The sequence below is a fragment of the Hyla sarda genome, chromosome 4 (assembly GCF_029499605.1).
Source record: "Hyla sarda isolate aHylSar1 chromosome 4, aHylSar1.hap1, whole genome shotgun sequence".
NCBI classification, from domain to species: domain Eukaryota; kingdom Metazoa; phylum Chordata; class Amphibia; order Anura; family Hylidae; genus Hyla; species Hyla sarda.
The window spans coordinates 103,560,184-103,632,272 of NC_079192.1; the positions used below are offsets into that span (position 1 = coordinate 103,560,184).

The window sequence follows — 72,089 nt, forward strand, 5'->3', positions numbered from 1 at the left end:
CTCCCAGCATGCCTGGACAGTCTGGGCATGCTAGGAGTTGTAGTTATGCAACAACTGGGGAAGAACAGTTTGGAGACTTCTAAGTAGTGGTCTACAAACTGTAGCCCTCCAGATGTTGCAAAACTTCAGCTCCAAGCATGCCAAGACTGTTCAGGCATGCTGGGAGTTGTAGTTCTGCAACATATGAAGGGCCAGATATTGCAGAACTACATGCCCAGCATCCCTGACTGTCTGGGCATGCTGGGAATTGTAGTTTTGCAACATCTGTATAGTGGTCTCCAAACTGTTCCACTTCAGATGTTGCAAAAACTACAACTACCAGCATGCCTAGACAGTCAGTGCATGCTGGGAGTTGTAGTTTTGCAACTTTTAGAAGGCCACAGCTGCTCAGATTACGCTGCCGCTGCTCAGATTACGTTGCCGCCGCTGGTCCAGTAGCCCCCTCGGCGCACGTGTTCCCCCCGCTCTGCCCGGACTTCGATCGGTGGGCAGAGTGGGGGAAATGAACTTTAACCCCCCCCACCCCCAACTGCCATTGGTAGGTCATACTGACCGACCAATGGCAGGGGATAGGAGGAGGATAGGAGGAGGTGGCAACACTGCCACCTTGCTCCTATCCTTTAGCATGGTCGCAGCTCCGATCATTCTTATTTTCCGGGCGATTGGGTCACCAGTGACTTGATTGGCCCGGATTCACCGCAAATTGCCGGTCTGAATTGACCAGCGATTTGCAGCGATCGCTGACATGGGGGGGGTCTCAGCAGTAATCCCGGTCTGGTCCCCACCCGGCACGTGGCGGGGACCGAATTTCCCACGGGCGTACAGGTACGCCCTCCGTCCTTAAGTACCAGGACGCAAGGGCGTACCTGTACGCCCTCCGTCCCCAACAGGTTAAGGACCCGAGCATTTTTTGCACATCTGACCACTGTCACTTTAACCATTAATAACTCTGGGATGCTTGTACTTATGAACGTGATTCCGAGTTTGTTTTTTCGTGACATATTCTACTTTATGTTAGTGGTAAATTTTCGTCTATACTTGCATAATTTCTTGATGAAAAATTCAAACATTTCTTGAAAAATTTTGTAAATTTAGCACTTTTCTAACTTCGAAGCTCTCTGCTTGTAAGGAAAAACAGGCATACCAAATAAATTATATATTGATTCACATATACAATATGTCTACATTATGTTTGCATCATAAAGTTGACATGTTTTTACTTTTGGAAGACATCAGAGGGCTTCAAAGTCCAGCAGCAATTTTCCAATTCTTTACAAAATTTTCAAAATCTGAATTTTTCAGGGACCAGTTTTGAAGTGGATTTGAGGGACCTTCATATTAAAAATACCCTATAAATGACCCCATTATAAAAACTGACCCCAGTATTCAAATGACCCCAGTATTCAAAATGACATTCAGAAAGTTTGTTTACCCTTTAGGTGTTTCACAGGAATAGCAGCAAAGTGAAGGAGAAAATTTAAAGTCTTCATTTTTTACACTATGTTCTTGTAGTTTTTGAATTTTTACAAGGGGTAAAAGGAGAAAAATCCCCCCAAAATTTGTAACCCCATTTCTCTCTAGTAAGGAAATACCTCATATGTGAACGTAAAGGGTTCTGTGGGTGCACTAGAGGGCTCAGAACGGAAGGAGCGACAATTAGACATGTGCAATTCATTTCGGCACGAATGTCTAATTTACCGAATTTTACCGTTTTTGGATATTCGGACCGATCCGAATGCACGAAAACATATTTTGAACATTCCCTAATAGCCACGATAATACGAATAGCAAAATAACGAATGCATTCGTTAGTTACCGAATGCATGCGGTAAATAACGAATGCATTCGTTATCCGTAAACGAACGTAAAGAATTCATTCTAATAAAAAATTATAATAAAAAAGATACTATAGTGATGGAAAAAATTGTATCTAACGAAATGTATCTTTTTTTATTATGAAATGTTTATTCATTTTTAAACAGGGATCAATTTACATGAGCGGGTAAAGCACTAAAAATGTAGCCGACAATAATAAAAATGTATTGTGTGCGTGTTTTTCACTTTTTTTTTTTTTTTAAACATTTTTAAGGTAGTAGTACTACTACTCCCAGCATGGAACACACTGTTCTATGATGGGAGTAGTAGTTACCTGTACTAATTGACAGATCGCCGGGGTCCCTTGCGATCCTCTTGTATAATGTATAGATGCAACAGCTGCTCTTCTATGGTCCCCTGCACTCACGTATATATACACATATTCATATTTCCGCAGAGCTGTGATTGGCCAGATGGTTCCAGCCAATCACAGCTCTCTGTGAGAAATAGGAATATGTGAATATATACGGCCGTGCAGGGGACCATAGGAGAGCGGCCGCTGCATCCATACATTATACAGGAGGATCACAGCGGGTGTCAGGAGTGATACCCTCAGTGATCTTTCCTTAACTACAAGTACTACTACTCCCAACATGGAGTACACTCTGCTCCATGCTGGGAGCTGTAGTACCTGCATTAATAGACAGATCACAGCGGGTGGCAAAAGTTACACTCGCTGCGATATGTCTATTAATGCAGGTACTACAGCTCCCAGCATGGAGCAGAGTGTGCTCCATGTTGGGAGTAGTAGTACCTGCAGTAAGGGACAGATCACATCGGATGTCACTCCTCCTGACACCTGCTGCGATCCTCCTGATGTGGATGTCGGGATCAGCTGTTCTCAAGGCTACAGAGCCGGGAGAACCGCTGACGCTGAGCCGTAGGTATACATCGTATATCTACTGCCCAGCAAGAACTTACAGTGAGCCTTCAATGTGTATACAGTATACACATTGCTGGCTCACTTAACCCCTTGCTGTGCTGTGTGCTATGCGCATGCCCAGCAAGGAAAGAGTTAACTTACACTGCTGGACAGTGTAGATTAACCCTTTGGGCGGTATACACTATATACAGCTATCTATAGATAGCTGTATATAGTGTATACAGAAGACAAAGTCCGCTTACTTCCCTCGAGCAGGTCAGTGTAGCTCCGCCCCCTAGTGATGAAGTCATTAGGGGGCAGAGCTACAGATGTGATTCAGGCTTGTCTGAAGCTCTGTTCACATTGTCCGTTTTGGATGGAGGACCAGACCCTTTTGCCAGTCTCTACCTAGACAGGGAGACTCCAGCTGTTTTTTTTTCTTCTCATTTCAGATCCGTGTATGCAGAGGATTACAGCGGATTCGATGGATTACGGCGGATTAATTTTTTTTTCTTTTAATAAAATGGTTAACGAGGGCTGTGTATAAATAATTTTTCCAATGTGTTGTGTTTTTTTTAAATAAAATTTTCAGGCTTAGTAGTGGAAGACGGTCTTATTGACGGAATCCATTACTAAGCCAGGGCTTAGCGCTAGCCCCAAAAACAGAAGAGCCAATACCAACAGGCCCGGAGAGTCAAAAATGGTGCTCCTGGGCCTAGGCGGTAACAGGCTGGCGTTATTAACAATGGTTAGTAACAATGGTCTTCGCCCACCCTGGTAACGTCAGGCTGTTGCTGTTTGGTTGGTATTGTGCTGAGAATGAAAATACGGGTAACCCTATGTGTTTTTTGTAAATGTATTTAAATAAAAAATGTTTTTGGGGATAGCGCTAAGCCCTGGCTTAGTAATGGATTCCGTCAATAAGACCGGCTTCCACTACTAAGCCTGAAAATTCAATTTAAAAAAAACACAACACATTGGAAAAATTATTTTATTTTAAAAACACTCCCCCACAGCCCTTGTTAACCATTTTATTAAAATAAAAAAAATTAATCCGCTGTAATCCATCGAATCCACCGTAATCCTCTGCATACACCGATCTGAAATGAGAAGAAAAAAAACACAAAAAATTGGTTATGACTTTTTGGCGCTGTCCGCTGGGGAGAGCACCCATGATGCAATGTCTACCCAAACAGGGAGCCACCAATTGGTGCAAAACTACAACTCCCAGCATGCCCAGACAGCCTTTGGGAGTTGTAGTTTAGCAACAGCTGGAGTCTCCCTGTCTGGGTAGACACTGGCAGAAGGGTCTGTTCCCATTATCCAAAACGGACAATGTGAACAGAGCTTCAGACTAGCCTGAATCTCGTCTGTAGCTCCGCTCCCTAATGACGTCATCACCAGGGGGTGTGGCTACACGGACCTGCTCAAGGGAAATAAACGGACTTCGTCTTCTGTATACACTATATACAGCTATCTATAGATAGCTGTATATAGTGTATACCGCCCAAAGGATTAACCTACACTGTCCAGCAGTGTAAGTCAACTCTGTCCTTGCTGGGCTTGCGCATGACGCACAGCTCAGCAAGGGGTTAAGTGAGCCAGCAATGTGTATACTGTATACACATTGCAGGCTCACTGTAAGTTCTTGCTGGGCAGTAGATATACGATGTATACCTATGGCTCAGCGTCAGCGGTTCTCCCGGCTCTGTAGCCTTGAGAACAGCTGATCCCGACATTCACATCAGGCGGATCGCAGCAGGTGTCAGGAGGAGTGACATCCACTGTGATCTGTCCCTTACTGCAGGTACTTCTACTCCCAACATGGAGTACAATCTGCTACATGCTGGGAGTTGTAGTACCTGCATTAATAGACATATCGCAGCGAGCGTAACTTTTGACACCCACTGCGACCTGTCTATTAATGCAGGTACTACAGCTCCCAGCAAGGAGCAGAGTGTACTCCATGTTGGGAGTAGTATTACTTGTAGTTAAGGAAAGATGACTGCAGGTATCACTCCTGACACCCGCTGTGATCCTCCTGTATAATGTATGAATGCGGCGGCCGCTCTCCTATGGTCCCCTGCACGGCCGTATATATACACATATTTCTATTTCTCACAGAGAGCTGTGATTGGATGGAACCATCTGGCCAATCACAGCTCTGCGGGAAATATGAATATCTGTATGTATACGTGAGTGCAGGGGACCATAGAAGAGCTGCCGCCGCATCTATACATTATACAGGAGGATCACAAGGGACCCCGGCGATCTGTCAATTAGTACAGATAACTACTACTCCCATCATGGAACAGTGTGTTCCATGCTGGGAGTAGTAGTACTACCTAAAAAATGTTTAAAAAAAAAAAAGTGAAAAACACGCACACACTACATTTTTATTATTGTCGGCTACATTTTTAGTGCTTTACCCGCTCACATAAATTGATCCCAGTTTAAAAATTAATAAACATTTCATAATAAGAAAAGATACATTTCGTTAGATACAATTTTTTCCATCACTACTGTATCTTTTTTATTATTTTTTTTATGGTACCCTACAAAATTTTTATAAAAAAGGAATCTCCATAATTTTTTAGGATCGCTAAAGTCCAAAAAAGAATAAAAAGATTTACCCGAATGTACCCGAATCCCGAATGTATCCAAAAAATCAAACCGAACACCCGAATACCGAATGTATCCGAAAAAGAAAAACCGAAAATTTAACGGAACCGAAAATTTTATCCAAAACGAAAAACCGAAACGAAAAAAAATTCTTGTGCACAAGTCTAGCGACAATGGTATTTTGGAGAGTGAGTTTTTCTGAATTGGTTTTTGTGGGGCATGTCACATTTAGGAAACCCCTATGGTGCCATGACAGCAAAAAAAAAAAAACAAAACAGGGGACAGTGTACGTGTGTGTATATGTAGTGCTTTATCCTTTATTATGTGCTAGTGTAGTGTAGTGTTTTTAGGGTACAATCGCACTGGCAGGGTTTTCGGTGAGCTTCCCCCTAGGAGTTTGCACTGTGGCGGAAAATTTTTGTCGCAGCTCAAACTTGAAGCAGGTAACTCACTGTAAACCCCCACCAGTGTGAATGCACCCTGTACATTCAGATGGGTGGGGGGGGGGGTGGGGGTGGCAAACCTCCAGTTGTTGCAAAGCTATAACTCTCAGAATGCACTGAAAGACTGTGCATGCTGGGAGTTGTACTTTTGCAACAGCGGGAGGCACACTGGTTGGAAAACCTTGACTTCTGTTACCTAACTCAGTATTTTCCAACCAGTGTGCCTCCAGCTGTTGGAAAACTACAACTTCCTGCATGTACTGATCACCGAAGGGCATGCTGGGAGATGTAGTTATGTAACAGCTGGAGGCACGCAACAACAACTCCCAGAATGCCGAGGCAGCCGTTTGCTGTTCCTGCATGCTGGGAGTTGTAGTTTTGCAAGATTTAGAGGCCCACGGTATAGAAACCACCGCACAGTGATGTCCTAACTGTGGCCCTCTAGATGTTGCAAAACTACAAATCTTAGCATGCAAACTGCTGTGTTGGCATGCTGGAAGTTGTAGTTTTGCAAGATCTAGAGGACCACAGTTTAGAGACCACTGCACAGTGATCTCCAAACTGTACCTCTCTAAATCTTGCAAAACTACAAATCCCAGCATGCCCAAACAACTGTCTGGAAATGCTGGGAGTTTGAGTTTTGCAACATCTGGAGGGCTACAGTTTAGAGACCACTATATAGTGGTCTCTAAACTGTAGCCCTCCAGATGTTGCTAGGCAACAACTCACCGGCTTCCGTAGGATTGCCGCATCTGGGAGCCGCTGTAAGTGACCTCCGGCATCGGTCACCGCCGGTTCCCCTGTTCTGCCCAGACTACAGTGGGTGGGCAGAGCGGGGAACAGAACTTTAACCCCCCGCCCCCGATCTGCTATTGATCAGTCGCTTCTGACTGACCAATAGGAGGGGTGACACTCCTGCCACCTCAGTCTTATGCCTCCAGGGGGATCGGGGGTGTCTTGAACACCCCTGATCCCCCTTATCTTCCATGTCACCGGAGACTCGTATGACCCAGAATCGCTGCAGATCGCCAGCATGAATTGACCAGCCATTTGCGGCGATCGCCAATATGGGGGGGGGGGGGGGGGGGGAGAATGGGGCGGAAGTATTCTTCCATGTTTATATCCTTAGATGGATTTGCCCATTCTTGGAGTCATGTGATTTGTAGTTGGTTAGAAGGGGGCGGGAGTGTATTTAGCATTCCATATTAAGATGTCTATGATTAGATATTGCCCATCTTGATATCATAAGGTTTCCTCTGAACACAGTGATATGTAACCTTTTTCTTATATGATATTCCTAACCTAGTAGCTTTTGTTTTATTGTAACAAGTTACTCACTACTCACATGTATTGTTCTACTATATGTAGTCAATTAACAAGCTTGTAATGTTTACTAATATATCTAATTGATATTAATTAGCAAATATCATTGTGTGTATTACTTATTTATGTTCATAACCTTATAACCAATAAATCTGCATACTTTTATAATATCTGTGTGTTATTTGCGTTAATGTCATCCCGTTATAAAAAGAACTTGTTGATATCTGAGGAAATAGTCGGACTCAGATGTGAATTGTATTGATTAGCTTTGTCTACAATTCACCAGGTCATAATTTTGCTATTTTTGAGAATTTTCATAATTTTTAATTTTTCATAATTAATATGTTTTTTATGACCATAATTCATAATCGAGTTATTACCGCACGACAAGAGATGAGGGGAGAGTGTTGGCCACTGCTTCTTGCTGTTGTTGACATAGAAGAGCCAGGGTGCCGGGCAGGAGATCGCGGGGGATAGGGGATAAGAACACATGTACCGGAGTTTCCCTTTAATAATGAACTAAATCTGAGCATTTTTTTATAAATACTTTGGTATAGTACCACATTTGAGTAACAGCATGAATTGTTTTTACATATGTTTTAACCTGCACTCACTTGTCTTGTAATGCCCACCTGTGCACGTCACTACCGAGGTGATATTTGGAGAAGTAGGATGAAGCGGATCCAACTTGTAAAATGGCTGTCACTTGCTAAACTCATTATGCCAGCATCCATTCACACAGGTCTGCCAAGGAAGCACTTTTCATGAGATTTCTGAATAAAGTATCCTTTAACCAGCGAGTGCCAAACTTTCCTCTACCATATGTGACGTGTACACTTGACTGCACTGCTCTCTGAGGCTATGTTCTCACACAATATTTTCAAACAACTTTTGAGCCTCAAAAATTACCCAGTCAATGTCTGAAAAAAGGACCATATGCCAGTTTTTATCTGTTTTTTTTTGTGTGTGTTATTATAGCAATTTTGTGGCAAATTTTATGAGTTCTAAAATGGACAATTCAAAAACACTGTGTGTGAGCATAGAGTGGTTAGGGGCTGCCTCTGTTTATTATTTTGCCTTCTTTTACTTGGTCTCTACTGATATCACTCTAAGGATCTGCTGCATGAGAGGCAGAAATACAAACCATGACCATAGGTGGCTTTGTTGCCCATAAAGGCTGGTATTATAGGAGTGTATTATGGATGCAAGTACCAGCCTGGTCATTGGTCTGATGACCGGAACTGACAAGGCCCGCTGCAGATGCAATTTCCACAAAGATGCATGCTTATGACCTGTAGTTCGGTTCGATTTCTGGTCACAAATGCTCAGTTGCATCATTAGGAGCCAGGGCCACCATAGGTGGGTTCAACCAGTACCCCCCAGGGGGGTCTGACCGGGCCCTACTCTCGTGTCGCGCCCTGGGCTGGTGGCCGTGTATTTACTGCATCATCCCAGCCGCTACTGGGCCTTAACAATAAGATTATTCTCATCATGAAACAGTACCTGACTCCAGACTTGAGACCTCCGTTGGGGCCAGCAGCTGCTGCCACTTTAAGGGATCAGGCCTTGAGCTGTGTTGTGCCGCCACAATATAATGTGCACAAAAGTGTGGAGACTTTAGGGGGAGACTTATTATTAAATATAGGACACTTTTTAACAAGTGAGCGAGACTTTGTGGCAAAGTAGATGAGGCCATTGCAGCCCACCATATTTACAATACTTTATGCCTTAAATTATAGTGGAAATCTTTGTAAGGCCAAAGCTGGTATATATTTTAAAGGCTGCTACATGTGCAGCAACAGAAATGCATAATTTGCCGATTTTTTTTATTAAAGGGATACTCTGCCCCTAGACATCTTATCTCCTATCTTAAAGGGGTACTCCAGTGAAAAAGGTTTTTTTTAAAAATTTTTTAATTAACTGGTGCCAGAATGTAAAACAGAGTTGTAAATTACTTCTATTAAAAAATCTTAATCCTTCCAGTACTTATCAGCTGCTGTATGCTCCACAGGAAGTTCTTTTCTTTTTAAATTTATTTTCTGTCTGACCACAGTGCTCTCTGCTGACAGCTCTGTTAATGTCAGGAACTGTCCAGAGTAGAAACAAATTTCCATAGCAAACCTATCCTGCTCTGGACAGTTCCTGAGACATTTGAATAAAGCCACTGTAATTTATACTGTATGGTGAACTTGGTGTGAACAATAGTATTTTCTTTTAATGTTACCCCACAAATAATTATTTTTGGTTCGCCTAAACATTATATGGTAAAATGAAGGGTGCCCAAAAACAATTGCAGCTTGTTCTACAAAAAATAATCCCTTTTAGGGTATGTTCACACCCATTGTAGCAAAATCAGCTGCACAAAATATGCAGCAGACCCTGTTAGTGTGAATGTACCCTAAAAGGGATAATTTTTTGTAGAACAAGCTGCACTTTTTATGGGCACCCTTCATATGTGTCACAGACAAGAGAAGAGTAGGGAGCCTGATCAGGAGACCAAACACTGATCCCACATACAGCCCCTAACTCACTGTACGCTGTCTTCTTCCTCCATGCTGACTGCTGGTACTAGTGACATACAGAGGTGAGTGCAGCACATGTTCTTCCCCTTTCCCCCTGCCTTAGGTCGTGAGTTGATCAGTGCAGAAGCCTGAAGGGGGAGACGTGTCATGTGGTTTGTACAGCGATGTCTCTTCCAAAAAGGACGCAGTGTCGCCCCTGTGCAGTCTCCTTTCCCTGTACGGCTATGTTCACACGGTAGAATGTCTGCATCAATTTCACGTTCACATTCATTTTTGCAGAATTACGCATTCCTTTGGTATTTGCTGAATTTGTGCGGAATCCATGCAAATTTTCTGCGGAGTTTCGTTCAGAATTCTACAGGATTCCTCAGTACTCTTATAAAGGTGGGCACATAATGTTACTAACATTCTGTTGTGTGAATGGGACAGCAGAATCTCATTGAAGTGAATGGGCAATTCATGGGAAATTCTGCCGTGTGAACATCACCTTTGTGAGCTGACCATCCAGGCCATGGTGCTGAAAACAGCAGGCGAGAGAAACTGTGCAGCATGGGCTGGGATTTCTCAGTAACAAGAGGGACATGAAGGGCCGTCACAGGACAACACCCCAAAAATGAGAATGGCCTGCCAGATACAGGACGGTTGGGAGGTATCACTAGTCGTACAGCGCCACTTGTTTTATTCCAGCACAGCTACATCTAGTAGTTTCATTACTCTAACTTGATCATGTGATCACCAGTCTGACTCTCACAAAGTTACCATGCTTATCCCCTTAAGGATCCGGGGTTTTTCCGTTTTTGCATTTTCGTTTTTTTCCTCCTTACCTTTAAAAAATCATAACAGAATTTTGCAGCTAAAAATCCATATGATTGCTTATTTTTTGCACCACCAATTCTACTTTGTAATGACATCAGTCATTTTACCCAAAAATCTATGGCGAAACGGAAAAAAAACCCATTGTGAGACAAAATTGAAAAAGAAACGCCATTTTGTAACTTTTGGAGGCTTCTGTTTCTACGCAGTACATTTTTCAGTACAAATGACACCTTATCTTTATTCTGTAGGTCCATACGATTAAAATGATACCCTACTTATATAGGTTTGATTTTGTCGTACTTCTGTAAAAAATCATAACTACATGCAGGAAAACTTATACTTTTAAAATTGTCATATTCTGACCCCTATAACTTTTTTATTTTTCTGCGTATGGGGCGGTATGAGGGCTCATTTTTTGCGCCGTGATAGGACTTTGGAATTTTTTTGCGCGTACGCCATTGACCGCGCGGTTTAACGATATATATTTTTATAATTTGAACATTTCTGCACGCAGCAATACCACATATGTTTGTTTTTATTTACACAGTTTTTTTTTTAATGGGAAAAGGGGGGTGATTCAAACTTTTATTAGGGGAGGTGTTAAATGATCTTTATGTACTTTTTTTTTTTGCCACTTTTTTTTTTTTTTGCAGTGTTATAGCTCCCATAGGGACCTATAACACTGCACACACTGATCTTTTACATTGATCAGTGGTTTCTCATAAGAAACCACTGATCGATGATTCTGCTGCTTGACTGCTCATGCCTGGATCTCAGGCACCTAGCAGTCATTCGGCGATCGGACAGCGAGGAGAAAGGTAGGGATCCTCCAGCTGTCTTGTAAGCTGTTCGGGATGCCGTGATTTCGCTGCGGCGAGTCCCGAACAGCTCCCTGAGCTAACCGGCATGGTTTCACTTTCCCTTTAGACGCGTCGTTCAACTTTGAACGCCGCGTCCAAAGGGTTAATAGCACGCGGCAGCGCGATCCACGCCACGCGCTATTATAGATATATTATATTATAGATCGGGAGCGGACTCATGACGTACGCGTACGTCATGGGTCCTTAACCACTTAAGGACTCAGCCCATTTTGGCCTTAAATGGGCACTGTCACCAACTTTTTTTTTTTGATATGTTGTAGCACTTATGTACTACAACATATCTCTAATATACTTTTATTATTATTTTTTTCATTAAAAAGGTTTAATTTATATTTAAAAACCGGCTACTGAAAAAGGACTGATTTTGGAGTGGCAATCAGTCCTTTTTCAGTTAGGCTGCACTCGCTCCCTGCCTGTCAATCAGACAGGCGAGAGCGAGCGCATTGGCTGCCCGGCCACTGGCTGGGAGGCCACTCCTTCATCACATCGCCGCCGCCTCGTTGCCGCCGCTGTCCCTGCACACCCGCTGCCGGACTCTGCAGTAACTGCAAGTGTAATGAGGGAACGGGGTATGTGGGGCGGGGGGGGGGGGGGGGAGGAGGGAACGGGCTAGTGCGGGGGGGGGGGGAGCGGGCTAGCAAAAAAAAAAAAATAGGATGGTGGGAGCTACCCTTTAAGGACTTTAATTTTTACGTTTTCATTTTTTCCTCCTCGCCTTCTAAAAATCATAACTCTTTTATATTTTCATCCACAGACTAGTATGAGGGCTTGTTTTTTGCGCGACCAGTTGTCCTTTGTAATTACATAACTCATTATATCATAAAATGTATGGCGCAACCAAAAAACACTATTTTTGTGGGGAAATTTAAAAGAAAAACGCAATTTTGCTAATTTTGGAAGGTTTCGTTTTCACGCTGTACAATTTACGGTAAAAATGACGTGTGTTCTTTATTCTGAGGGTCAATACGATTAAAATGATACCCATTATTACATACTTTTATATTATTGTTGTGCTTAAAAAAATCACAAACTTTTTAACCAAATTAGTACGTTTATACTCCCTTTATTTTGATGACCTCTAACTTTTTTATTTTTCTGTATAAGCAGCGGTATGAGGGCTCATTTTTTGCGCCATGATCTGTACTTTTTTTGATACCACATTTGCATATAAAAAACTTTTAATACATTTTTTATAATTTTTTTTTTATAAAATGTATTAAAAAAGTAGCAATTTTGGACTTTTATTTTTTTTTTACATTCACGACGTTCACCGTACGGGATCATTAACATTTTATTTTAATAGTTCGGAAATGTACGCACGCGGCGATACAAAAAATGTCTATAACATTTTTTACGCTTTTTGGGGGTAAAATAGGAAAAAACGGACGTTTTACTTTTTTATTGGGGGAGGGGATTTTTCACTTTTTTTTTACTTTTACATTTTTTAACATTTTTTTTTACACTTGAATAGTCCCCATAGGGGACTATTCATAGCAATACCATGATTGCTAATACTGATCTGTTCTATGTATAGGACATAGAACAGATCAGTGTTATCGGCTATCTTCTGTTCTGGTCTGCTCGATCTCAGACCAGAGCAGAAGACGCCGGGAGCCGGAAGGAGGAAGGTGAGGGGACCTCCGTGCGGCGTTCTGAATGATCGGATCCCCGCAGCAGCGCTGCGGGCGATCCGATCGTTCATTTAAATCGCGCACTGCCGCAGATGCCGGGATCTGTATTGCCGGGATCTGTATTGCCGGCGGGTCCCTGGCTGCGATCAGCAGCTGGGATCAGCCGCGCATGACACGGACATCGCTCCGATGCCCGCGGTTATGCACAGGGCCAAAATGTACGTCCTGGTGCGTTAAGTACCACCGCACCAGGACGTACATTTACGTCCTGCGTCCTTAAGAGGTTAAGAGGTTAAAGGGGTACTCCAGCAGAAAACCTTTTTTTCTTTTTTAAAACAACTGGTGCCAGAAAGTTAAACAGATTTGTAAATTACTTCTATTAAAAAATCTTAATCCTTCCAGTACTTATCAGTTGCTGTATTCTACAGAGAAAGTTGTGTAGTTTTTTCCAGTCTGACCACAGTGCTCTCTGCTGATACTTTTGTTCGTGTCTGGTACTGTCCAGAGCAGGAGGGGTTTGCTATGGGGATTTGCTCCTACTTTGGACAGTTCCTGACATGGACAGAGGTGTCAGCAGAGAGCACTGTGGTCAGACAGAAAATAACTATACAACTTCCTGTGGAGCATACAGCAGGTGATAAATACTGGAAGGGTTAAGATTTTTTAATAGAAGTAATTTACAAATCTGTTTAACTTTCTGGCACCAGTTGATAAAAAAAAAAAAAAATGTGTTTTCCACCAGAGTACCCCTTTAATATTTGTCAGAGGATGTCAGTCCTTGCTGAGCTGACTTCCTGTGAACTACAGGATGACATCATTACCAGACCAATCCTGCTAGCTTCCAGACCCCTTCCCACCCAGATGTGTATACTGCTGCTCAGTGGTGTATTTTGGTTTTGTGCAGCCCTAGGCCAGACTAAAGTCAGGCACCCCAGTCTCCTGTGATGTGTGACCCCCTTTTGCATAATGGGAAGGTGATGTCCGTTACTGCTGTCTGTGAAGCTCTGGTCCGGTTCTGCACTCGAAAAGGCGAGCATCTTCCCTCCATTCCTCCCACCGCCCCAACCTCCCTCCACAGCCGCTTTTGCAGTGTGTGTCGCCACTGCCCCCCTTAAATTGCCACCCTAGACCTAGTGGTAAATATGTTGCTGCAATGGAATCAGGATATATAGTAGTTATACTCCTCCCCTGAGACTGTGTTCACACCTTGTGGTTTTTAAATTTTTTTTCTATTTTTGTAGCGATTTTCCCTTAATTGTGGCAAAAATGGTTATATTTTACCATAATTATGCAAATCACCGTAAAACATCATTTTTACCATGATTTGGAAAAAAAAAACTTGCACCAAAGTTCAACATATACAAACAGTCTGAAGACTTTGCCCTATGAATAAGTAAACATAAAAACTGCGCATAATGTGAACTGACCTTAAAGGGGTTATCCACCATAATGTGATTTTTGTATGTACCTGGCAGGCAGTAATGGACATGCTTAGGAAGGATCTGCACTTGTCTTGGGGCTAAATGGCTATGTTGTGAGATTACCATAATGTTGTGGCTAGCTTTTTGTGAACTGGTATTTCCTGTTTGAGATTTCTTTTTTTGCCTACAAATCCCAGAATTCCATTTTCCTCCCTTCCACACATCAGCCACCCCACCCACTGAAACATAAATGAGCTGCATCCATTCAAAAGACCTGTGGTTTTCAATCAGGGTGCCTACAGCTTGGAGCTGAGCGATATGACCAAACATGTGTATCACTGTATTTTTGTAAGTGATGGCGGTTCCACGGTATTTCAACCCCCCAATCATGTGACCCGTGGGCGCTGTTTCTCCCCCCTCCCAATCTATCAGCCCAGCGCTGCAGTGTCCCCAACTAATCATATGTGACCCATGAGCGCTGCTTCTCCCCCCCCCCCCCCAAACAATTATCAGCCGCTGCGCTGTACTGTACTATCCTTGTGCCTGGACTGCAAAAATAAACAAAATAAACTTTCACTCACCTTCCTACGTTCCATCGTTTCTCTGGTACCGGCCTCACAGTCCTCTTGCTGCTTGCTGGGGATGGGAACGTCACAGACCCTTCAGCCTATCACCGGCCGCAGCTATGTCCCACCTCGGCAAGTGATAGGCTGAGCCCACTGTCATGTAAGGCGCCGGCCGGCTTCTTACATGACAATGCGCTCAGCCTATCACCGGCCTAGGCGGGACATCCTGAAATACCCCTTTAACCCACTTATGAGTCTAATCAGTTTACTTGGGTAATCTTTAGCATTGGCAGCCTAATTTGATTACCAGTTGCAGTGGCCAAACGCCACACCCAAAACCAGAGGATATATGGGAAATGTAGGCTGCATTGTAGAATCACTTAAGTGTGGAATTGCAAACCAAAATGGAGCCTAACTTATGTCTGCCACATCAGCTAAAACAGGTAATCTCATGGTATACACAAGAAACTCTACATTTTCAGCAATAATAGCCTATGCTGCACTAAATAACCAACAAAAATAAATCCTAAGAGCTTCTTTTAAACGGCTGCTTTTTTATGTAGCGTCCTTGCAGCTTTCTTACTAGTTTTTTGTCCAAACTAAGTTTAATTATTACTTGTGTGTTAAAGTTTTGAGTAAAACTTTCTTCTTATGTCTTCATTGACTTGTATAATTTCAATGCAAACTCCTTTTCACTACATGAAGTATCCCTTTATTATATCTTCGAAAAAGTTGTGTCAGTAAATTGAACACAAGATGGCAGTGTTGCTCTTTACTGTAGATTTACAGAAACTGTCTTTAAATTGGCTTAGCACATTCTTTCTCAAGATCTTACTTTATGGGGTTTTGAGCTTCTCAGTATTAAAAAATTCCAGAGGTGACATCATAATTTGAGGTTAGTTCACTTATTTCACCCTCCAGGAAGCTGCAATAGAGAGCACTCTGTTCACCCAAAGGTGCAGATCTGGATGCCACGGTTACAGCATCTCCACAATTCTCAATTTGGCATTTTAAAATGGGCCAAGTAATTGACATGTACCGGAGTGGCAATCAAAGCAAAGCACTCATCCATGGCACACCTCCTCCACCTTTTATGATCGTAGCTCCAGCGTTCTGAATGCCTTGCTTCACAGCTTTGGGATCTTTCCAGATAAGAACATGATGTATAAATAGTTGCCATTATTATCTTATAATACCAGTTTATAGTACATGGATCAGTGGTGATGTGATTAACTACATAAAGCCCATGGAATTCGGGTGCTCTTCTCTGCCCCTAGACTCAGATAAGATTCTGATCGCGGGGGTCCTGCCGCTGGGGACCACTGCAATCTCGGCTGCGGGACCCCAGACATCCGGTGCATGGAGCAAACTTTACTCCATGCCGGATGACTGGCAAAGCGGGGCAGAGGCTAATGACGTCACGGTCATGCCCCACTCACGACATCACGGCCATGCCCTCTCAATGCAAGTTTATGGGAAGGGGCGTGACGGCCATCACGCCCCCTTCCATAGACTTGCATTGAGGGGATGTGGCCATGACGTCACGAGCGGGGCGTGGCTGTGACGTCATGAGCCTCCCGATCAGACATCTTATCCTTTGAATAGGGGATAAGATGTCTAGGGGCGGAGTACCCCTTTAAGCCTTTGGGTGGAATCACATGCTGTGGATGTTGTTGCAGAATGCTCCGTTACTGTCCCATTCATCTAATGGGGACTTGCATTTGCGAAATGCATTTGCTCACTGCCAGAACAACCCCATTGAAGTGAATAAAACTGATTTCCAGTAGCAGAAATTTCTGCAATAAACTGCCTGGTGTGAATTAACCCTTTGGCTACCAAACGTTCTGTCACAACACGCGAGTTGGCATTTCTCTGAGCCTTGATGCCTCCACCTCATATCCATTTTTGCCAGCAGGAACAGTTTCTACCAATAAAACTGTATTCTGTGCTAAATTAGGAGGCGATAATTCTCAGACAGCTTGATCTAAGCTCTCAGAGAAATATCCAGCAATTTCATCCCCAGTTCTTCTGGGTCAGATGACTGTCCTGAGGGCTGGTTATTTAATTTGTAATATCTCAGGCCATTCTGAACAGCGATCTGCAGCCACACTGTTAAATAGAAGAATGTTGGGAAAGGCTCCTTTTTGTGCTTCTTTGTTGCAGGGATTCAGAGGCAAAAAGACAGATCTTTCATTACAAATATTCTAGTAGAATAAATACCTAAAATAGAGGAAGTTTAGCAACTAATTGTAAATAAAAGGAAAGATTTCCAGAAATGTACACTGATGGCCTATATAATCACTGGGATCAACCGAACATTCTCCCTATCTACTATTGTATATGTATAACTACAGTAGTCACACATCCTGCCCCTATAATTTGTCCATAAAGAAGGGTGGTTAAGTAATATCATGACAGAGTAATTTTGCCTTTAAAGGGGTACTCAGGTGGAAAACTTTTTTTAATCAACTGATGCCAGAAAGTTAAACAGATTTGTAAATTACTTCCATTTAAAAATCTTAATACTTTCAGTACTTCTCAGCTGCTGTATGCTATAGAAGAAGTTCTTTTTTTTCTTCTGTCTGACCATGGTGCTCTCTGCTGACACCTCTGTCCATGTCAGGAACTGTCCAGAGCAGGAGGAAATCCCCATAGCAATCCTCTCCTGCTCTGGATAGTTCCTGATACAGACAGAGGTGTCAACAGAGAGCACTGTGGTCAGACAGAAAAGAAATTCTAAAAGAAAAGAAATACCTCTGGAGCATACAGTGGCTGATAAGTACTGGAAGGAATACAATTTTTAATTAGAAGTAATTTACAAATGTGGTCTTTTTGGTACCGGTTGATTTAAAAAAAAAAATTCCACCGCAGCACCCCTTTAAAGGAGTCCTCCACTTTGGAAATCTGTACATGTCAGAAGGGTCCATTTAAAGGGAATCTGTCAACTGCCATTCCAAACTGCAGACATTGTTAGATAGTCGCTGAGGTGCTGAGGGCTGTAACACCTCATCGCTCCCCTTCCTGCTTGATTGACAGACAGCTGGAAGCCGAGTCCTGACAGTTAGTCAAGCAGGGGCAGGAATGGGAGAAGGAACGAGGAGACGTTCCAGCCCTCAGCACTTCAGCGGCTTGGGAACGCCTCTTTGATACTTGACACCAGAGAATGGAGTCACAGACAGATGTAATTAAATGAATGTATAACGATGTTCGAAAGGTAAACACCATAATGGGGGAAGATTTATCAAAACCTGTGCAGAGGAAAAGTTGACCAGTTGCCCATAGCAACCAATCAGATCGCTTCTTTCAGTTTTTAGAGGCCTTTTTGAAAATATAAGAAGCGATCTGATTGGTTGCTATGGGCAACTGGTCAACTTTTCCTTTGCACAAGTTATAATAAATTTACCACCATGTGTCTTCCTACCCCCAAAAGCTTCTAACAATATCAGCAGTTTGGAATGTGAATTGCATCTGACAGATTCAGTAAGGGCCTGTTCACATCACAGAATAACCATGAGGAAATTCCATGCAGATTCTGCTTGCAACATACTAACATTGATCTCAATGGGAGAAAACTGCTAAATATACCCTACTAAAGTTCTGTATCGAAATTTCCAACACAGAATTGGATTCTTGAAAGATTGAACATATTCAATCTTCTGGCAAATCCACAGGAGAAGTCCTGGCACTGCTCCGTACTGAACAGGACTGTGCTTATTTTCCACAGCAGAGTGGCTCGGATGTTAAGCGAAGGAGGCTGCTGTCACAGAATAAGCCCGAAATTCCAGGCCCAAACTTCTGTAGTGTCAACGGGCCTGAGAAGATCACATATGGACCATCTGTACTGATCCCTAGTAATTAGCTGTAATCTGTAATGAAAGCTGGCAGTAAGTGTTAATTTTCTCTCCAGCGCCACCATAGTTTAAATTAAGCATTGCAGAGTGCCCATTCAAAACAATGTCCATGATTTACAATTTCACCACTGGGGAAAGGGGGTGTGATCACCAAAAGGGGGCATGACCGAGACATTCCAACATATTAAAGGGGTATTCCAGAAATAAATCTTATCCCCTTTCCAAAGGATAGGAGATAAGATGTCTGATCCCGGGGGGCCCGCCACTGCCCCCCCCCCCCCGTGATCTTTGTGCAGCACCCGCCACTGCTCCAGTCTCGGAAACCTCTTTCATGCCACACCCCCTCCATTCATGTCTGTAGGAGGGGGCGTGACGGCTTAACCTTAAAGTGATATTTGAAAGTAAAATCTAGGCTCTGATACATAACTTTTGTCCTAGGCCAATAGACTTCACTGGAATTGCAGATATTTGCAATGCTGATTTATAAAATAGCTGTGCGTCTAAACCCTAAGGGTAACTCAGCAGGAAAAACATACTCACAGTTGTTGGTTGTCTAGGCATCAGGGCTCAAGTCCAGCAGGAATGCATGAGAACGGAGTTCCTGCACTTTTTCCATAGCAGAAACACTGTTCCCATTAGCAGGAGTCATGCAGGACCAGCCTTTGAGAGGGAATCTTGGGTGAGTTCCCATACTTTGTTTTCCCCTGGACTTGACCCCTGCTAGGCATGCTTGGAGTTGTAGTTTTGCAACATCTGGTGGTCCATAGTTTGGAGATCACTGCCCTACTTTATCATGTAGCTATACAGAATATACTGAGAACCACATTACAGCTAGTAATCATATTTAGGGAATATTCATGTTTGCAACAAGAAATCTAATCCACAAGATCCTAAGGAGTAAGTCATCATTCTTCCCATCAAATCTCCAGACACAGATGTGAACAAAACCTTAAAGGGGTACTCCGCCCCTAAACATCTTATCCCCTATCAAAAGGATAGGGATAAGATGTCTGATCGTGGGGTTCCTGCCACTGGGGACCCCCGCAATCTCGGCTGTGGCACTCCAGACATCCAGTGCACGGAGCGATCTTCGCTCCATGCCGGATGACTGGTGTTGTGGGGTGGAGGCTCGTGACATCATGGCCACACCCTGCTCATGACTTGACAGCCACACCCTCTCCCAAAGACTTGCATTGAGGGGGCGTGGCTGTGACGTCCCAAGCCTCCGGTGCAGCAGGGAGATCGTGGGGGTCCCCAGCGGCATTACCCCCACGATCAGACATCTTATCCCCTATCCTTTGGAGTACCCCTTTAAATTAACACTCTAGAAATAGGCATATGACCTGACCACAAAGCTCCATTTCTGTTATTTGAGAGTCTATAATGCAATTCTTTGTATCAGTTTAGGTCACAGGCTATAAAAAGAACAAAGCTTTGGATGTGAATAGAGAAGAAACATCATGTAACTCAAATCTGTGCAGGATACAAATAAAGTGTCTGCAAAGTTTCTCAACATTTCTCTCTCGCTATTATATAAAAGTATATGCAGCAATGGAATTTTCTTTTAGGTTTTTCAGGTGCTTGTTTCAAGGATGGATTAAAAGGAACATTAAAGTTAATTGCGAGCACTTTGTAAGTAATGAAATTTCACTACTCAGTCCATGAATCTGTATTGTACCTAGCAAACAATATTGCCAACCTCCTTTCCTATAGAAGCTGTAAAGCAATCAGTGCTTTGTAGTGCTCCACAGATTACAGCATTGATCTGTGTCCTCTTTGTTATTCTCAGTGCTGTCAGATGAAGGCGTTCTGAGGCATGCAGCTTTTTCTTCCCGGTAAAGAATTGTCGTGAGGAAAGGTGAGACAGGAATTGTTGCGTTCACCGCTTGTTTCTCAGCCCCCTGCAGGCCTGGACACAGGGAGAGGTCAGAGGGGGCATTGATTATATGTCTGACCCTCAGGTGTGTGGAATCAATAGTACTAACTTGCAGGGAAAAAAGGCCGGAAAAAAAGCATCCAGACGTTCTCACAAGTGCAAAAGTTTAAAGTCAGCATTTTCATATTGGAAAATACTGGCTGGAATGGAGGAGTCCGCTTGGATAATCTATTACAAAGAACAGTCTTTCTAATCGCAGCGCAGTATCCAGCAGTGTGTGGCTTTCTCTATAGTATTTCTACTGACTGCTTTATTAGATGTAACTATAATATTAACATGGCATTAAAGCACACCTGCAGTCAGCACCTTACATTGTGAGTGAATGCAGGTCATGGCAACTACTTCCTGTGAACTGTACTTAATAGGGTTCCAGAAAGTAGAGATAGGGACTGCTCTGTGTAGTGTATTTAAAGGCGTACTCTGCTGTAAACATCTTATCCCCTATCCAAAGGATAAGGGATAAGATGTTAGTTTGTGGCGGATGTAAGTTAGCAGTGGCGGCGTCTGGAACACGGAAGCTTGCAGCTTCCGCGTTCGTGACGTCACACCACGCCCCCTCCATTTCTGTCTATGGGAAGGGGCGTGAAGGCTAGTACATAGCTGCCACGCCTACTCCCATAGACGTGAATGTAGGGGGCGTGGCGGCCAGCATAGCCAGTCATTGGGCACAGAGTGGAGTTTGCTCCGTGAACTGAATGACGGATGCCGCATGGAGATCACGGGGGTCACCAGTGGCAGGACCCCTGCGATCTAACATATTATACCCTATACTTTCTATAGGGGATAAGATGTTTACAGCGGATTACCCCTTTAAGCAACTCTTCAGTGTAAAGTGTATTTGTCATTTTAAAAAATTTTTAAAAACCTGTACAATTTTTTTTAAATCACCTCGGCACTACTTTGAAGTACACTCTGAATTACACTGAGTCTCCTGCTAGGAGTTTCGAGCTGCGGCGGAAAAAATTTCCCGCAGCTCAAATTTGTAGCGGGGAACTCGCTGTAATCTGCCGCCAGTGTGAATGTAGCCTGTATATTCAAACGGGAGGGGGGTCAAAACTACAACTCCCAGCATGCACTGACAGACCATGCATGCTGGGAGTTGTAGTTTTGCAACAGCTGGAGGCACACTGTCTGGAAAACCTTGAGTGAGGTTCTATGACCTAACTCAGTATTTTCCAATCAGTGTGCCTCCAGCTGTTGCAAAACTACAACTCCCAGCATGTACTGATTGCGGAAGGGCATGCTGGGAGATGTAGTTATGCAATGGCTGGAGGCACGCAAGTACAACTCCCAGCATGCCAAGACAGCCTTATGCTGTTCCTGAATGCTGGGAGTTGTAGTTTTGCTAGATTTAGAGGGGTTCAAGTTGTAAATCACTGTCCAGTGGTCTCAAAACTGTGGCCCTCCAGATGTTGCAAACCTACAACTCTGGGCATGCTGAGAGTTGTAGTTTTGCAACATCTGGAGGGCTACAATTTGAGACCACTTAGTGATCTACAACCTGAACCCCTCTAAATATTGCAAAACTACAAGTCCCAGCATGCCCACACAGCAAACAGCTGTCTGGGCATGCTGGGAGTTGTAGTTTTTCAACATCTGGAGGGCCACGGTTTAGAGACCACTGTAAACTGTGGCCCTCCGGATGTTGCTAGGCAACAACTCACCTAGCAGGACCCGGAAGTATTGCTGCCGCCGCCGCACGTGGGGGAGGATAGCTAACGGGGATCCGGGATCCAGGTAGGGACCTTCGACGCCGACCTTCCCTGGACGGTTCCCCCGTTTTGCCCGGACATCGACAGGTGAGCAAAGCGGGGGAACCGAACTTCAACCCCCCCTCCCCCGGTCTGCTATCGGTCGGTCGCTCGGCCGACCAATAGCAGGGATAGGAGGGGTGGCACCCCTGCCACCAAACTCCTATCCCTTTAGGGGGATCGAGGGTGTCTCGGACACCCCCGATCCCTCTTATTTTCCGGGTCACCGGGTCACCAGTGACCCGTATGACCCGGAATCGCGCAGATCGCAGGTCTGAATTGACCTGCGATTTGTGCGCATCGCGGTCATGGGGGGGTCTCAGGACCCCCCTCGGCGATGTGCCGGGATGCCTGCTGTTAGATAACAGCAGTCATCCCGGTCCGATCACCGCTACCGGTGACGCGCCGCTCCCGGAACCCCGTGACGTACATGTACATCGCCGTGCGCCAAGTGACACTTCGTGGCGCCGTACATGTACGTCGCTCGTCGTGAAGGGGTTAAAAGGCGCTTTAAGGACCCCTATAGTGCTTTAGGGACCCCAAAAAATGTGTTGCTGAGCGTTCAATAGAAATCAGGGCCATTAGAAATAGCTATGTGCTCACGTGTGTTTCATTTTTAATGCTACAGCTATAGTGATGTCCCCTATGGTGTTGCAGAAAAGTACAGTGCATGTTACTCATTGCCAAGGTGACATGAAATAGGTTATGTTGTATCATTTGGAGTTTAGTTATATGTAAAATGACCTAGTCTACTGTCATATTTTTCCTCCTATTTTCAGGATTATAATAAATGGTCTAGGCAGCTTTATCGGATAAGAAAGAAGAGCTCCGAAACCCTGACTTCTACATCAGTTGTTGTGTGAACCAACCCAACCTGGCTCCACTGAACTGGAAACATTGTGAAGATTTGTTATTTTAACTTTATTCCTCTAGGGTTAAACAGCAGACAGTGCAGAGAGCAGGGAGTCCAGTCGCTTGTCTCTATTCTGTCATACTATTGTGACTAGTTCACTTTCTAGCCGCAATGGCCTGGAAGATTCAGACATGTCTCTCCTGTATGTAATGCTTAGGGAGAAGTTACAAGCTAATTGTACCATTCTCTCTACTGAGGGTAGTACTATTTCTAAGCACCGATCCAGCCTTTGCAAGCAGCAGAGGATTTAAGGTCATTTAGCTGTAACGCAAACATATATATTTTAACCTTACTGTCTAGATTCCCCTTTATTTAACTTTTTTCCATTATTTACCTACAATCTACATTTCAGATTGGAATGTTTTTTCATTAATTTTTTCATTTATAGTTTTATAAAAGGCTATAGTCTGTCTTGGACATAGTTCAGAATACTGAGCATAGTGTTCATGTATAAGTAACTGATTCGTGTTATACACTTAAAAGAGTAAAGAGACAAAAGTCAAACAAGTTCATGTTAGCTCATATTCCATCAGTGTTCATTAACAAGGAATAAAAAATAGGGGAAAATTGAACAGGCAGATGGTTTTCGTGAAATACATACATTTTTTCATTGTAATGTAGTGCATGTTAAAGTGCACCTTTAACTTCTCTTGCATTGTAGATGTACAGGCTTCTCTTGCATTATATAAATTGTAATGTTCTTTAATCCCTTAAGGACGCAGCCCTTTTTCACCTTAAGGACTGAGCCCTTTACGCATTAATAACTCTAAGATGCTTTTACCGAATATTCTGATTCTGAGATTGTTTTTTCGTGACATATTCTACTTTATTTTGGTGGTAAATTTTCGTCGTTACTTGCATCCTTTTTTTGGTGAAAAATCCCCAAATTTCATGAAAATTGCAAAATCTGAAGGGACAGATGTTACAGAACTACAACTCCCAGCATGCCTGGGCAGTCTAGGCATGCTGCGAGTTGTAGTTTGGTAACATCTGGAGGGCTACCGTTTGGGCACCACTGTAACAGTGGTCTCCAAACTGTGACCCGCCAGATGTTGCAATACTACAACTCCCAGCATGCCCAGACAGCCTTTGGCTGTCTGGGCATGCTGGGAGTTGCAGTTTGGCACCCACTAGGAAGGGCAGCAGTAAATATCGCATATCTTTTTATTTATTTTTGAATCTCCATTGTCCTTTTTAGTGCTGAGATATAAGATTTTTTTTTAATATGCAGATATGGCCAAAGTGTCTAGAGGGTGTTCCCCAGCATGACAAGAGCCCAGGATTAGAACGCCCATGCCCATTTTAGCTAATGGCTATCAAACATTGTGGGCTAATGCAAGTGAATCATGGGGCAGTATTAAAGAGGACAAGGCCTGGACTTACTTGGACTGCTGGGAAATGCCCCCTGGGCTCTTGAGCCTTATTTACATAATAACAAAAAGGCTTATATCTAGAAGCTGGAAAGAATGTTGAACATGAAAAGATAAAAAGGTGTGCATGGAATCCTGATTAGAAGCCCTGGTGAGCCATATGCTTATTTCTACCTCTGTTTAGCTGCAGACGAGTCTAATTTAAAGAACATTATGGGAGATTTATCAAAACCTATGCAGAGAAGAAGTTGACCAGTCGCACATAGCAACCAATCAGATAGCTTCTTTAATTTTTCAAAGGCCTTTAGAAAAAATAAATAAGTAAATAATGAAAGAAGCGATCTGGTTGCAATTGGCAACTGATCAACTTTTCCTCTACACAGTTCTTGATAAATCTCCCCCCATTTACTTAACATTACCTGGCCAGCAGTGGGACAGAGCTGAGCTGTTTGCCAGCAGTACTCACACCTGGACTTTCTTTTCCGTAGTTGTCTGGCCAGTCATAGGCCAGCACTTTCTTTTCTCTGCTATGTCATGACATAGTGTGGGAGAAAATACACAGGCACTGGACAGGCTGGCTTTGTTCATGGGGATGATTTACACTGTACACTACTATAGATTGCATGTAGGGGGCACAAGAGGGATATTAATGCACTGGCTTTGCATGTTGCTATGTGTACAGAAAAGAAAAAAGTTCAATAAGTGACTTCAAAACAAGATAGGGTGAGTTATACACCACCATCAGGCCCAAGGGAAGCAGACAGGCTCAACTTGCATTCACACAGATCAGGATCACTTGTACATAACTAGAGATGAACGAACTTTTGAAAAATCCGACTAGCCAAATTTTTTGAAAAAAATTGGTTCGAAATTTATTTGCGGCAAATCTATATTAAAAATGGCTATTTCTGGCCTACAGAGAGCCTCAATAGGGGCGTAGAACACTTTGTTGTATTCTAACACGCATATGGAGTGTGCTGGGGTAGTGAAATAATACTGTTATTCAGTATGACATGCAGATTACAGGCATCTCTTTTAGAATCACAATCACAATGACAGAGCCTGGAGGTAGCATCAGTATGAGGAGACCATATAGTGGCTGAGTGACACAGCGTGGAGGTGTTGGCAGCATGAGGAGACCATTTAGTGGCTAAATGACACAGCGTGGAGGTGTTGGCAGCATGAGGAGACCATATAGTGGCTGAATGACACAGCTTGGATGTGGCTGAAGCATGAGGAGACCATATAGTGGCTGAATGACACAGCGTGGAGGTGTTGGCAGCATGAGGAGACCATATAGTGGCTGAATGACGCAGTGTGCAGGTGTTGGCAGCATGAGGAGACCATATAGTGGCTGATTGACACCCCCTGGAGCTGGCAGCAGCATGAGTAGACAGTAAAGCTTCACAATCCCTAAGATTAAAAGATGAATTTTGAAATTTGTATTGAAACATTATGGTAGCTAGTGCTACCATAAAAAAATTTGGACCAAGGCCCAGCAGCATCAGTAAACCATACATTGCCTGAATGACACAGCCTGGAGTGTGCTGAAGCATGAGGAGACCATATAGTGTCTGAATGGCAAAGCCAGGAGTTGGCAGCAGTATGAGTAGACACTAGGGCTTCACAATCTCTAAGATTAAAAGATGAATTTGAAAAAATTAAATTGAAGATTTTGGGTAGCTAGTGCTACCATAACACAATTTTCATTCCCAGACCCAGGCCCAGCAGCATCAGTAAACCATATATTGCCTGAATGACACAGCCTGGAGTTGGTTGAAGCATGAGGAGACCATATAGTGTCTGAATGGCACAGCCTGGAGTTGGCAGAAGCATGAGGAGACCATTGCAATTTATGATTTTAAAATTTAAATTGAGGTTTTTAAAATTGAACTTTTAACTCCCAAGTTTTAGTGTCCTGGGCCCTGGCGTGTGGGTACAAAGGACCAAATCTAACAAGGAGTCCCATGTGACATGGCAGCTCAATGACAGAGCCTGGAGGTGGCATCAGTAGGAGGAGACCATATAGTGGCTGAATGACTGCCTGGAGTTTGTGGCAGCATAGAGAAACCATATAGTGTCTGAATGGCACAGCCTGGAGTTGGCGGCAGATGAGGAGACAATAGGGCCTCACAATCTCTAAGAATAAAAGATGAATTTTGAAATTTCCATTAAAGATGTATGGTACCTAGTCCTACCATAAACCTATAAAGGTAATGTCCTAGGCCCAGCAGCACCACTAAACCATGTATTTGCTGAATGACACAGACTGGAGCTGGCTGAAGCATCAGTAAACCATATATTGGATCAATGGCACAGCCTGGAGGTGGCTGAAGCATGAGGAAACCATATAGTGGCTGAATGACACAGTCTGGAGTTGGCTGAAGCATGAGAAGAGACCATATAGGGACTGAATGAAACAGCCTGGAGGTGGGAGCAGAAGCATCAGGAGTCCTGAAAGTGATTGGTGACAGAGTGGCGCGGTGGGTGGCAATACCAGTACCTTGTGACGAAGTTGGGTGAAAAAAGGTCTGATGCGGATTAATGTTTGTAACTGGGGAGCAGCGCCTTAAATCTGTTTGGCACTATCCATATTTGTGAAGTGTTGGTGTGGCACCATGGTCAATCTACTCTAATGCATCAGGCATTGGTGGTTGGAAATCCTGGCTGATCCATGCCTAATTCATCTTCACAAAAGTCAGTCTCTTCACATTTTTCGTGGACAGACGAGTTCTCCTTGGGGTGACTATGGCCCCCGCCGCACAAAATGCGCGCTCTAATGGCCCACTACTGGCCGGGCAGGACAGCTTTTCCAGGGCAAGCTCTACTAGTTGTGGCCGCAAATCAAGTTTGGCATCCCAGAAGTCAAGCGGATCTTCAAGGTGTGTTGGCATGGGCATGTCAAGGTATGCCACCACCTGCCGGTTCAGGTCCTGCTCCAAGTGTACCTGCTGCTGATGAGTTGCTTCACTATGCGGGTGAAGAAAGCTATTCATCAGCGACTGTAGACTCAGGCTCCTGCTGATGGAACTGGTACTGCTCCTGCCACCCCTCCTCTCCCCAGCAGCCATGGCAGTGGAAGTTGAGCGTAGGGGGCCCCGATTCAGACCTGCAAGAGGATGGACGATGGCGCCGATAGGCATCGGCCAACTGACTACATAGGATGCCTCTGTAGTAGGTCATTTTGTCCTCCCTCTCAATGGGTGTAATAAAAGGCTCCTATTTTGTGGCTGTAATGAGGATCCAATAAGGTGGAGATCCAGAAGTAATCCCACTGCCGAATGGTGACAATTCAGCTGCCACTACGCAAGCAAGCATGCATCGTGCCATTTGTGCAAGTGACTCGGAGGGACTCCCTGCCTACATCTCTACTGCATACTTCCATTGTGTGTCTGGGATTGTGGCTGTGCAGGAACCACATTCACCCAGTGAGCCTTAAAGGACATGTATTGTCCCTGACCGTAGTTACAGCTCCAGACGTTGGCGCTGCCATGCACTTTGGTACACACCGACAAGCTCAAGGACTGGACCACCTTCTCTTTCACAAAATTGAGCAGGGCTGGTACTGCAGAGCCCACCACTTGAAAAGGGAGGGACTGCAGCACAAGCAACTTAGACCGGAGCACATTCAGCTTCTGCGCCATTGGATGAGTGGGTGCATACTGTTATCTCTTGGAGCAGGAGCATCTGGAGCGACAGAAGGAGGGTATAACACACAGCTCCCTTCGGCTGAGGTGGTGGAGCCTTGGCTGGCTGAAAGAGAGAGCGGCGTGCCACTGGGTGATGCAGCAGGCTGGACCACTACATTGGAGCCATGGTTCTCCCAGGCCGCTTTATGGTGGCGAAGCATATGTTGGCGCAGGGCTGTGGTGCCAACATTGGGACCCTGGCCACGCTTAACCTTCTGCCGACACATTTTGCATGGGGCCAGGTTACCTTCCTGCGGATGCTTGATGAAAAACTGCAACACCGCGTAGTTAATCAGTAGCTGATTTTACCACCAACAGTCCGCACTGATTGACTGCTACTGCCGTCGATTCCAGGAACCCATGTTCTACTACCTCAGGGGAAGGTAGGCTACCGCAAAGCAGTTGGTCTACCCCGGGCACGTTTTGCTCCAGAATTTCCACTTCTGCCACCATGCTGACTGCCAACCATGCTACCGCCTTGCTGGCTCAGCTGCTGCCTCACGGGCAACCTGCAACTCTCTTCTCCTGATGATGATGAAGCCCCTCTGCACCTGGCTTCCAAGTGCGATCGACTTCATCATCATCGAGTTGTGTCTGCACGTCATTGATGTCCTCCTCAGGTTCCTCATCAGTGTCTGCTTCAGGAGCCTGAACTCTGGTAACACCACCTCCCACGCCAATCTCCTCATCACGACTTGCCTACCTAGCGGAGGGCGGATGTCTCCTCCACGTCTTGGCTATGCAGTAGCTGCTGACTGTCCTCTAGATCATCCTCACTAAATAGTGGAGCTGAACCCAGAGCATAAGATACTTCTGTAGGGGAGGGAACAGCATAGGACAGAGGCAATGGGAGGACAGGGACTGCTTCGGGGCCATGCCAACAGAGTTGTGTCTGAGGAACCCCCCGACTGTTGACTGGTGGTGTCAGATGTCACTTGTGATGAAGTGGATGACCGTGTTAACCAATCGACTACGGCAGATGGGTTGCTTGTCAAGATACGACCGCTAGCTGATACCTGGAGCTCAGGCCTCTCGCAGTGACTCCTGCTGCCACTCGCCCCTAGTCTTCTGCGACCTCTGCCTGAAGGATTTAGGCCTCTGCCACTCCTCTGTGCATGTCCCAGCACTTCTCTGCCTGACATACTTAGTGCGTATATGAGGGGAGTACAATACGCTTCACTACGCTTAAAACAGTATTTGTCTAGAACAGCAGCAGGTGTACACTTTTGGCTGGCCTTTCACAGTATCTAGGCCCTTGACAGATTAACAGGTACAAAATAGTACACTACTTAGATGTAGGTATGTGATATTCACTGATGAGGGCATAATGCTCTACAGTACACTCAAAAAAGTATCTGAGTACAACACCAGCCGGTGAGTACTTTTGCCTGGACTTTCACAGTATGTAGGCCCTTGACAGATTAACATGTAAAAAATAGTACACTGCTTAGACGTACATATGCGGTAGGCACTGATGAGGGCAGAAAAATGTGCTACAGTACGCCTAAAAACTCTGTATTTTTGTAAAACATCAGCCAGTGATTACTTTTGTCTGTCCTTTCACAGTATGTAAGCCCTTGCCAGATTAACAGATACAAAATAGTACACTGCTTAGATGTACGTATGTGGTATGCACGATAAGGGCAGAAAAATGCACTACAGTATGCCTAAAAACTCTGTATTTTTGTAAAACACCAGCTGGTGATTACTTTTGCTTGAACTTCCAAAGTATGCAGGCCCTTGACAGATTAGCAGGTACAAAATAGTACACTACTTAGATGTACGTATGCGGTATGCCCTTATAAGGGCAGAAAAATGCGGTACAGTACCATTAAAAAAGAACGTATTTTTGTAACGCCAGCAGTACACAACAGCGCTGCAGCCAAAAAAAGCTGTGTACTAAACACAAAATTGCACAAAATGGACTGCTGGATATTATACCGTCTACAGACTAGTATAACCAGCAGATCATTTTTTGTGGAACAAGGACACTGAATTGCCTGAATTGGACCCCCGTGATCTTGCACACGGAACCCCGTTTGTAATCAGGCGACTACAGGGCGGGCGGCGTGTGACGTCACGCCCCCTCCTGTAGGCTTGCATTGAGGAGCGGAGCGTAACGTCAAACGGGGACGGAGGCGTGACGTCACACGCCGCCCGCCCTGTAGTCGCCGGTAATCAGACCCGGAGCGAACACGCTCCGGGGACTGATTACAAACGGGGTGCCGCGTGCAATATCACGGGGGTCCCCAGCGGCAGGACTCCCGCGATCAGGCATCTTATCCCCTATCCTTTGGATAGGGGATAAGATGTCTAAGCACCGGAGTACACCTTTAAACGCTGCTGGACTGCGCTTTTCTCTGCTGTACCACACGCACACAAACTCTGCGTCCTATGATCCTTCTACAGTGTATTGTAATGAAGTGAGGAGCCGGAATTATGGCTGCCGATTATATAGGGCTGTGACATCACAGGGGTGACTGGCTGCTGATAGGCTGCAAGTGATTAAGGGTCATCCCGCCTACTTCCCTTCCCGCCTTGCCTTCAGATCGTTCCCTGCCCCATGTACTGACATGTGGATCCACCATTTTAGATGTCCTGGAGCCTGTACTGCAGTAAATGGAGTTTAATGGAGTGATCTGCGCAATAGAATTGCGGCGATATTCGCATTAGTTCCGAATCGAATATTTCCTGAAATTTGTAATGAATTTAGGTTCGTCAGCTTCGATTCGCTCATCTCTATACATAACAATAGCTAGGCACACCCCCAATTCCTGTAATTTGTCTTGCTGTCTCAGGGGTTCCCCTAACAACATGCTTTGGTCAGCCGTTTGCAGGGAAATTAGACACCTAGTGGAAAAGACTTTAGAACTTTTTTTTTACAGAGTGAAGAGTCATTTTTAATAAATGTTAAAAATCACACTGGCTATCAAATGGATGAAAGTTGCAAGAACCAAAGTGACCTTAATAGGACCAGTGGACCCTCCCATCTTCAGAATACTCCAGGTTATCATTTTGGCTTTCAAGGCTCTGCCTAAATTATGTTCTTCTTGCCTATACTCCTCTGGTTCAATAGTTTACCTTCACTGTTATGTGCTGATATTGATTTTTTGTTTTTGCTGCCCATGTCAATTAAACCAGTAACCTATTCTGATTCTATCTGGTTACACCTCCACGAGACGTTATGCAAGAAATCAAACACTGAGCCAGTTTAGGTCTGTTAGTCATGAAATAACCTGAAGAAATCCTCTGTGGTCCCTATTGTCATTTGTACCACATGTAATGGTGTTCAACAAACATTTTTAGGTGTCCTGATGGTGTAGAGTTATTTTTATAAATCAAGTAGTGTGTGGTTTATGAGCAGTAGAATGTAATAGGTAATCTGAGTACTATGGCCTGATGTCATGATGGGAGATTGGCACACTGATCATACAATGTGCCAGCAACATTAAATCCAATGCCTGTGGGATTAAATGGCTGTTGGATTCAGGAGCTAAACAGAGAACTGTAAAACTTGTACAGCATCAAATATCTTATGTAAATCAGGGACCAAGTCAGATCTCCCTGTATGTCTCTAGTCATAATAAGTTTTCCAGAGTGTCATACCATGCATTTGTAAAGGTTTCAAACTTTTTCACATTTTGTTATGTTATGGCACTCAATTCTTCATAATGATAAAGTGAGAACAGAATCTTAGAAGTTTTTACTAATTTATTAAGAAAGAAAAAACTAAAATTTGCATGGACATAAGTATTCAGACCCTTAGCTGTGACACCTAACATTTTGCTTTGATACACTGGTGTGACACACTGTGTATCAAACCCCCTTCTCATGTAATTACGTTACTACTGGAGTGACACACTGCAACAAACCTCCTCCTCATGTAATCACCTTACTACTGGGGTGACACACTGTCACAAATGTCCTCCTCATGTAATCACCTTACTACTGGGGTGACACACTGTGTATCAAACCCCCTTCTCATGTAAAAAACGTTACTACTAGGGTGACACACTGTAACAAACCTCCTCCTCATGTAATTACGTTACTACTAGGGTGACACACTGTAACAAACCTCCTCCTCATGTAATCACCTTACTACTGGGGTGACACACTGTGTATCAAACCCCCTTCTCATGTAAAAAACGTTACTACTAGGGTGACACATTGTAACAAACCTCCTCCTCATGTAATTACGTTACTACTAGGGTGACACACTGTAACAAACCTCCTCCTCATATAGTCACCTTACTGCTGGGGTGATGCTGAGGTGCAGATTTCTTCACACACAACACAACAGCAGTGACTGTACAGGAAACATGTGACCTTCACTTCAGCTCAGCCCTGCCTCCTCCACAGCATCACCTTAGGTCCCTTAGCCACCATCTCTTCTGTCCTGCAGAGATGAGTTCTGCCCACCCCCCCATTTTACTTTTCACATTATGGTGACATCTCCACAGGTCCTATATGTCCAGCATCCAGTAGTATTGGGGGGGATGAGGCAGATTTGAGCCCTGGATAATCACATGGTCGTGCCGAGGTGGAGTGTACAGTTGCGGCACTGCGCTCCTCTATCCGAATGTGATGTGACAGTGCTGTGTTCCTGACAGCCTAGAAGAGTGCAACGCCACCGGTGTTGTTTTTACAGCTCCTCCCAAAAAATACTGTGGCCATAGGTGGCGTCAAAGGGGGCGCTCTGGGCACCTTCCTTTTCTGTCTAAGGGTGACGCTGGCAATTATTACAATAGACTGACAAAAATTTGTTTTGAAGTCATTGTAGTGAGGCTGCAAAAATTGTCAATCCTCACACTGCATTTGGATAAACACCTTTGGTGTGCACCAAAAGTAGCCACAGCCTCCATTGTTCTAACAGAGGCCAATAGACTGTGCTTTTTGCCTCTGTGTGGGTAGTATGGCTATACAGTGGCATATGTCGGGAAGCACTCAAACCTTTTTCATTTATCTCTGTAAGCAGATGCCGAGGATTTGGAGATCTGTATCAATAAAATGGAGTTCTAACTACTAAACTAATTTATATTGTGAAATGGATGTGCACAAAGTTAAGAACCTAAAAAGAGAAGATACTTTACTTTTAAGCTCGTGGACAGAACACAAGTAGAAAACTCTTTTTGGGCAATAAATTGACTGTCTAATGATAGAAAAAGACCTAGAGCCAATATTCTACATTATTTCTAGTTTACTATTGACATCTCAGCAGGGGATCCAATTAATAATTTCCAAAATGTGCACTACTCTGGAAAATCCCTGATGGCAATAAACCAGTGTCTACAGCAGTGCTCCTCAAATTGTGAAGCGGGACTCCTATATTGCTTATTTAAATGTTCTAATGGGTTCAGGAGACACATTTTAAAATAACCCAAGGTAATTTTTTCAAAGAGGCAACTCCTTGTTTTGGCTGCTGATGTCTCAGTAGAAAAATATTGAAAATACTTGGTCTATAGCAAGAATAAATCTCAAGAAAGAGTGGTCTAGATTTACTATTGTTGTGTCATTGTAAGTAAGCTTTACATGAGTCTGCCTTTCGTTCAGTCGTAGTGTATTTACCGTACTATTGTTCTTGTGGCACATGGACTATGGTACATGTAGAAATTTGCTTACATGCTGCTTGTCTAGATCCTATTTATACCATTTTAGTAGTGGTATATTATGTGACAATCTGGCACTTTTGTCCACACTTCTGCCCCCTTTTGGCAGCTTTCAAAAAAAGATTTCAGGATTGTGGTACTAAAGTGACTGAAGTCTTTATAGCTCAATTTTTTCTTCCTAGAAAGCCTTTCATACTTTGTTTTTCCTGCATGGGCACAGTTTTAGCTGCAAAGAGCAGGGGCTCAGTCTAGGTAGTGTCCAAAAGTAGGTAGTAGAAAGCTTCAGGGATGCAGCCAAAAATCATACTTGGGGGTGGAGGTCTTTAAGATGACTGCTGCCCTCTGTTAATATCCAGTCGGTTTCTTATTCACTCACTGTCCAAGTTGGTGGTCTGCACAAGTAGCCATGATCCATCTTCATCCTTCTATTAAAATGTAATGTCTACAAAGGCAACATATATTTACACAGTGCTAAGACAAGTACATCTCACTGTTGATGCCAACCGTTGGTGTCATTCTTATTTTTGTACGTCGCTTGGCATAGTAACTGTCCATGTGGAACCTCAGATAGAACCCTGGAAAGGTAACTGCTATAGATGAAGATCACCTGTGAAATCTGTCATTAGAGACCCAAGAACAGCACTCGAAATGAGTAGAGACATGAGACCTTAAAGTAAATTTAGTCCCCAGATCAAACCATTGCATAGATATAGACTTCCAGTAGAAAAAAACTTTTTTTTTTTTATCAACTGGTGCAAGAAAGTTAAACAGATTAGTAAATTACTTCTATATAAAAATCTTAATCCTTAGTACTTATCAGCTGCTGTATGCTCCACAGGAAGTTCTTTTCTTTTTTAACTTATTTTCTGTCTGATCACAGTGCTCTCTGCTGACACCTCTGTCCATGTCAGGAACTGTCCACAGCAGGAGAGGTTTTCTAGAAATTTACTCCTGCTCTGGACAGTTCCGGACATGGACAAAGGTGTCAGTAGAGAGCACTGTGGTCAGATAGAAAGGAAATTCAGAAAGAAAAGAACTTCCTTTGTGCCATACAGCAGCTTGTAAGTACTGGAAGGATTAAGATTTTTAAATAGAAGTGATTTACAAATCTGTTTAACTTTTTGGCACCAGTTGATTTAAAAAAAACTTTTTTCCACCGTAGTACCCTTTTAAAGTGTAACTGTCATATCACATAAAAAATAATACTTAAATATGTTACTTATGTATGTGTCTAGCTTTTGGCTTAAACATCCCTCTGTATTTCTGATCACTCATTCTGAAATCCTCTGCTCAGGAAAGGGGTGTGTCCGAATCAAGCACTGAGCTTGCCCTCACTCACCATGCATTCACTTTCTCCCTGAGGTTTCCACTTTTTAAGGACAAAAAACGCCCAACCAAACTGCCCACAACGTTTTTCAATGAGAAAAACACAGCGACCAGATGTTAACAGGGAGCCAATAGGGAAATGCAAAACACCATAGTTTTATCATCCTCGGTGAGAAGTAGTTATTCAAAGCATCACTACTTCCCTCTGTAGCTGTACAGTATGTAGCGCAGCGCTGTATACTGTCCCTACATAGATCGGAACTAAGCTGTGCCTGTGGCTATACAGCCCTAAGCACAGCTCATTTCTGAGTAGAAGATATACATCGTATATCTACTGCCGAGCAAGAATATACAGTAAAACAGTGATGTGTATACATGGCTGCATTACTGTAACCCCTTGCTGGGTTGTGTGCTAATTGCCAGCCAAGCAAAAACAGAGAACGCATGCTGCTGAGCAGCACTAATTAACTCTTTGTGGGGTATCCAGTAAATACAACCCTCTATAGATGGCTGTAAATACTGGTGACAGTATCCAGATGTTCACTTACCCCATTCTGGATTTAGCTCTGCTCTTAATGAGGATCATCATTAGAGGCGGAGCTACAGCCAGGAGCCTGGATGGTGAGCATGGCTCTGTTCTCAGTATGTGTTTTACATAATGTGAACAGAGTCTTTCTGGCAGTGTGTTTCCAATCAGGGAGCATCCAGCTGTTGCTAAACTGAAACTTCCATCATCCCCAGACAGCCAAAAGGCTGTTTGGAAGTGATGGGGGTTGTAGCTTAGCAACAGTTGGAGGCTCCCTGCTTGGAAACACACTGCATTATGGGTGCTCTCACCCTGGGAAAGAGCGCCCTAAATGTACTAACCTATTTTTTGTGGGTTTTTTTCTCTTCTCATTTCAGATCTGTGTATCCTGTAGACTGTCAGATTCCGTTGACTACTTTGATAACTGGCTTTTTTTTCCCCACGGCTATTGGGGGTGTGTCGTGTTTTTTTTTTAATTGAATTTTCAGGCTTAGTAGTGGAAGTCCATTTCTAAGCTGGGACTAGCCTCAAAAACAGCTAGCACTAACCTCCAAATGTTTACCCCAGTACCCACCACCACAAGGGTACCAAGAACTTCTGGGCCTGGGCGGTAACAGGCTAATGTTATTTAGGCCAAGAACAATGTTGTTTGCCCATCCTGGTAACCTCAGGCTGTTGCTGCTTGGTTGGTATCTAGTGAAAATGAAAATAACCACATACGGTTCTATTCAAAAATAACAAATACATGTGGTTTGCTGTATTTCCATTCTCAGCAGATACCTACCAAGCAGCAAAAGCTAGCCATCAAAGTGGTCTACAGAATCCAATGTAATCCACAGGATACATGAATCTGAAACCAGTAGAATAAAAAAAAAAAAAAACACATAAAAAATGGATTAGTACATTCAGGGCGCTGTCTGAAATGATGGAGGCTTCCTGCTTAGGTACACACTGCCAGACAAGCTCAGTTCACATGCAAAATGCATAATGAGAACAATGCCATACTTACCACCCTGGCTCCAGGTTGTAGCCCTGCTTCTATAGATGGCTGTATTTACTGGATACCCCACAAAGAGATAATTAGTGATGCACAGCAACGTGAGTTAACTCTTTACTTGCTCAGCTCAGCAAGGGGTTACAGTAAGGCAGGGATGTGTACACATCGCTATTTTACTGTAAATTCAAGCTGAATAGGAGATATATGATGTATATCTCCTGCTCAGCATCGGTTGTGCAGGCACACCTCAGTCCCGCTCTGGTGTACTCCTCTCAGTATAGTGACACAAGTTCCGGCTCCTGTATAGTATACATCGCTGAGCTATGCACCAATGTATACTATCTGGTTAGAGGACTCAAGTAGTAATGCAATGCATTACTACTTATATTCTCACACTCCATGGGCCGGGGTCCTGCATCCAACCCACAGAGTATTACCCTGAAGGCAGTGAAAAACTGCCACATGGAACCATACCCATAGTCCTCCCCAAGTCCTACTTCAACACCCTCAACAAACAGCTTTCCCAGTTCATCTGGCTGGACAGGAGGCCTAGAGTAGCACGACAAGTTATGACACAACACAGGTTAGGGGGTGGGCTGAGTCTCCCTCATCTAGAGGACTACTATGTCGCTAGCCTAATGGACCAAACACAACACTGGTGGTCTCTGCCGCCGGAAAAACTTTGGGTCGACCTTGAATCTGTTAGTTCACTACCTGTTGCACTCAAATCCCGATTACACTTTCTGATGCGTGGACTCAAAACCCCATCATCACACCTCTCTGCCATCACTTCGACTGAGAAAGCCTGGTCGTATGCTCTTAAACATAGCTCTTCTAAAATCACCTGCCCATTGCATAACTTCCCACTCACCTATCTCGAGAACCTTATACCAGACTTAAATCTAACTGTATGGAAAACACATGGACTCTATACAATACAGGACCTGATCGGGCCAGAAGGAGACGCACACTTCCCCTCCCTTAGGGAGAAATTCCAACTGCCCCATAGGGAGTTCTTTAAAAGCCTCCAACTCAAAAACTTGATCACCCCTGACTTCATTCAGTCGCATACCATTCCACGAGATATTAGCTCATTCCTTAACAAAGACTCCCCAGCTTCTAAAGGGATCTCCCACTTTTACAATCTCCTACACGACAAGCAGACTGTGTCTAAACAGCATTTTATGCTTAAGTGGGAATCAGACCTGGGACGAGAAATTTCCATTGATCAATGGACACGTACATTCTCTCTGGCTAAATCTCTGTTTCGCGCTGTAAATTACCAAGAGGCAATAGCTAAAACCATATACAGGTGGTACTACACTCCATCCAGACTCCACCTCTTAGACCCTATGGGGGAGATTTATCAAAGGATTTAGACTGGTTTTTCTTGTCTAAATTTGTCGCACAGAAAGTCGCAGTCTAAATCTGTGCGACTTTTCTGCGACTTTTGCTCTAGAGGATTTTTAGAACATGATGCATGCAAGTCTATTTTAGACTGAAATGCATTGAAAAATGCATTGGTGCTGAATTTATCAAGTGCGACTTTTCAGCGACAAGTCGCATAGGCTGAAAGTACGCTGAAATGTCAGACAATGTTGGAGCAGGTTTAAATATAGACTAAAGCATAGATCATGCAGTCTGTGCACAGAATTTATCAAGAGCTGTGCGCCATTTGATAAATTAGGTGCACAATAGAGCAGACTAACCCTCTGTAGTTTGGTCTATATTGATGCGGGACATAGACAACTTTGATAAATCTCCCCCTATGTGTTCTAGTCTGTGCTGGAGGGGCTGTGGAATGGTGGGGACTCTCTACCACGTATTGTGGGAATGCCCCAAGTTGGTGCCTTTGTGGAATGGGATTCACCTGCTGACCAGACGTTTGTCTCATATTCACTCTGCCTTAGATCCTGCCTTGACTTTACTGTTGATTGATATTGATACCTTGCCCCCTGAGATGAGGACTCCGATTGCCCACATATTCATGTCTACTAAATTGCATATTACCAGGAACTGGAAGACACCCAGGGTTCCCTCCTTAAGTGAAGTGATAAACACTGTTAACTTGACGTGTGACTTTGAACGTACCTTTTCACTAACACACAACACACATGCTACATTCCTTAAACTTTGGGATAGCTGGATCTCGAGCCCACATTATCCTAAACATTCTGGGGATCGTGTAGGTTGAACCCTTTTTTTCTGTTGCCTGTTTGCCCTCTGTTAGATTATGTTCGTGCTTCCGCATCTCACAGTGCGGAACCTGTTCTAGGCCGCAGGCCTGTTTCTGATGGTGTGAAGTAACACCTGTATTACTCTACTGTATGCTTTGATACTTGTGTCTTATACTCTGTATTGACGCTTTATTGTTGTAAATGTACTTTGTCTTTGAAATATTTCCAAAATAAAAGATTTTGAAAATTAAAAAAAAAAAAAAAACTGCCACATGGTACTACATTGACTGTTTCCACACATCAACAAAAACTGCCGTTTTTATAAGCCATTATTTATATAAAAAGGGGATCCATTTTGTTATGAAGTATGAAAAAGGTTAATGTTTTGCAAAGGTTAATTAAAAGTTATTAATTCTGACAGTGCCAGTTTAAATAGTTACAGACCCAAGAATAGAACCCAAAATGAATGCAGAACTGTTGAGCATTCCTCCAGTCCTTACATGTGTTGCGCTGCTCATTAGAGCCTTGTCTCAGTACATATGCACATCAATGTAAATGTGATACGTTATACTGTATATAGCTCTGTATGTCAGAAAGAAATTCTGTGCTTAATCTTTAGTTCTCTATATCAAGTAGAAACTCTTCATTTCACTTGGGTTTGCACTCTGTCTGCATTTAACAACTCCTTCTCTTTTCTCCAAGCCTTTCTAGTACAGCCCTTTATGTCTCTGCCACCAGTCAAGATTGTGGAGTAGGTAAATTAATCCAGGCACTAATTATCTACGATGATACATCTGTCCTTCTGTGTGAGCTAAACCAATTCACTGAATGGAACGAAAAGAGTCTTTGATGTTGGGCTTGATCTTGTAAGCTGCAAGATTCAGCAGAAGTCTGTCTGCTCCAACCAGGTTCATTCAGAGGGCAAAATATCTTAAGCACGCCGCTTTTGACCCTAACTAGCAAATACTTAATGTATGAATTAAACTGGACAGCCCTTTGCCAAAAGCCTTTTCCGTGTTATATTTCTGCAGCTATTTTTATCTGCATCAAACAGCTTAAATCCCACAGACATCACTGACAAATTGTGTTTATTGCAGCTAAAAGTCACCCAGGGTTCAAAAATCATTCTGCGTCTCATTACTCTGACACTACATTATAGAAAACACCATTTATTGTTAGGTATATAAGGAGGCGGCTTGATATGTACATGAACCCATTCTTTTGTTAGGGAGTCTTCTATATTTGAATCAAGCATCTTTGCTATTGCATTCTCATTTTATATTTTTCCTTTAAGGCTGTGTTCACACATCCGAAATGTCCACACGGAAAATCTCTGTGCGGACATTCCGGAGAGAGTGCATAATATGCTGGCGTTAGGACACACAGGAATGCTCCGTCTCATAGATGGCTATGCATTCCGTGTGGTATCTGCAGAAAAAATGAACACATTCATTCTTTCTGCGGACACGGAAAACAGAATTTCCATGCCAGAATTTCCATGCTAGAAACATCCAGAAATTCCGGATGTGTGAACATGGCCTAAATGAGCAATCCGAATTTAATTTATATACAGTGATCCCTCAACTTACAATGGCCTCAACATACAATAGTTTCAACATATAATGGTCTTTTCTGGACCATTGTAACTTGAAACCAGACTCAACATACAATACTACAGACAGTCCAGATCTGTGAAACGTGTCACAACTGGAGGAACTGACCAATCATAATTGTCATTTTACTGGTAAATCACCTCTATTACTGAAGTACAAGCACTGAATGGCTGTCTGGTGGCGCCCCCTACTGTACAGGGAGGAACTACAAGTTCTGTATTACTCCTTACCTGTGCCAGGGTTAGATGCTCCATTGGACACCAAGTAAGGGCGGCTCCATTTGGGACACTGTGTACTGTATAGGACCCTGAAGAAGCTACTGTCCTCTACATAAACCATTGTTTCCCAACCAGGGTGCCTCCAGCTGTTGCAAAACTACAACTCCCAGCATGCCCGGACAGCCAACGGCTGTCCAGGCATGCTGGGAGTTGTAGTTTTGCAACAGCTGGAGGCACCCTGGTTGGGAAACACTGACATAGACAGTGATTTACAGCTCCCAGCAGATCTTTATTACTTTTATATGTAAGGATTTGCTTTATCTATATTAGTTATCTACTTATTTTTGTTTAATCCTCACATTTTCCTATTTTTGGATGACATTTTGGTGGCTTCAGAACCAATTACCAGGTTTCCATAGAGTTATGGTCTCAACAAACAATGGTTTCAACATACAATGGTCGTCCTGGAACCAATTAATATTGTAACTTGAGGGACCACTGTATTTCCTATTCACAGGATAGGATAAGTTTTAGTTGTTCAGACCCCACCCCAATCCCGATCTCCATAATGGGGTTATGATTGGGGCAGCGAGTCGCACATGTGTGGTGCACATTGGGTTTTGGCTCGTGTAAAAATCTGTCAGGCTTTTGTGAAATGGTCGAGATACAAAAATTGTCAAATTTGTGTTTCCAGAACTAGGGTTGTGTATATTGTCAGAAGTGGTGTAAGGAAAGAATTATATTAAATGGCTGAAGTGGTACAACCCTTTTGTCACTATTGAAAAGATTATCTGGCATTTGACATTTTATTTGCTAATTATAGGACATAAATTTCTGATTGCAGGGGGTCCGATCATCTGGACCCCCCCCACAATCTCCAGAACACCATTCAAATCTCCCTGTGTAAGAAACAGGGTCCACAACCCTTAAAGGGGTTCTCCGCCCCTAGACATCTTATCCCCTATCCAAAGGATAGGGGATAAGATGTCAGATCGCCGCGGTCCTGCTGCTGGGGACGCCCCTTCTGGGCGTTTCTTCAGACTCAGGAGTCTGAAGAAACGCCCAGAAGGGGCGTGAAGCATTTGTCACTACCTGTCTGCACTGGTCTGGCGTCCCACGCCGATGATCGCACGCCGCACCTGAAATAAAGAAGTTTGCTGTCACCTTGACATAAACGTGAGTGCCTCCTCATTTTCTTACTCTTCTTGGACTATACATATATATATATATATATATATATATATATATATATATATATATACAGTCATGGCCGTAAATGTTGGCACCCCTCAAATTTTTATAGAAAATGAAGTATTTCTCACAGAAAAGGATTGCAGTAACACATGTTTTCCTATACACATGTTTATTCCCTTTGTGTGTATAGGAACTAAACCAAAAAAGGGAGGAAAAAAAGCAAATTGGACATGATGTCACACCAAACTCCAAAAATGGGCTGGACAAAGTTATTGGCACCCTTAACCTAATATTTGGTTGCACATGCTTTGGAAAAAATATCTGAAATCAGTCGCTTCCTATAACCATCAATAAGCTTCTTACACCTCTCAGCCGGCAAACTGCTCCAGATCTCTCTTATTGGAAGGGCCCAGCTTTCTGACACTGGGCTGTACAGTGTGACCCAAAATCCATTGGTAATCCATTGGTAATCCTCAGATGTCATGATGCCTTGCACACATGCAAGGCACCCAGGGCCAGAGGCAGCAAAACATCCCCAAAACATCATTGAACCTCCACCATATTTCACTGTAGGTACTGTGTTTTTTTTTTTTGTAGGACCGTTTTCGGTAAACAGTAGAATCTTGGTCTCATCTGTCCACAAGACGTTTTCCTAGAAGGATTTTGGCTTACTCAAGTTCATTTTGGTAAAATTTAGTCTTGCCTTTTTATGTCTCTGTGCCAGCAGTTAGGTCCTCCTGGGTCTCCTGCCATAGCATTTCATTTCACTTAAATGTCTACAGATAGTTCGCGCTGACACTGATGCTCCCTGAGCCTGCAGGACAGCTTGAATATCTTTGGTACTTGTTTGAGGCTGCTTATCCACCATCCGGACTATCCTGCGTTGACACCTTTCATCAATTTTTCTCTTCCATCCACACCCAGGGAGATTAGCTACAGTGCCATGGGTTGCAAACATCTTGATAATGTTGAGCACTGTGGACAATGACAAATCTAGATCTCTGGAGATGGACTTTTAACCTTGAGATTGTTGATATTTTTGCACAATTTTGGTTCTCAAGTCCTCAGACAGTTCTCTTTTCCCCTTTCTGTTGTCCATGCTTAGTGTGGCACACACAGACACACAATGCAAAGACTAAGTGAACCTCTCTCCTTTTTATCTGCTTTCAGGTGTGATTTTTATATTGTTCACACCTGTTACTTGCCCCAGGTGAGTTTAAAGGAGCATCACATGCTTGAAACGATCTTATTTTTCCACAATTTTGAAAGGGTGCCAATAAATTTTTCCAGCCCATTTTTGGAGTTTGGTGTGACATTATGTCCTATTAGCTTTTTTTCCTCCCTTTATTTCCAATACACAGAAAGGGAATAAACATGTGTATAGCAAAACATGTTACTGCAATCCTTTTCTGTGAGAAATACTTAATTTTCTTGAAAAATTTCGGGGTGCCAATATTTACAGCCATGACTGTATATATGTTCAGTCAGCGGCCGTTGTGCAATGTCACTTAACATTCTGGTACACTAGTACCAGATGATGGTGGGTAGAGGAGACAGCAACTTTTTTTAAAACTTTTTTTACTTTTTACTTTTTTTTACTAATTTTTTACACTTTAATAGTCCCCATAGGGGACTATTTATAGCAATCACTCGATTGCTAATACTGTTCAGTGCTATGTATAGGACATAGCACTGATCAGCATTATCGGTCATCTTCTGCTCTGGTCTGCGGGAAGGCAGATCAGAGCAGAAGACGCCGGGAAGGCAGTGGAGCCAGGTGAGAGGACCTCCGTCTGCCCTGTTGAATGATCAGATCGCCGCGGCAGCACAGCAGGCGATCCGATCATCCATTTTAGTGACCGCAATGCTGCAGATGCCATGATCTGTATTGATCACGGCATCTGAGGGGTTAATGGCGGACATCTGCGGGATTACGGATGTCCGCCATTACAGGCGGGCCCCTGGTTGCGATCAGCAGCCGGGACCTGCCGCGCATGATCCGGGCATCGCTCCGATGCTCGCGGTTATGCTTAGGACGTAAATGTACGTCCTGGTGCGTTAAGTACCACCTTGCCAGGATGTACATTTACGTCCTGTGTCGTTAAGGGGTTAAAGGGGTACTCCGGTGGGAAACTTTTTTTTTTTTTAATCAACTTGTGCCAGAAAGTTAAACAGATTTGTAACTTACTTCTATTAAAAAATCTTAATCCTTCCAGTACTTATTAGCTGCTGAATACTACAGAGGAAATTCTTTTCTTTTTGGAACACAGAGCTCTCTGCTGACATCACGACCACAGTGCTCTCTGCTGACATCTCTGTCCATTTTAAGAACTGTCCAGAGTAGGAGAAAATCCCCATAACAAGCATATGCTGCTCTGGACAGTTTGCAGCCAGAAGGCCTGCTTCATCCCTGTTACCAACCCTCACAATCCAACATTGTGCTGGATACTGAAGCCCACTGCTACATAACAAAGGTAATTAAAAAAAGTTTCCAAGTTGACATTTAGCAGACCTAGAACCAGTTTCTATGGTCTACCAAAGTTGCCACCGCATCCAGGAGCAATAGATGTGGTCAACTTTTAAAGCATTTGCAGCTAGTTTAGGACAAGATGAAGAAGCTATAAATAATAAAGATAATAATAATATTAATAGGGAATAATAATAATAATAGAGATAGTATAGTCTTTAAAATATTGTGTGGTACTAGAATGTTGCATATAATAATAGGAATAGATAAACTATAATGGATCTTTCATAGCGTTACTTTATTAATGTCAGAAGGTTAGTATTTTCTTACATTTCTATGTTTGCTAATTGGTTGAACTACTGGGATATGGCAGCACTAATCTCTATAGAGACGCTCAACAGGGCTTTCTTTTAATGAGCTAAACAGATGCAAAATTAATTTCTTGATGACATATGATATACTTGTTTGTTCTTGGTGCATTTCATTTTACAATTAAATGCACATAAAAACAAAGTTAGCAGCAGGTAGATCACCATAAAAGTTTTTGACAGTTGCGTTTATGTATTGAATTCTAGAAGTCAGTTCTTGGGGACGCTATTATCCCTTTTCAACTTAAAGGGGTACTCCTGCGGAAAACTTTTTTTTTTTTTTTTAAATCAACTGGTGCCAGAAAGATAAACAGATTTGTAAATTACTTCTATTAAAAAATATTAATCCTTCCAGTACTTTCTAGGGGCTATATACTACAGAAGAAATGCTTTTATTTTTGGATTTTACTGATGTTACGACCACAGTGCTCTCTGCTGACCTCTGCTGTCCATTTTTGGAACTGTCTCGAGCAGGAGAAAATCCCCATAGCAAACATATGCTTATCTGGACAGTTCTTATAATGGACAGCAGAGGTCAGCAGAGAGCACTGTGGTCGTGACATCAGAGAAATCCAAAAAGAAAAGCATTTCCTCTGTAGTATACAGCGCATAAAATGTATTGGAAGGATTAAGATTTTTTAATAGAAGTAATTTACAAAACTGTTTAACTTTCTGGCACCAGTTGATTTAAAAAAAAAGTTTTCCACGGGAGTACCCCTTTAAAGGGTACTCATAGTATCTGTAGTAGGATACATTCGTTTTATCATGATCTAGAAGTTATATTAAGTTTAAATATATTTGTAAAATAAACTGAGTTGCATAAATCTTTTCTATATTAATTTACTTAATTATCTGAACATTTATTGGTGTAGATACATAACCTAATTTAACACCGACCTAAAGGGGTACTCTGAATTTCAAATCAACTTTTGCCAGAAAGTTATTTGTAATTTACTCCTGTTTAATAATCTTAACCCTTCCAGTACTGATCAGCTGCTGCATAGTACAGAGAAAGTTGTGTAGTTTTTTCCAGCCTGACCACAGTGCTCTCTGCTGCCACCTCTTTCTGTGTCAGAGACTGTCCAGAGTAGGAGCAAATTCCCATAGCAAACTTCTACTGGTGTGCTCACTACAAGGCCTCCATACTCGAAACCTGACTGTCATCAGATCCAAGACAAAACTTGGAATTTTCATGGTAACTTAGATCTCTAAAGACGATATTTTTTTTTGGGCCGGACACATAATAAGCACTGTGACACAAAATCAGAGACAGGGGTGTGTAATGAAGGAGCTAGCTGTGTCTGGATGATGGAGGAAACTGCTGCTTATGCTTGTCGATGGATAAAACGATCCTCTCTACTGGTGGTCAGGGCCATCTTAAAGCCTGTTAGTTGTGTGTGCCTTCACAAAACCACTGCTCCCAACACTTTCTAACTGCCTGGTCAGAACGGCCTTGATGGTTCCTGCCTGCAGGGAGGGTGAGGGTGTACAGTTTGTAAGGCTCCACCAGCAACCTGTAAGAAGTCTTCTAGTCCCATTGGCTGTGCTGTTATCACGCCCTCTCCGTGTGATTGACGGCCCACATCATTGCTCTGCTCCATCTGTTTAGGGAGCAGAGCGATGACCGGCGTCACTACGGCTGGAGCAGCGGAAGTAGGTAAGCATAGCTCCCTATCTGTATGCATATGTTGCATTTTTGTTGAAGTATGCAGACTGAATAGGGGTTATGTACTGTGATTTGCACATCTGTTATACAGATCAGACTTAAAGTGTAACGGTCAAATCCCACACACAAAAAAATACTCAGTACTCTCAGTACTCTCAGTACCTAATCCTAACCATGTACATCTCTAACACCTATATTTATTATAAAAAAAATCCCTCTTTTCTTTAGTTTACAGCGTTCGAAATCTTCTATGAGGAAGGGAGCGTGTCCCTCCCTTGTGGTGGGAGGTGATTGGTGTGTCTGCTCATGCAGCCTTGTCCATGAATTATCTCTTGTCCATCACTCATCGACAAGCCTTTTTGGGGCAACGAAAGGTTGGGGGTTCCTCTTCAGAATGACACTAAATTTGGGATGAAATCCAATATTAAATTTGTCTCACAGATTTTTAATCAGGGGAAGCTGCGCAGCTTTCAAGATCTTAAATTAGAGGGTCTGCTAAAACATAACGACGAATTCTACTACATTCAGCTTCAATGGATCGATTTACGTATAGAGAATAGGAGGCTGCTTGTGGTGGAAGATAACTCGTTGATCGATCAGTTATTGTCAAGACCCATAGGTAAGAAGTCTATGGTGGGTATATATAACACTCTAAAAAGGATAAATAGACTTAGACACAGCACTTTTTTGAGAAATAAATGGGAGAGAGAACTGGGCCCTATCTTGAAGGAAGATTGGCACGGCATAATGAGTGGAATTAGCGACGTTTCAATATCAGCTAACTTTAGGTTAATGCAGATTAAAATGATACATAAAATATATCACACCCCTTCTACGTTGAAGCGAATGGGCTGCAGAGAGGATGATTGCTGCCCTAGATGCGGGGAACTAGCAGCAGATTTTGTTCCTCTTATATGGAGCTGCGGGGTGGTTTGTGGTTTTTGGGGTGAAATTTTCTCCCACTTAAATGACCTGGAGTATATACCTCGAGGACTTAACCCCTCTTTCAGTCAGGTCATTTTGGGTAGTACAGGTACTGGAGCAAACCGAGTGGCCCTGTTCAGACTGTTTATGATCGCCAAAGTTATTATTCTTAGAGTCTGGATCTCAGACAATAAACCTGCTTTTGAGGCATGGCGCAATTTAGTTACCCTAACGGTCCGGTATGAGCATCTTAGGGCAAGAAAATGTAACTTGATAAAAACCCTGAAGACATTTGATAGGCTGTGGCAAAAATGGAAATAAGCAGGATCGTATCTCTGTTTTATTTATTTTTTTCTCTCTCGCCAGGAGGAGGGGGAGGGGATGGTGGGAAGGGTAAAAAAAAATTAAGCAAAAAAAAAATGCGAAAAACCCTCTCCCCCAATAAAAACTTAAATTGTTCCATTTTCCCTATTTCACCCCCAAAAAGAGTTAAAAAAATATTTTATATACATATTTGGTATCGCTGCGTGTGTAAACATATGAACTATTAAAATAAAATGTTAACGATACCGTACGGTGAACGGCATGAACTTAAAAATAAAAAAAGTCCAAAATAGAGGCTTTTTTTATAACATTTTATTCCCAAAAATGTTTATAAAAAATGGATTAAAAGTTCCATATAAGCAAATATGGTATCAATAAAAAGGAAAAATCATGGCACAAAAAATGAGACCTCATACCGCCGCTTATAAGGAAAAATGAAAAAGTTATAGGTCTTCAAAATAGACGGATTTTAAACTTACTAATTTGGTTAAAAAGTTTGCGATTTTTTTTTTAAGCGCAACAGTAATAGAAAAGTATGTTATCATGGGTAATATTTTAATTGTATTGACCCAAAGAATAAAAAACACATGTCGTTTTTACCATAAATTGTACGTCGTGCAAACAAATCCTTCCAAAATTAGCAAAATTGCGGTTTTCTTTTTAATTTCACCACACAAATAGTATTTTTTTTGGTTGCGCCATACATTTTATGGTAAAGTGAGTGATGGCATTGCAACGGACAACTGGTCGCGCAAAAAACAAGCCCTCATACTAGTCTGTGGATGAAAATATAAAAGAGTTATGATTTTTTGAAGGCGAGGAGGAAAAAATGAAAACGTAAACATTTAATTGTGTTGGTAGAGGAAAGATAGGACGGCACTACTGTATAATCCTGTGAAGCAGTGGATGTATGGGATTTTACCCATGCGGGGAGAGCTATCAACCGGTGTACAGGGGTGCCAGATGTGTGAAAGAGGCAGTAGAGACTAGGGGTCTCCCTCCGAATTCAGTAAGGCTGAGCTCGCTCCCTGCCTGTCAATCAGACAGGCGGGAGGGAGCGCTTTGAATGAAGAGGATGCGCGCAGGCTCCCTGGCCTTGCAAGCCGGCGCCGGGGACAGGCAAAATATTATGCGCAGCTGCTGCTAATCAGCAGCTCCGCTATGACTGTTCTGTTTATTCTTGGGCGGGCGGGGGGTTAGTGGATTGAGCGGCCGGGGGGAGTGGATTGAGCGGCGGGGGGGAGGGGATTGAGTGGCGGGGGGGGAGTGGATTGAGTGGCGGAGGGGAGTGGATTGAGCGGCGGGGGGGGAGTGGATTCAGCGGTGGGGGGAGTGGATTGAGCGGTGGGGGGGAGTGGATTGAGTGGCGGAGGGGAGTGGATTGAGCGGCGGGGAACGGGATGTTCGGCAGCTGCGGCCATCATAGATACTGTTTTCACCTATACAGTGTGCCTCCAGTGGTTCCCCACTACAACTCCCAGCATGCCCTGACAGCCAATAGATGTCAGGGCAAGCTCTGGGAGTTGTAGTGGTGAAACAGCTGGAGGCACACTGAATAGGTGAACTAAGGGCAGAAGTGTTGGCCCCAGCAGGCATCAGTGAAGTTGTGCCTGCTGGGGAAGTCTGCCTGGTAGTGAGCACACTACCAGGCAGACAATAGGCATTTTTAATATGTAAAAAAGATGGGCAATAGGCCGGGATAGAAAAAAAAAAAAGGATGGTGTGAGCTACTCTTTAAGGACTGAGCCCTTTTTTGCAATTCTGACCACTGTCACTTTATGCATTAATAACTCTGGGATGCTTTTACCGATTAATCTGATTCCGAGATTGTTTTTTCATGACATATTCTACATTGTTAGTGGTATATTTTCGTCATTACTTTCATCCTTTCTTGGTGAAAAATCCCAAAATGTCATGAAAATTTAGAAAATTTTGCATTTTTCTAACTTTGAAACTCTCTGCCTGTAAGGAAAATGGATATTCCAAATAAATTATATATTGATTCACATATACAATATGTCTACTTTATCAGAGGGCTTCAAGGTTCAGCAGCGATTTTCCAATTTTTCACAAAATTTTCAAAATCTGAATTTTTCAGGGACCAGTTCAGTTTTGAAGTGGATTTGAGGGGTCTTCATATTAGAAATACCCCATAAATGACCCCATTATAAAAACTGCACCCCCCCAAAGTATTCAAAAGGACATTCAGAAAGTGTGTTAACCCTTTAGGTGTTTCACAGGAATAGCAGCAAGGTGAAGGAGAAAATTCAAAATCACATGTTCTTGTAGACCCAGTTTTTGAAATTTGACAAGAGGTAAAAGGAGAAAAAGGCCCCCAAAATTTGTAACCCAATTTCTCTCGAGTAAGGAAATACCTCATGTGTATGTCAAGTGCTCTGTGGGTGCACTACAAGGCTCAAAAGGGAAAGAGCAACAATGGGATTTTGGAGAGTGAGTTTTTCTGAAATGGCTTTTGGGGGGCATGTCACATTTAGGAAGCCCCTATGGGGCCAGAACAGCAAAAAACAAACAAACATGGCATACTATTTTGGAAACTACACCCCTCAAGGTACCTACCAAGGGGTCAGCTGAGCCTTTACACCCCACAGGTGTTTGACGACTTTTTGTTAATGTCGGATGTGTAAATGAATTTTTTTTCACTAAAATGCTGGTTTCCCTCCAAATTTTTCATTTTCACAAGGGGTAATTGGAGAAATAGCCTCCCAAGATTTGGAATGCCATTTCTTCTGAGTATGGAAATACCCCATATGTGGATGTAAACTGCTCTGCAGGCGAACTACAATGCTCAGAAGAGAAGGAGCGCCATTGAGCTTTTGGTGAGAGAATTTGGTTGGAATAGAAGTGGGAGGCCATGTGCGTTTACAAAGCCCCCTGTGGTGCCAGAACAGTGGACCCCCCCCACATGTGACCCCATTTTGAAAACTACACCCCTCACAGAATTTAATAAGGGGTGCAGTGAGTATTTACACCCCACTGGCGTTTGACAGGTCTTTGGAACAGTGGGCTGTTGAAATGAAAAATAAAATTTTTCATTTTCACAGACCACTGTTCCAAAAATCTGTCAGACACCTGTGGGACATAAATGCTCACTGTACCCCTTATTACATTACTAGAGGGGTGTAGTTTCCAAAATGGAGTCACATGTGGGGGGTCGACTGTTCTGTCCCTATGGGGGCTTTGTAAACACACATGGCCTTCAATTTCGGACACATTCTCTTGCCAAAAGCCCAATGACGCTCCTTCTCTTCTGAGCATTGTAGTTCGCCCGCAGAGCACTTTACATCCACATATGGGGTATGTTCTTACTCAGAAGAAATGGGGCTACACATTTTGAGGGGCTTTTTTCCTATTCTCCCTTGTGAAAATGAAAAATGTAGGGTAACACCAGCATTTTAGTGCAAAAAAAAAGTTTTTTTTCATTTTCACATCCAACTTTAACGAAAATTCGTGAAACACCTGTGGGATGTTAAGGCTCACTATACCCCTTGTTACATTCCATGGGGGGTGTAGTTTCCAAAATGTGGTTACATCACGGTATTTATTGTTTTGCTTTTATGTCAGAACCGCTGTAAAATCAGCCACCCCTGTGCAAATCACCAATTTAGACCTCAAATGTACATGGCATGCTCTCACTCCTGAGCCATGTTTTGCGCCCGCAGAGCACTTTATGCCCACATATGGGGTAGTTCTGTACTCAGGAGAAATTGCATTACAAATGTTGGGGGTCTTTTTTTCCTTTTACCGCTTGTGAAAATTAAAGGTATGGGGCAACACCAGCATGTTAAAATGTTAGAATTATTATTTTTTTTTTACACTGACATGCTAGTGTAGACCCCAACTTTACCTTTTCATAAGGGGTAAAAGGAGAAGAAGCCCCCGGAAAATTGAAACGCAATTTCTCCTGAGTACGGAGATACCCCATATGTGGCCCCAAACTGTTTCCTTGAAATACAACAGTGCATTTGAGGTCTAAATTGGGGATTTGAATCCACCACAAAAATACACTATGGCACTGTTTCCCAAACAGCTGTTGCAAAACTCCCAGCATGCCGGGACAGTCAGTGGCTGTCCGGCAATACTGGGAGTTGTTGTTATTAAACAGCTGGAGGTTCCGTTTTGGAAACAATGCCGTACAAGACATTCTTTTCCATGGGGGGGGGGGGACTGTGTAGGGGTTGTATGTATATGTAGTGTTTTACTTTTTATTTGGTGTAGGTGTAGTATAGTGTTTTTAGGGTACATTCACACAGGCAGGTTTACTATGAGTTTCTCACTGGGAGTTTGACCTGCGCCGGAAAATTGCCGCATCTCAAACTTGCAGCAGACTACCAAAGGGCATGCTGGGAGTTGTAGTTGGAACTCCAGCTGTTGCATAACTACAACTCCCAGCATGCCCTTTGGCTTTGCATGCCGAGAGTTGTTGCTAAGCGACAGCAGGAGGTAAACAGGCCTCACCTCCTGCTGTATCCTGCCGCCGGGACCAGTGCCGCTGCTTCCACCGATCCTGCTGCTCCTGTCGCCGCCACCCCACCAGAGGGGACCCCTGCTGGACCATGGCAAGGTAGGAGACCCCCGCCGGCCCCGATCGCCGTCCCGATCACCACCCAGCAGGGTCGCGATTGGTCGGTCGTTCCGACCAATCAATCACGTGATCATGAGGCGGCACCCATGCCACCTCACTCCTGCTGGGTAAGGGTGAATGGGGCTGTCTCGGACAGCCCCATTCACCCTTTTTTTCTTGGTCACCAGAGACCCGATTGACCCGGAATAGCCGCAAATCGCCGGTCTGAATTGACCAGGGGTTTGCACAGGGTGCCTGCTGATAGATATCAATTCCCACAGGCGTACCTGTACGCCCTGCGTCCTGAAGAGGCTAAGATCTTGACAACCTAATAGTAGCCAAACATAACAATAACGTTGGTTCCAGACTCATTTCTAAGCTTCTGAATATTTCAGTAAGCACTGTTTGGACCATAACACAGATGTCGAAAGACAATCACTTTACCACAAATTTGCCTTGACCAGGTGCAAGATTTCTGACAGGAATGAAAAGAATAATTAGAAGAGTTGACCAAGAACCAAAGACCACATGTGGAGAGCTCCAAAATGACCTGGAATTAGCAGGCACTGTTGAATACTTATATTATCCACTGTATTTGCAAAAAAAGATAACCATTCTGAGCATGACTTTACAGTAGCATTCCAGTAAACTTTAGTATTTAAGAATATACTCTCTTCCTTTTGCTTACTTTAACCTCTTAAATACTGGTCATCTGAACTATGCACAGAGATGCACTGAGAGCTGGGTGTGCACAGTCCTCTCACATACTCGTCTGATTCGCTCTCTCTCTCTCACACACATTAGGGTGTTTGCCACAGGCAAGGCACAGCTCAGCGTTGACATTTTTTAGCTCCAATTAACCTTATTTATTTTTCTTAAATCATGAAAAGGTTATCTGCCTCCAATTTAATCTGAGCACATTAACCCTTCCACGACCAAAAGTGTGCCGCCTTACAACATTCAATTCCTCTGTTTCCTTCTCTGTTTACTACACTATATCTATATCTTTGCAGTAAATGAAGATGACTCAAGTTTTTCTACTAGCATATATATTCCTATTAAACACTATAAAACAGAAATTCACCAATTCATGTTTTTTTTTTTTTAAACAAATTAAAGCAACATTTAAATCATGCATATAATATGTTGTTCACATATGGCTTTGGCTATTGTTCATATGTTAGATGAACAATAGCCTCCTGTAATGTCTCCTCATTCCCTGTTTCAGGAATAAGATCTGGAAACATGGCTCCGCTTGCACCCAACAGTCAACCAAGCAAGGATAGGGATTGAAAGGGGAAGCAAGGAGGTGTTCCAGTCCTCAGCAATTCAGGAGCCTGGGAACACCTCTTCAATGCTTTGAAAGTTCATTCTTTTAGAGGAAGATTTTCAGTGGCGGAAAGCTTTGCCGCTATATTTCCATAGTGTGCATTGTGCAGCGGGATCCTGCACAGACTAATATATGAAAAGTACCATACATTTACTTGTTGTGAAAGTGTGGCAAGGAAAGGGTGTATTTCCCTAGTTAACCCTGGAGAAACCTCCACCTGTGGCCTAATTAATGAGGTAGCAGAAAGGGGAAGTGTGTTTAAAAGGAAGTCAGACAGTGTAGTCTTGGCTCTCCCCAGAAGATAGCAAGGTGGCTGTGGGGGGAGGCAGGGGACCTGGTGGGGAACACGCAGCCCAAGCTGTCAGAGGCCCCAAGAATGATGTGGATAATACACACAGCAAGAAGCTGTGTGTGAACAGGGAGTAGAAGGCTGCAGGAGGCATAAGTTTAACTGGCCGGGAAAAGCCCACCAGTTTATAGTCAGGGCATGCTGGATTGTTTAGTAAGTGACTAGATGGTCTAGGGTTTTGTCTGTTCCTGTGTTATGTTTTTATTTATCCTGCAACCTGTATTATAAAGCTGGTGAGGGGCCAGACTTGCATAAAGTACTGTTGTTTGCCTGCTGATTGAAGTGGAAACGTGTCATGTGGCGGTGTCAAGGACAATCCCAGAACTATCTCCAGGGAGAAATCCTTACAATGTTTTAACATCTACCAATGTCAGCAATTTGAAATGTGAATCGCAGCTGATAGATTCAGACAAATAATTCATGTCCATGAATACTACCTAACTGTAGAATAGGTCAAACTGAAGTGCTACTCTTTTGATATGGATGGAAGAACTTGGTTGACTTTGACCTAGTGGTCAGCTAGTGTTATCTCATAGCAGTCATGGCTGTAAAGACCACATCAATGTTCATGTTCTTGGAAAACATGTTGTATAGGTAAATTTGTAAAACGTTGCGTGACGTGCGTACGTATTCAGCGCACGTCACAACAGTGCGCTTTTGCCGGGAGAAGAAAGGGGGCGCTGCGGCCTATTCCAAGTACCCGGAGAGGGAAGTCCTTGTGGCTTCTGACTAGGAAGGGCGGAATCCGGCAGGGGGATTTAAAATGGAGGGGCGCCCAGCCAGTCCCGTATCTCTCCAGGATCCAGGAGAGGTGCTTGCTCCAAGTCAGTGACATATGGAACAAGTGACCCGCATTGAAATGGAGCCTGCTGTAACAGCCGAACCGGTACTATGGTGAGGTAAGGGGACACCTGTCCCATGAAGTTTTTTTGCAACCTTTTAATAGTAGTTTTTGTTCATTTGTTTTAGGCTAAGGAAATGCCTAGGAAGGCTAAATGTAAGAGTAAAGAGTGTGTTCTTTGTAGAAAGAAGCTGGATCCAAATTGTTTAAGTTCACATTGTGAAGCCTGTGTTAAAAGGATTGTGGAGGATGTGTCTCCGTCTTTCTCCAAAAGTATGCAGGAGGTAGTCAGAGAAGAGATTAAGGCCTGTATGTCCACTTGGTCATCCGTGCAGCCAGAGCCTAGTTATTCCACTATAGGCATCCTTTCTTCTGTACCTGGTTTTTCAGAGCAAAGAGATTTTTTTGAATTGGAAGAAGGTGATTTGGATGAAGAGTCAGAAATTTTGGAGGAGGTTCATAGCGGTGCTCTTTTTCCTACTGAAAATGTGGACGGTCTAGTCAGAGTGGTCAGATCTACCATGAAGCTTGATGATAGGATTGAGCCTTTATCTGTGCAAGATCGCATGTATGAAGGCCTTACATCCTGCAAAATGATTGGGTTTCCAGTGCATGACTCTTTGACCTCTATTATAAAGTCTGAATGGCAAAGACCAGATAAGAGATATGCTATAGTACCGAGCATTATTAAGAGAAAATATCCTTTTCAGGAAGAATTCACTGTTAATTGGGATAGGTCCCCTAGAATTGATCCACCTGTAGCTAAGATGTCTAAAAAAGCAGCCCTACCATTTGAGGATGCCGGCTCTCTAAAGGAGCCAATGGACAGAAGGGCTGATGAATTTCTTAAAAGAGCCTGGGAAGCAGCAGCAGGCTCCTTCAGACCAGTTATTGCTACCACATCTGTGGCAAGATCTTTAAAGGTCTGGATTGATCAGCTGGGGAGCAGATCAGGGATGGTGCTCCTAGAGACCAATTGCTTCAATCAATCCCTACCTTGGCAGCAGCTGCAGACTTTATATCGGATGCTTCTGCAGACACCCTAAGACTATCCGCTAAAGCCTCAGCCTGTGCCAAATCTGCCAGACGGGCTATTTGGGTTAAAGAGTGGAAAGGAGGTGATCTTACCTCCAAATCTAAATTATGTGCTATACCATGTGAAGGTTCCTTTCTTTTTGGGACTGATTTAGATCTAGTCTTAGAGAAAGCAGCGGATAGGAAGAAGGCCTTTCCCTTGATCCCTTACTTCCCCAACCAGAACAAGATGCCCTTTCGTGGGAGAGGAAGGGCGGGATTTCGGAGAGGTTTATACAGGGCCAGGCAGTGGCGAGGCCAGAGAAGAAGCAGAGGTTTCATGTTCACTACCCCTGAAACCTCCATAAAGTCCAGTCAACAATGACTTGAGGTTCCCAGTGGGGGGCAGGTTGTCTCATTTTCTTCCCCAATGGGAGAAAATTTCTGCAAGCCACTGGGTTTTGTCCACAATAAAAACCGGTTTAAAAATTGTTTTCTCAGGTCTCCCGACTCCCAGATTTGTTCCAACAGATCTCCAAAAGTTTCCAGAGAAACAAGCTGCCCTGGAGAAAGAAGTTTTCTCCTTGATTCAGAAGAGAGTTCTGGTTCAGGTTCCGGGAGAAGAGCGAGGTCTGGGATTCTACTCCATGCTCTTCCTGGTAAGAAAGCCCAATGGCTCCTTCCGCACTATAATAAATCTCAAGCTATTGAATCGTTTCCTGAAGTACCAGAAATTTCGGATGGAAACGATTCAATCAGCTATCCTGAACCTGAACCAGAACTGTTTTATGGTCACCTTGGACTTGAGGGATGCATATTATCATGTCCCGATTTTCCAAGGTCATCAAAAATATTTAAGGGTGGCGGTAGTCTTGGGAACCTTTCTGTTTCACCTCCAGTTTCAGGCACTTCCCTTTGGCCTATCACAGGCTCCCCAAGTCTTCACCAAACTTATGGCCGAGGTGATGGCCCATGTAAGAGAACAAAATATAGTCATAGTTCCGTACTTAGACGATTTCCTTTTGGTGTCAGACTCGGAGGAGCTCTTGATTCGGCAGGTTCTTCAGACTCAAAAAATGCTGTTGAAACTAGGGTGGGAAGTGAATCTAGACAAATCCCACCTGGTCCCTTCTCAGGTATGCACATTCCTGGGGATAGGCCTGGATTCCTACCCCGGTAAAATCTCCTTTCTTCCCCAATCCAAGGTGATTTTGGTCAGGCAGAAAGTGTCTCAGCTACTGAAACTAAAGGAGGTCCCCATAAGGGAGGCCATGTCTGTCCTAGGCCTGTTAACTTCTTGTATCCCAGCGGTTTTATGGGCTCAGTACCATTCAAGAAGGCTACAGGAACAAATCCTGAGCCAGTGGGACGGAGTCCCCGATTCACTAGACACTTACATGACCCCTTCAACCCAAGTAAAGAGGTCCCTTCTCTGGTGGTTAAATCCGGCAAATCTAGAAAAGGGCATTTATTGGGTAAAAAAGAACGTTTTTTTCCTTACTACAGACGCAAGCCCCCGGGGGTGGGGAGCCCACAGAGAATCCTTAATCCTTCAGGGTCAATGGAGTCAGGAGATTTCCAGAGAATCTCAGAAGCTAAGGGAATTTAAGGCAGTCCTGTTCGACATCTCTCAATCTGTTCCTCTGCTTGGCAGAAAAGACCTAAAAGTTCTGTCAGACAATTCCACAGTAGTTGCCTACTTAAATCATCAGGGGGGTACCAGATCCCCTTCCCTCATGAGGACTTGTCATCACATCTTCAGACTGGCAGAGATGCATCTCAGCTCCTTGTTTGCTCTCCATCTAAAGGGGTCCCAAAATCAGGTGGCGGACTATCTCAACAGACATTGCCTGAACCAAGGGGATTGGGAATTAGATCAGACAATTTTTCTCCAGATTTGTCAACGTTGGGGTACTCCCTGCATAGATCTGTTCGCCTCAAAGGCCAACAAGAAAGTAAAGGATTTTTTCTCCCTGTCACCAGCGGATAACCCCCTGGGGATAGACGCTTTTTCACAGAGTTGGTGCAGGGGATTTCTTTATGCCTTCCCTCTGGTCAGGTTACTTCCAAGAGTCCTAAGGAAGATCAGAGAGGACAGGGCGAGAGTAGTGGTCATTGCCCCATTCTGGCCCCGCAGGGTATGGTTCATCTGGTTGAGGAAGATGTCAGTGTCAGATCCCTGGATCCTTCCAGAGTCCCCGAACCTTCTACATCAGGGTCCAGTTATGCATGCCGAGACCTCCAATCTGCATCTGACGGCATGGCTGTTGAGCGGAGCATCTTAGAACAAAGGGGTCTTTCTGATCGTGTTATTACTACTCTGTTGGCGAGCAGAAAAAAGGTAACTTCTCAAATTTATTTAAGAACTTGGAAAGCCTTTGGTAGATTCATGCAAAACCCTATTGATGTTCTTAAAACTCCTGACATCCCAAAAATATTAGATTTTTTTGCAAGCGGGTCTAGATAAACAGCTTAGACCCAGTACTTTAAAAGTTCAAGTGTCAGCACTTAGTGTTAGCACTTTGATTATAAACTAGCGGAACATCCCTGGATAAAAAGATTTTTATCAGCAGCAGTTAGGATGTCTCCGGGGGTTAGACTATTGGTTCCACCTTGGGACTTAAATATTGTCCTAAATAGTCTCACTAAAACTCCCTTTGAGCCATTAGTTGAGGTTCCCTTAAAGATTCTTACCTTTAAGCTTGTGTTTCTTTTGGCAGTCACGTCCTCCAGGAGGGTTGGGGAAATTACTAGTTTCTCTATTAACCAGCCCTATTTGTCTGTCTTTAATGATAGAGTGGTGTTGTCTCCTTATCCAGCCTTTCTCCCCAAGATGGTCTCTGACTTCCATAGAACTCAAGTTGTGATTCTACCTTCCTTCTGTGAAAATCCTAAAAATGACAAGGAAAAAGAATTCCATTGTCTAGATGTTAGGAGATGTCTTCATTATTTGGAGATATCTAAAGATTGGCGCCTATCGCCTAAGTTGTTACTTCAATTCCAGGCGCTGAATAAAGGTAGAGCAGCTGCTCCTAGCACTGTGGCGAGGTGGATAAAACAATCCATCCAGCTAGCATACACTTCTGCAAATCTAAATCCCCCTTCAGGGTTTAGTGCTCATTCTACCTGATCAGTTTCTACATCCTGGGCAGAAAGAGCCTCAGCTTCTATTCAGCAGATCTGCAGAGCAGCAACCTGGAGTTCACCACATACCTTCTACAAACACTACAGGTTGAATCAAATGAGAGATGAGGAACTTTCGTTTGGTTGTAAAGTTCTCCAGGCAGTAGTCCCCCCACTAATTATTAGTCTACTCACTCTCCAAATGTGCCATCATTGGCGATAGGGAAAACATAAATTACTCTTACCGGTAATTGTTTTTCGTTGAGCCCATGATGACATCTACTAATTCCCTCCCATGTTATATGTAAAAAAAAAAAAAAGGGGGAGATATATTAATATTTCCTAGCTATGTATGTAGGTTATGGTTAATTATTATTGATTGATAATTCCTTTTGGGTTGTTACTCCTTGATACTTGCTTAAGAATTGGGGAATAGCAGCTCCTGTGGTCCTTATATGCAAATTGTTTCCAGTTCCTGTTTCCTGTCCTGAGGAAGGAGGCGGTCTCTCCAAAGGTGCCATCATGGGCTCAACGAAAAACAATTACCGGTAAGAGTAATTTATGTTTTCTGTGGCAGAAATCCAAGGCTGAGTCTTGGACTTCTGCTGCGAATGCGTTACTATACTATATTCTCTGCAGGTGTGCTGCCGATCTTAAGCCCTACTGTCATTCAATGTGAATAAACCTTGTTGTTTTTACCTGAAACAAGTGTCATGCCACTTATTTTTGCAGTCTTTTTTGTGTGTAGTAGAAATCCATGGCGAAACATGCATCCAATTTAACCTGGGTGAATGGCTCCACATCAGTTTATAAGTTGAGCAATACTTTGCAATACATTTAAACATGAAATTACTATTGGCTGCATTAAAGGGGTACTCCTCTGGAAAAAATCTTTTTTAAATCAACAGGTACCAGAAAGATAAACACATTTGTAAATTACTTATATTTCAAAATCTTAATCCTTCCATTACTTATCAGCTGCTATGACCCACAGGAAGTTATTTTCTTTTTGAATGTCCTTTCTGTCTGACCACAGTGCTCTCTGCTGACACCTTTGTCAATTATAGGAACTGCAAATCCCCATAGCAAACCTCTCCTGGACAGAGGTGTCAGCAGAGAGCACTGTGGTCAGACAGAAAGGAAATTCAAAAAGAAAAAAACTTCCTCTGGAGCATACAACCGCTGATAAGTAAAGGAAAGATTAAGATTTTTTAATAGAACTAATTTACAAATCTGTTTAACTTTCTGGCACCAGTTTATAAAAAAAAAAAGTTTTCCAGGGGAGTACCCCTTTAAACTGGCTATACATCTTAGGCTGCTGTTGGTCAATTGCTCATTTTACCAACAACTACCCAACCCCTCTGAAACAAATGTGTTCCAATCAACTGGTGCCAGAAAGTTATATATATATGTAACTTCTATTTAAAAATCTTAATCTTCCTAGTACTTATCAGCTGTATGCTCCAGAGGAAGTTGTGTAGTTCTTTCCAGTCTGACCTCAGTGCTCTCTACTGACACCTCTGTCCATGTCAGGAACTGTCCAGAGTAGGAGCAGAGGTGTTAGCAGAGTGCACTGTGGCCAGACTGGAAAGAACTGCAAAACTTTTTCTGGAGCATACAGTATTGGAAGGCATAATATTTATAAATAAAAGTAACTTTAAAATCTGTATAACTTTCTGGCACCAGTTGATTTGAACACATTTGTTTTTCACTGGAGTACCCCTTTAACACTTCAGACAGAAGTGATTTTGCCTAGTGTGGGGCCTGAGGTGGCATGCCCCAAGGAATATAATTTAAAGATCTTTTATGAACAACACCTTAAAGGCCCCTTAAAAAATAAATAAAAAAGAAGTCATACTTACCTATTCCTGTTCCCCTCCCCTCCAACTTCCATTCAACTCTGTCGGGTCCCTGATCTTCAGTTTGCTTCCGAGTGCTCCTTGCAGGAACTGCTGTTTCAGCCATGTTATTTTTTTAACCCACTAGAATGGCTGATGTCATTGGGTCCAACATGGAAAGGATTATATTAAAGGGGTACTCCAGTGGAAATGTTTTCAAATCAACTGGTGCCAGAAAGTAAAACATATTTGTAAATTATTTCTATTTAAGAATCATAAGCCTTCCAGTAGTTATAAGCTGCTAGATACCAAAAAAAATTCCCACACAGTAGGTCCTACGTCACAAGACATAGATTGAATTCATAAAGAAAGGCGTCAAACAGGACATAAATATCACAAAGTATACTTTATTAACATGAATCCAAAATGACAAGACATTTAAAATAATTTAAAAGAATACATATATAGTAATAATCATGAATCCAAAGAGTACTAAGAGGGGCTACGCTTGTCTGCCAGGAGAAGGGTTAAATAATTAGTGCACAATAAGTATTGACTCCCGTGGATTAATAAAGGAGGCTGCTGCTCATGTGTTGTAGATTGAGTATTAGAGTCGGATCCAGCAAGTATGCTCGGACCGCAGGTAAGTACAAAAAATCATAGAGCATACAAAGAAACCTCAGGGGATCAATAACACATTAAAGGTAGGGCAAAACCTAAGCTGGACAGAAGTAACAAAATACTTTACCAAGTGGAGCAAGGAGTACAGCGCTACAGCCACCCGCCACCCAACGTTTCACCAATGAAGGCTTCTTCCGGGGTGTGGTCAATAGAGTTTGGGGTATGTATATATACAGAGACTTAGCCAGTTAAAACCAAGGACTAAAACACGTGATATAAATAGAGCGTCATAGTCGCACATAGATCACTGCTACCAAGCCTCGCACTCATAGCGAGGTCCGGGAGCAGATACACCCATCAGCGCGCATCATGTGACATCGGGAAGCCGCGTCAGAAGGCTCCACAGCGTTACCAAACAACCAAGCCTCGCTTCCATAGCGAGGCTTGGATGTAAGGGCCAATCATATACCAAGGTTGTCCCACTATCAGGTAAAAGGCCAAGCCTCGCCAACAAAGCGAGGCCTGGAGATAACTCAAGTGCGGAAGTCCCGACTATCGCGGGAGTTCGTAGCGCTAGAAGGTTAACTATAGTTATATACAGGCACGGTTTATCAATCGATAAATGTAATATATTCATTTCTATATCGAATCACCATACTATAAATTACATGTCGGGGACTAAATACAATAAATCATAGTGGGTACACAATTTAGGTAAATACATAATAAGTGCACAATTCAGGTAAGTACATATAATGCCCATAATAGGGTCACATATTATACAAATGCAAGTGCATAATACTTATTGTGCACTAATTATTTAACCCTTCTCCTGGCAGACAAGCATAGCCCCCGTTTTTCTCTCAGTACTCTTTGGATTCATGATTATTACTATATATGTATTCTTTTAAATTATTTTAAATGTCTTGTCATTTTGGATTCATGTTAATAAAGTATACTTTGTGATATTTTTGTCCTGTTTGACGCCTTTCTTTGTGAATTCAGTTATAAGCTGCTGTATACTACTGTCCACAGCAGGAGCAAATCCCCATTGCAAACCACTCCTACTCTGGACAGTTCCTAACATGGACAGTGTCAGCAGACAAGCTCTGTGGTCAGACTGGAAAGAACTACACAACTTCCTCTGAAGCAGACAGCAGCTGATAAGTATTGGGAGGCTGAATAATTTTAAATTTAAATCATTTGCAAAACTGTATAACTTTCTGGTACCATCTGATTTGAATTTTTTTTTCCACTAGAGTACCCCTTTAACCCCTTAAGGACTCAGCCCATTTTGGCCTTAAGGACTCAGACAATTTAATTTTTACGTTTTCATTTTTTCCTCCTCGCCTTCTAAAAATCATAACTCTTTTATATTTTCATCCACAGACTAGTATGAGGGCTTGTTTTTTGCGCGACCAGTTGTCCTTTGTAATGACATCACTCATTATATCATAAAATGTATGGCGCAACCAAAAAACACTATTTTTGTGGGGAAATTAAAACGAAAAACGCAATTTTGCTAATTTTGGAAGGTTTTGTTTTCACGCCGTACAATTTCTGGTAAAAATGACATGTGTTCTTTATTCTGAGGGTCAATACGATTAAAATGATACCCATTATTATATACTTTTATATTATTGTTGCGCTTAAAAAAAATCACAAACTTTTTAACCAAATTAGTACGTTTATATTCCCTTTATTTTGATGACCTATAACTTTTTTATTTTTCCGTATAAGCGGCGGTATGGGGGCTCATTTTTTGCGCCATGATATGTACTTTTTTTTGATACCACATTTGTATATAAAAAACTTTTAATACATTTTTTATAATTTTTTTTTTAATAAAATGTATTAAAAAAGTAGGAATTTTGGACTTTTTTAATTTTTTTTCGTTCACGCCGTTAACCGTACGGGATCATTAACATTTTATTTTAATAGTTCGGACATTTACGCACGCGGCGATACCAAATATGTCTATAAAAAATGTTTTTTACGCTTTTTGGGGGTAAAATAGGAAAAAACGGACGTTTTACTTTTTTATTGGGGGAGGGGATTTTTCACTTTTTTTTTACTTTTACTTTTACATTTTTTTACATTTTTTTTTACACTTGAATAGTCCCCATAGGGGACTATTCATAGCAATACCATGATTGCTAATACTGATCTGTTCTATGTATAGGACATAGAACAGATCAGTATTATCGGTCATCTCCTGCTCTGGTCTGCTCGATCACAGACCAGAGCAGGAGACGCCGGGAGCCACACGGAGGAAGGTGAGGGGACCTCCGTGCGGCGTTATGAATGATCGGATCCCCGCAGCAGCGCTGCGGGCGATCCGATCGTTCATTTTAATCGCGAACTGCCGCAGATGCCGGGATCTGTATTGATCCCGGCACCTGAGGGGTTAATGGCGGACGCCCGCGAGATCGCGGGCGTCGGCCATTGCCGGCGGGTCCCTGGCTGCGATCAGCAGCCGGGATCAGCCGCGCATGACACGGGCATCGCTCCGATGCCCGCGGTTATGCTTAGGACGTAAATGTACGTCCTGGTGCGTTAAGTACCACCTCACCAGGACGTACATTTACGTCCTGCGTCCTTAAGGGGTTAAGGCATATATATATTAAATGTTATGTATTTTCTATGTTTACAGTTCCTTTAATTTCATTCTTGGCATTGATAGACTAGAGGTAAATATATTTAATCCTAATCTGGCTTCTAACAGGTCTAACAATGCACTTTTGACTGGATTATAAAGTATAGGCACTTGTTACCTACTGTAGCTATGGAAACATTGTGACCTTGGTTAATATGTGTAATATTCTTAATCATTACCTGATTAAGGGTAACCTATCTGGAACTCTCGGCAATACAATTTACATTCATGATCGAGGACAGAATCTTGCATTGAAGAGGTTTACCTACTGTATGTATTGGTCTACTTGAACAATATTCTAGTCTTCATAATTTCATATACGATAAAGAATTATTCCTACATGAACCATATTCCTCACAAATACTTTCTGAAGGTGTAAATCGGTGTATATATAAAAAGATGTTAAATCACTGTGTAAGCTTTGAGGAGCAGTACCAGTAATGTGTCTTCTCAGCATCCAGTGTAGAACAGCAATTTTCCTTAATGCCCAGCCTGGGGGCTCTATTGTTATTCTGCAGTGGCTCCTGAATTGGGAGATAAACAAAGGGAGGTATCAGGTCAGTGATTATACTACCTATGTATTTGCTGGATGTAGATAGAGACCCATTACCTCACTGACTGCGGAGAGAACACAGCCATTGAGTGTATAAATAAATAAACATGGTGCTGGATCTCCGCAGGCTATGTGCAGGTGTCGAGGAATTGGAGCCAGTGTTCTGAAGCATATTCACCAACACTTTTTTAAATTAACCCACTGAAAACTGGGACTTCACTTTATTCATTGCTACAGCAAGTTTTCTATAAGATGCACTTATCCTTTCTATTTATAAAGTGCAAAAGATCATGGATCGTAATGAACATTACTTAGTGTTTACTGGATGGCCACTAGGCACTAGCAATGATGTTTTTAGATGCTTTTCCTACAATGTTTATTGTCATAAGGAGGAGCTTTAGAAAGCCATTAAATGCCAATGTCCGATTAACATATGATCAAAATCATACTAGGGCTGGTGAAGTGAAGGTTAAGCTGGCTATACACAAGATTCCTGTCACATGAACATTCATTTGGTTGACAGCTATCTTTTCCCACCCCCATTCATATGGATGCTCAGCTCAGCTGAACATGCATATATTCGAAATGGAAAAACAAGAGAAAGCTAATGCGTGAATCATCTAGGGCAGCTTATGTTGCTGAAAGCCAACATGCCAATCCTCATTTCCTCCAAAAGAGGCAAGACGCCCCCATGTACATTAGAAAGTGAGCTGGGTCTGACAAAATTGGTGGTTTGGTTGAAACATATCTAAGGACTCAAATCTTGACCTGATTGATTATCATGACAATCAGTGATCTGCAGCAGATTCTTTAGCTGTTGTGAAACAACTCCCAGCATATCCTGACAACTTCAGGTGTCCATGGCTTGCTGATGGTTTTAATTCCACAATAACTGGAGAAAAATAGGTTAAAGTTCACTAATCAAAGCCAAATCTAACCATTGTGTTATCAGCAGGTAATCCAAGCTGTCCTCAGCTATCTGCATCTGACAAATCCTATCATTTAACATGGAGAGGTTGATTTTGCAACCTCTCAGCAGAGAGGCTAAACTCCATCGAAATAAGCTTCTTATACCTCTCAGTAGAGAAGCTTGAATAGAAAAAGCACCTCCCTTCCATCTGGAAGGTTTCTAGCAGTGCCTGTATGTGTTTACTCCTACGTTGCTCAAAGCCATACCTAGTACATCAAACTACAGTAGTAGGAACCGTATTATCCACCATACATATTAAAAGTGTGTGTTTGCGGGCAGAAAATGAGCCTGATACTAGGGCCAAGAAGCGTTTTTCAGTTAGATATATTACAATTTGCTTGTACTAATGATTTATGCAACATTTGTTGAAATGACACAGCCTATGTAACTAGTAGCTCCATTTTAGCTAGTGAGAAACTTTGACTTTAAAAAAAAAATTACTTTAAATTCACCTGAATTAACAAACATAAGCAAAGTTAAATTTTTTACATTTTATATGTACCTTCCAATGTGGTAAAAAGCAATGTTTTTTTCTTTTCCTACATAGACTTTTAAACAGAAAAGTATCTAAAGCTTGCCTTTCTTGGTCTTATATCAATACTATGCTATCCCCAAGTACAAGATAAATGAGTTGGAATGTTCTCTTCATTGGTCAGTTGCTCTCCGGGGCTAATCCTGCTCTTAATTTAATATCTGGACTAGAAAAAAAACTATTTACCAGATACAAGCAAAATTGTTTCTAATAGCAAACTTAATATACTGGAAGTTGTATGAATAAATCAATACTATAAAACCTCAGCTTTCCTTTTTATCACCTTTATTGAGAGCTCATACCAGTTACGAGCCAGAATGATCTCAATATCTTCCCCTACCTTCGTAGATGACTGCTATCGAGCTGGCCATGTGTAATGAGACTGCTGTAGAAATCCACAAGCATTTGTGTAAAGCACTTTTCAATACTTTAAATATTCTATGGCATCCTCTCATGTAATATTTATTGCTGTTCAGTGCCACATTAAATGATGCATACATTACATAGAGACTGTGCCGTCTAGTAAATACAGTAATGGAGGTAATGACACCGGACAGTAATACATTATTATCTAGCTTTGGTATTTACACTGTGTCCTGGCTGATTTTGGATCACGAGAAAGTAATCTGATGTAGGATTTTACCTATATATTAGCTACATATGGGAAATTCTGTAATCCACTGACTTGGCAATGTCACTTATAATAGAACAGATGTAAAAAGGAAATGCTATGTTAAAGATGGTCAGCTTAAAATAAAAAAATAAAAAGGATAATGATTAAATAGAATCGTTTAATTTGCTGCCCGGGTCAAGTTGGGTGCCATGTATTTGTGTGTGTGTGCGATTCTTTCTATTTTTCATTAAAGGAGTGCAGATTTTAAAGCAAGCTATTATTTCCGGTGAGTTGAGACCCTGAGGGGGCAGCAGTGAATGGAAAAGTGCACGGCAGTCTGCTCTGGAAACTGATGCTCACTGAATCCGAAAGGTCATGTCATGTTTTCTGGCAATTGACTCAATGGGTTCGGATTCTACAACAGAAGGTCGGGCCGTTTCCACTCCCCACATGTTTAGGGGGGTATGTGCCTTGCAGCTCTTTTCATATTGACCTTATTACCCGGCCACAGTGATAAGCTGGACTCATGAGCTTGTGGTTTTTTTTTCTTTTCTTCTAGCATATATTCTTCAGATTTATAGTCACCAACATGTGTTTTACCTATTACTTTCCTGTAATTATTCCATTGCAGCCGTATTAAGTGTAAGTATCCCATCTGACTTTAAATTATATTTTTCAGATCTTTCCAGGGCTTTACCTTTAGATGAATTTGATGGATAATACAGTAGGTAGAATGCATGTATGATGGATGTTGATACAATATGGGTAACATAAATACTCATGAGATTAAATTTGTCAGTTAATAAGCATATGCTATATGGTAAATGTTGGATTTTTTTTTTGTATTTTGAGGCTTTTTTCCCCCCTTTTTTTTTGCAGGTAAAAGAACATGTGGATACACCTATATAAAATTTTAATTCTCTTAGCTAACAAGTGTCATAGATATTAGATACTATACTTTTTATTTAATTTCATTTCTAGAAATTTGAACCAAAATTGTTTTATATATATGGTAGGACCCCCCCCCCCTTTTTTGGCTGTTCTTTTATTACACATTTCCTAGCCATAGGCAGGCTGTACTAGTAGTACAATGATGCTGCAAAGTAAGATTCATCCCATCAGGGCAGTGTCAGATTGGCTCCAAATTTATATTCTCCAGCAGGATAATAACCCAATAAATAGAGCCAATGTCATTTCATCCAGTCTGTCTGAGATAACACGGAGACAGAAGGATTTAAAGTCTACATCCATAGTGTATCCATGGTTAATTCTCCAAGCTGACTGGAGCAACCCCACTATGTGCCAGTGTACCTAGAAGAATTGATGCTGCTTTTAAGTCACACCATATATTGATTTGATCTAGATTATTATTCACTTTGAATTTTGATAACTCTTAAAAATAAACTATTATTTTTTAAAGCATTTCTTAGTTACTTTTGAATTTTTTCCACACCTGTCTAAAACTTTTGAACAGTTCTATTTGATAGCCCACCACAGAATAGGAGGGTTCTCTCAATAAGTGTAGCTGCCAGTGACAGCTGATATAGGTGGGATGACTCTCCTTAGGCTAGAAAATAGATTGGTTCAGCACTAGAACTAATATGGCTGACAGGTTTAATGGGCAAGGCGTGTGCACTTGCGGTGCTACCAACCGGTTTGGCTTCAGCCACACTACAGAGCCTGGTCTAAGTATTACTTGGAGGTAACAACTTGCTCCCAAAGTGTTGTCCTGGTGTGGTAGCCACTGGCCCAGGAGGGACCAGACAGGACTAGTGTGAGGCACTTGTAAACCAAACGAGAGGTATAGTCTTTAGGCCAGGGGTGAGGCGGAAGCGCAGTCTAGAACAGGTAAATGGTTAAGGAAGGCGGCTCAGCAATCCAGATCGTCAGTGGGAAGATCAGGAAGAATTGGCATCTGAGAAACAGGCATAGGTCTGGATACACAGGATAACAAAGTAGCACACCTTAAAGGGGTACTCTGCTGCTAGATATCAAGGGGATAAGGATCTGTATCTGATTGTGGGGGTCCCACTGCTGTGGCCCCTGCGATCTCCCGCAGCACCCCGCATTGTAAACAAATGCTGGGTTCCTGCAGCAGCTGTCGTGAAGTCATGGCCACGCCCACTAGTGTACATTCTGTTTCGCTGGCAGGAATTAACTGCAGGCAGCTACTTTCTGTTTAATCATCTAAAACAAATGCGATTCTACAGCAAAAACATATTTTATTTATATTTCAACAATGGCACTAACTTGAGGGATTACCAACCTCTCTAGGGACAAGGAAAGGAGAAATATAAGTCCCCTTCCCTTTACCTGTTTCAGTTGGTTTCTGTCCCTAGAGGGTGCATGGAAGGCATTATGATTAGTGGTTGCAGAGGAAGGATGTTTCATCTCTTCCATAGCCTTTGCTAGAAAGGTCAGTATAGAGCAGGGGTACTCAATTATTTTTAGTCAGGGTCTGCTTATCCTGGTCTTCCACTGGTAAAGGTCCGAGCAAAGCACTGAGACTTGATTCACACCTAGTGACCGCAGTGCCATGAAGGAAATAGGTAAAACAAATGAAATCTGGATGATGTAAATGTACTGTTTCCTGTATTTTCTGAATACTGCCAGAGACCCCTGAATAAAATACTGCCACATTGTATGTCCCTGAATATAATACTGCCACACACTGTGCCCCTGAATATATTACTACCACACACTGTACCCCCTGAATATATTACTGAAGCACGCTATGCCCCTGAATATATTACTGCCGCACACTATGCCCCTGAATATATTACTGCTGCACACTGAGCCCCTGAATATATTACTGCCACACGCTGTGCCCCAAAATATATTACTGCCGCACGCTGTGCCCCTGAATATATTAATGCTGCACGCTGTACCCCTGAATATAATACTGCCTCACACTGTGCACCTGAATATATTACTGCCACACACTGTGCCCCTGAATATATTACTGCCACACACTGTACCCCCTGAATATATTACTGAAGCACGCTATGCCCCTGAATATATTATTGAAGCATTCTATGCCCCTAAATATATTACTTCCGCACACTATGCCCCTGGATACATTACTGCCGCACTCTGTGCCCCTGAATATATTACTGGCGTATGCTAATCCCCTGAATATATTACTGCCACACGCTGTGCCCCAGAATATATTACTGTCGCATGCTATGCCCCTGAATATATTAATATATAGTAATATACCAGGGGCACAGTGTGGGGCAGTAATATATTTAGGGCCACAGCGTTCGGCAAAAATATATTCCCGCACTATGTTCCCCTAAATATATTAATGCCGCTGTGCCCCTGGTATTATACTGCCATGCGCTATGCCCCTGGTATAGTGCTGCCACATGCTATGCCCCTAATATATTAAAGCCACATGCTGTGTTCCAGGTATATTACTGCCACACGCTGTGCCACTGGTATATTTCTGCCACTTGGTATGCCCCTGATATAGTACTGCCACCCGCTATATCCCTGGTATACTACTGCCACAAACTATGTCCCTGGTATATTATTGCCTGTAACACTCACATTTCAGTAGACTGGAACACTGATGATCTGCTGGACCTGTGTGGTAGATGACTCGAACTGTACCAGGGAGCGGAGTCTAAGGTGCCGCTGGTTTTCACCAGAGCCCACCGCAAAATGGGATGGACTTGCTGCGGCAGGCGGCACCCAGGTCGCTACCCCTGGCATGGCTCGACCACACAGGTGACTGAGGAGATTAGAGGCACAGGTGAGATAAGACAACTCATGGTCAGGATAGCAGAAGGTCAGGGCTGGAGAAGCACCGGGCTGCCGGGCCGTGGCTATTCATTTGTATCGGTGTCTATTCAGCTGGAGATCCGGATGACTGGCTGCCACTGTCCGGATCTGGACCACGGTCTGCCAGTTGAGTATCCCTGGTATAGAGAAGGGTTTCAAGCAATGGTGGCATTCCACTCCTCATTCTGGGTATAAGTGCTGTGGTGAAGGAAGCCCCAGACTTTAAAAAAAATCCCCCCTTGGAATGCAAATGACAACATGGGATTTCTACTGGATAAGGGAAACCCTGATTCTCTTCAACTGTATCTCACTTCTGGTTACAGTGTTTGGATCCCACCATCAACCAGGAAAGAAAACAATCTTGAAGTGGCAGGTCAGTGACAGGAAGTGTTTTCACTTGGGTGACGTAATTCTGGTGGCAAAATTTTGTTTAAGATGGTGCTCTTATACTGTTCGCTGTATGTCTCTTTGATACCCTGTTTCCTACTTCTGCTTATTCTTCTGAGGATCCTTCTTGGCATATAGCTTCAGCGACCCCCTTAACTGTCCAGGCTGAGCTGTAGATCCTAGGAAAAGCTCCAGCCAAATATGTCTACTCCCCAATCAAACAATGCTCCCCTGGTAGTCCTTTTTCATTGTTGGGGGTGCTCTCCTCTTCCTTTTCTGCTATTACAGGCATCTTTATATTCTCAAAGATCTCAGGTGGTGAGCCCTTCTGCAAGAAATGTACTATATGCATTTTAGAAGGCACTTTGAGTTATTCAGATGGCAGCTCTGGTCACACTACTTGTTTTATAGAGGAAACTGAAATCATCATGACAGTCTGGGTTGGATCGAAAATAAAAAGGAAAGTGACCGATTCCAATTGAGAAGACGTCACCTGATGTAACTCTATGTAATACCTTATATGGTCTGCAGAGCCAGTGTAGAGCCGGGGTTACCACTGTCTGTGTACAGTGTTTTTTTTCAGTATCAGCATGTTTTCTTATCCCATCACTATGTGGGGATAATGTGAAGTCATGGTGCGGCACAATTATTTGTCCCTTGTATAGTTAAGTTATTGGTTATACTGGTGTATAGTGGTTTTATTGGCAAAATTGGTCTGTGTGTAGTGGTTTTCAGTCAGTGTCACTAGTGATAATATCCAGTCACTATACAGTGTCTCCAGGCATGCAGTGGAAAAGCACAACAGCGACTTCAGGTGTCACACCATCACACCTATTGAACACATCTCTGCTGACACCGCCCACCGCTTCGCAGTTTTCTGGATCTTCGCAGTTTTCAGAACATTTCTGGATCTTCACTCTCAAAACTTTGACACCCTCGGGTCTGAATGAATACATCGAAAACGTCACCTAATTCGCACCCACAGTCCACGCACTGATGCCCGCTAGAGACAGCAC

At 42.9% G+C, this 72,089-nt stretch overlaps 1 long non-coding RNA gene across 1 annotated transcript; it reads left to right on the forward strand.

Annotated features, from left to right (window-relative positions):
- Positions 1-20,327: 20,327 nt before the first annotated feature.
- Positions 20,328-23,365, forward strand: LOC130368334 (uncharacterized). The gene is made up of 3 exons (XR_008892414.1): positions 20,328-20,445; positions 20,603-20,671; positions 23,280-23,365. It is a non-coding gene; the product is annotated as an uncharacterized LOC130368334 (long non-coding RNA).
- Positions 23,366-72,089: the final 48,724 nt, after the last annotated feature.